The 72,089-nt window shown below is 37.7% G+C and overlaps 4 protein-coding genes and 1 pseudogene across 4 annotated transcripts in view; 4 read left to right on the top strand and 1 right to left on the bottom strand.

Moving 5' to 3' along the window:
* LOC122644212 (beta-glucosidase 12-like) overlaps positions 1-5,070 on the top strand; it is an 8,356-nt gene extending 3,286 nt beyond the window's left edge. The window contains exons 7-13 of the mRNA XM_043837827.1: positions 577-832; positions 2,006-2,121; positions 2,214-2,434; positions 3,066-3,097; positions 3,191-3,293; positions 3,398-3,506; positions 4,827-5,070. Of these exons, the coding sequence (XP_043693762.1) occupies positions 577-832; positions 2,006-2,121; positions 2,214-2,434; positions 3,066-3,097; positions 3,191-3,293; positions 3,398-3,506; positions 4,827-4,995 (1,006 nt within the window). The 3' untranslated portion in view covers positions 4,996-5,070. The remainder of the gene's footprint in view (positions 1-576; positions 833-2,005; positions 2,122-2,213; positions 2,435-3,065; positions 3,098-3,190; positions 3,294-3,397; positions 3,507-4,826) is intronic.
* A 6,917-nt stretch (positions 5,071-11,987) lies between these two features.
* LOC122644213 (beta-glucosidase 12-like) lies at positions 11,988-19,538 on the top strand. Its single transcript, XM_043837828.1, has 13 exons — positions 11,988-12,172; positions 12,290-12,359; positions 14,014-14,072; positions 14,171-14,246; positions 14,337-14,414; positions 14,677-14,764; positions 15,476-15,731; positions 16,962-17,077; positions 17,149-17,369; positions 17,805-17,836; positions 17,930-18,032; positions 18,141-18,249; positions 19,302-19,538. Exons 1-13 carry the CDS (start codon positions 12,005-12,007, stop codon positions 19,468-19,470), a joined length of 1,545 nt encoding a protein of 514 aa, XP_043693763.1. The 5' UTR covers positions 11,988-12,004; the 3' UTR covers positions 19,471-19,538.
* Positions 19,539-22,860: 3,322 nt separating this feature from the next.
* LOC122642328 lies at positions 22,861-33,933 on the top strand (annotated as a pseudogene).
* Positions 33,934-48,692: 14,759 nt separating this feature from the next.
* LOC122642301 (O-fucosyltransferase 20-like) lies at positions 48,693-51,983 on the top strand. The gene is made up of 6 exons (XM_043835742.1): positions 48,693-49,374; positions 49,598-49,766; positions 50,299-50,388; positions 50,572-50,855; positions 50,940-51,198; positions 51,604-51,983. Exons 1-6 carry the CDS (start codon positions 48,758-48,760, stop codon positions 51,838-51,840), a joined length of 1,656 nt encoding a protein of 551 aa, XP_043691677.1. The 5' UTR covers positions 48,693-48,757; the 3' UTR covers positions 51,841-51,983.
* A 5,694-nt stretch (positions 51,984-57,677) lies between these two features.
* On the bottom strand, positions 57,678-63,274 carry LOC122642300 (linoleate 13S-lipoxygenase 2-1, chloroplastic-like). The gene is made up of 9 exons (XM_043835741.1): positions 62,917-63,274; positions 61,806-62,080; positions 61,206-61,443; positions 60,674-60,997; positions 60,514-60,599; positions 59,917-60,027; positions 59,510-59,811; positions 58,788-59,054; positions 57,678-58,493 (listed from the first exon to the last, which is right to left on the bottom strand). Exons 1-9 carry the CDS (start codon positions 63,266-63,268, stop codon positions 57,734-57,736), a joined length of 2,715 nt encoding a protein of 904 aa, XP_043691676.1. The 5' UTR covers positions 63,269-63,274; the 3' UTR covers positions 57,678-57,733.
* Between the last annotated feature and the right edge of the window lie 8,815 nt (positions 63,275-72,089).

Genomic DNA, 72,089 nt, shown 5'->3' with positions numbered 1-72,089 from the left:
CGGTCAGAGGTGGAATGATCATTGAGCCCCCTTGTTAGGGAACCGTAGGAACTGTACCAGGCAGGGAATTGCACGGATAAAGATCCGCAAATGACTCATTGGCACCATATTATATAGAAATTCCTCTAGCTAGGTGGCAATCTGATATCAGATCAACATATGACTGATGTGCCAATTCCATTGGTTAAATCAAACAAGATCAAATGACCCATTGGGAATAGGGGTGTAAATGAATAGTCAAAATTCGATTCTGTATCCATGTCCGTATTTTAGCACTATCCGAATCCTTCCGAAAGCTAAACGGATGCGGATACAAATAGACTATAGCTATTCGAAAAGCTATATTTACATATAAACGGATAAAATATCCGATCCGTATCCGTGTCCATTTTCGTTTAGCACTATCCGAATCCGTCTGAAAGCTAATCGGATGCAGATGCAGATGCGAATGCAGATATAGCACTGTCTGAGCCAAATCCAATCTGTTTACATCCCTAATTGGGCATGGAGCCTCTTCCCTTGATATTGTCAACTACCCACATCTTAACTATTTCGATCTTTCAATTTCCTGCACAGAAATGACTATACGGACTATGCGGATCTTTGCTTTAGAGAATTTGGTGACCGTGTGAAGCACTGGATCACCTTCAATGAGCCATATATCTACAGTACTTTTGGATATGCCACAGGCATTTTGGCCCCTGGTAGATGCTCTAAAGAGGTGGATTCAAATTGTATTCCTGGGAACTCTGGGACTGAGCCCTACAGGGTAGCTCACCACATGCTTCTGTCTCATGCTGCTGCAGTAAAACTGTACAAGAAAAAGTATCAGGTGAGTGAGATCTGCATAAGCATCACACTAATTAAGTTTAATTCTAAAGATTTTAACATCAATTTGATGGCTATTCTTTATCCTTAATGCGACATTTGGGTGGAATCGATCTGTCGTTCTCATTTTGGAATCTGATATGAGGACCACCCAAATTCTGGAACTAAGCAAGGATTCGATTATTTGATTCTACAATGAAATATTTTACTGTTTAATAAGATAATCTAGTTGTAGTTCAAAATTTTGCGTAAACAACTTCAATTTGATTTGCGTAAGCTTAGTTGGAAAATTAGGTTTTCAGAGTAGATTTACCTTTTTCAAAATCGGATCGGATGTGTTAGGCGAGTCATATTTTTTCTTATTTTTTAATATCTTCTTTCTTTCTCCTTCTCGGAGTGGAATGAATGAGACTGCAGTTGCTGCTTAATAGGTGAGGAGAAAAGGGATTACTATTGAAAATAACGGACAAAAATTCTAGGGTTCTGTTTAGTTGTAGACCAAATTTATGGTCTTTGAACAGTAGATGACCTAATAAATAAAAACTATATATATTTGGTGAGTTTCACATGATCAGCAAAAACTCCAAATCAATGAAAACTCGGACTAACTCAGATCTGACCGATCTAGTCATTTCTTAAATATAGGCGAGTCGTCAAGACTCCTCATCGGGTTTCATGTTTTTTTTTTTTTACTTGACTCGGGTGACTCACCAAGGAAAATTATTGTCTCCATTTATCTGCCCCTCCATTTCCTCCATTTCATCTAGTAGGGGGGAATGGATCCCACCCGAGCAGTGTGTTCGGGCAGGGAGTAGGATGGTCATTTCTGGCCCCTATGAGATGAAATGGAGGAAATGGAGGGGCAGATAAATGGAGACGATAACCTGGTGTCACACTAGATGGTATGGATCCGGATCCTCTGCTGCCGCCTGCCATGCAGCCAGCGTGCAGCCTCACAGGCAAGGGCGAAATGACCGCCCTACCCACTTCCCGAACACCCTGCCCGGTTGGGTTCCATGTGGGGTCCACCCCCTGCCTGTGTAAGGCTGCACACTAGCCGCACGAGCAAGCAGGCAGCAGAGGATCCAAATTGAGATGGTACTCTTCTCTAGAAGCCACAACAAAAAAAAAGTTTTAGAGGATTACTGGCTAAACCATATTGGAATTGTGAGAACAGAAATCTCAAAAGGGAAAGATAGGAATCACATTGGTGTCACACTGGATGGTACCATTCTCAAGCAGCAAATCTGACATTGCTGCCGCCCATCGAGCTCTTGATTTCATGTTCGGATGGTAAGTTTCAGCTTCTCAATTGATCTAATAATGGCTGTATCCATTACAACCATATATGACAGTAATTACTTATTTACAGTTTTATTGAACAGGTTCATGAACCCATTGACCTATGGTGAATATCCTCAAATTATGAAATCTCTTGTTGGTGATCGGCTACCAAAGTTCTCGAAGAAACAATCTCACATGGTGAAAGGGTCATTTGACTTCCTTGGATTAAACTATTATACTGGAAATTATGCAGCTGATGTAGAGAGCAGTACTGGTACCAATATAATCTCATCTACAACAGATTCTCGTGTTAACCTTACAGGTAGGTCAAGGCAAAACTCCTCAAGAATTTCAATCTAGTTTGTATGATAGCCATAGACGGCGGGCCTTGGTGCGACAGTAAGGTTGCTCTATTATGACCATTTGGTTTGAGTCTGGAAATAGCCTCTGTGCGAAGCAGGATCTTTATCACCTCCAGTTCCCTGTCCAGCCCAGTTCCCCAGTTGCTCTAACAAGGGGGGTTGGAATGACCACCTTACCCATGCCCAAACACTCTCCCTGGGTAGGGTCCACCACCTCCTATTAGAGGAACTGGGAAACTGAGCGGGGCAGGAAAGTGTAGGAGATAATTTTCCGCAAGTAGGGGTAAGATGGACCCTGATCCTCTACTGCCGAGCTGCCGGCAGGACCCTACTGCCAAGACACAATAAGACGGTGAATGACTGCCTTACCCCTGCCCGAGCGCCTTGCCCGAGTGGGGGTAAGGCGGTCATTTACCACCTTGTTGTGTCTTGGCAATAGGGTCCTGCCGGGCAGCTCGGTAGTAGAGGATCCAAATTGGGGGTACGACTGCGTACATTATGACCCTCCACAAACCCTGCAGTGGTGGGTATGCCCTCTTTTTGGGTATGATAGCAATCTTCATGATAATTTTTTCTTCTATAATTTTACAGTTTCAAAGAATGGGGCACTCATTGGTCCAGCGGTATGAGATTACCTTACAGACTCTGCAATTCATGTTAATCATTTCACTTCATTGTAGTTTATATTTAAAGTTCAAATTTGATAATTTTTATAGACTGGTTCAGCTGCATTCTATGTCTATCCGAAGGGAATTCGAGAAATTTTGATCTATACAAAGAAAAAATATAAAAACCCCACTATTTTCATTACTGAAAATGGTAAGTTTCATTGATCCAATTCGAAATAAATCTCTAAACCATCTTTGTTTTCTTTTATAGAATTTTTGAATGGATCAATTTTTATGGTTAATTTCTATTTGCAGGGTTTGGTGAGGTTAACAATAGCAGCTTACCCTTGCAAGAAGCTCTGAAAGATGACAGGAGAGTTGATTTTTACCATCGCCATCTATGGTTTCTTAGAAAGGCCATCAAGTAAGCATTCTCTCTGAATTTCTAAGGATTTCAAGGTTGTCAAAAGTTCATTTTTTTGAGTATCAAGCATTTATGAAGGGTTCAATTTGGGGTGGCATGGGTAACTCAAAATTGAGATCAGTTTCCACATGGTAACGGTCTCCACATAGAGATCCACCGTCCATGGAATGTGAGTCCCACGCGCCCCATGTGTGGACCATTCCGACATGGGGAGAGGAACCAGATGTGGTACCTCATGGCCAATTGAGAACTATTAGGTAGGAGTGTAAATGAATAGCCGAAATCCGTTTCCGTATCCGTGTCCGTATCCATTTAGCACTATCCGAATCCGTCCAAAAGCTAAACGAATGCGAATATGGATAGGCTATAGCTATCCGAAAAGTTATATTTACATATAAACGGATAAAATATCTAATCCGTATCCATGTTCGTATCCATTTAGCACTATCCGAATCCGTCCGATAGCTTATCGGATGCAGATGCGGATATAACACTATCCGAGCCGAATCCTATCCGTTTACAGCCCTACTATTAGGTGGAGAAATTCCTAGGTGCATAAGAAGGGTTGTAGGCTTGTTAATAGCCAATGTGGAACTAATCTCCCAACAATCCCGCGCACGTGTGGCAGACTTTATTGCATTTCCATCCCAAAAAGTTTGAACTATTAGGTTTGAGCAGAGATCAAGAACATCAATAGTTAACATTTTGTTAGGGTTGAAATCTCCCTGGTTTAGCTGGCTTGGACCAAACCCAAATTTCTCCTTTCTTAACAAATTAGTTATTTTACTAAGAGCCTATTTGTTTGGCAGAAAAAAAAAAAGGGTGGGATAGTAAGAGGGCGGGATCCATGTGTAATGGAGTAACCCAGTAGAAAAAAGAAATAAAGGAAAGGATGAGAAAAGTGATTTTTGTGGATCTCACATTAATAAAATAATCAATTCCCTCCCTTTCCCACAAAATCCTACCCTTTTAGAAAGAGATGGGATGGGAAAATGTGACTGCCACGTCTGTAGACAATCCCCTTAAGCTGTGAAAAATTTTCTCCTCATTTCTCCAACCTTAGTTACCGAACAAACATGAGTTTTGATGATTTATGGAAAACTAATATTTTTTTTCCACCTCTTTTGTCCCATCACACCCCGAGTGGACTGAAACAGAAATTTCATTCATAATTAAGATGTGAGAATTAACAATGATATTGATTATGAGTCGAGTCATAGGTCAAATCATTTTGGATTAAGAGATTCTTTCTTCATCTTAGGAGACAGAAATTTATTTTCTTGCAGAAAAATTAAATAAAAAAAAATTGATTTGGTACAGGGATGGTGTGGATGTGAGAGGATACTTTGCATGGTCATTGTTGGACAACTACGAATGGAGCAGCGGCTACACGATTAGATTCGGCATTAACTATGTAGATTATAAAGATGGGTTGAAGAGATACACAAAGCACTCGGCCATTTGGTTCAAGAAATTCCTTAAGAAATAGATTTTATTGTTTAGTAATTTCGTTTTATCCCTTCCACCTAATTGATTGGGGCTGGATGGGATGATATGTTTTGACAATTAATTTCTTTAAAAAGTCCAATAATCAATTTTTTTTTTTTTTTTTTTTTGGGTAGAACAATAATCAAATTTTCAAATATAGAATTAATAGAAGTACCATTTTTTTAGGTGTTATAAACAATTCATGGTCTTACAGGATATATAAAAGATGGAAGCAAAACAGATATGTTGTCAAGCTTAGCAAAACATCCGTAATCCTACTATTTGTTCATGTACTATCCTTTACCAATGTTGAAGATGAAGGAAGGGTAGTATTGTAAATTTAATTCTAATGTTTTAGTACAAGGGTAAAATAGTCTTTTCACACCAATAACTAACAGCATACTAACACCGTTACTATAGAGGGGGTGATTTGAGTTTTTTCAAAACCAATGGGTGATCTGAGTTTCGTTTGAAAACCAAGGGATGACGTGTTAGGTTATGCTTTATAATTTATTGATTATATTTTGGAATTTTTGTTTAGTATATAATTATCTATTGGTTTACCAAAAAAATAAAAAAATAAAAACAAGAGACTAATTATCTATTGAACAAAGTATCTAAAATTTTAAGATTGTGCTAAGTTTTTTAACCCAAATAAAAGTCTAATAATCAATTGAGTATGAAACAAACCAATACCCAATCACATGAGACTGGTCAATCAAGGCCAACCAGGTCCTAGCAAAAATCAGGGTTAATTAGGGCCAACCTGACCCAACTTGGCCCGATCAGGGTCAATCAAGGTCGGACTGGGCTGGGCTGAGCTCAACAGGGTTTGGCCTAGGCTAAGATATATCTCAGCCCAACCTAGGGCCGAGTTGAACTTGGGTTGAGTTAAGAGGACATAGGATTGAACTAGGGTTTTAAAAAAACAAACCCAACCAGGCCCAATTTCACCCCTAGAACACACACTACTCTCTCTCACACATACATGCTACATCCCACAGCATCCCCCTCTTAGCACTAATCTCTCTCATGAGAGCTCACATCATCAAATGATACCCATATGTCAAAGATCACTCATCACCATGGATGAAGGAAAACTACACCCATTTAGGGTCATTATCTTTAGGATCTCCTCATGAATTCTATGGAACTTGTAGGAGGGGAATCCACCTTTTAGTGAGACGTTGAGAAATGAACGTGAGAAATGATGTCTCACCAGCCACTTTCTCACGGAAAGGGTTTAAAGAGGTGAGGCAGTCACTTCACTCACCCACATGCAACAATCTTAACTGGGTCTGTGTTGCTTCTATATTTACGCATCACGTTTCCGTCGGACAATTATCATCTACGGTTCCTGATTGGTGCGGTTTCCTAGTTCCTCTCACAAGAGGGAAGTGGGATCCACCCGGGGCACCTGATCGAACAGTCTGCCCAGGTGGGGTCCACCCTCCTCTTGTGAGAGGAACTAGGGAATCGCAGCGGTCAGGGAACCGTACAAGAAAAAAATTCGTTTCCGTCTGGCTCTCTTCGTATTCTGTTTTTTTTTATAAAGAGTAGAGGGAGTGAGCATGAGTGTGTAATCACTTTTCTGCTCTGCTTTTTTCCGTAAGTAAAAGAGGAGAGAAGAAAGGAAAGGAAAGGAAAATTAGGTTTTTGGTTCTCCCCCTTCGTTCTGTTAGCACATTCTATCTGCCAAGAGAAGAAGAAGGGGAAGTATTCGGACTTCTCCCGTATTTGTTCCGTTGGTCTCTAAGGTAAAAGTACTATAATCTGGTGAATTCATTTATATTTGGTGAATTGTTTTGTAATCCAAGAGGATTGTTTCTCTTTATGTTTGGTAGTATTTAACATTGGATTATAGTAAAAGATTTTATTTGGACAATGTTTCGTGGTTTTTCTTTTTCATCTTAGAAGAATTTTCATATTAAAATTGATATGTACTTCTGTGATTGAGATGATTTATTTCAGTGTGTTATTATTTTGTGCATACTTGGTTATCGTTGTGTATTTCTATTAATTTACATAAAGATGAGAAAAAATTTTGTTTTTCCAAAGAATTTTTACTTTACCCCGTTCTAAACGAAGTCAAAACAATCTCTTTCTCTAACTGATGTAGAATTATTAACCCAAGGGGAAGAGGGCTCCTAGGAATCTCTAGCCCTTGTAGAGATGTGGGGTGTGCACCTCTTTTGGGTTACTCGGTGATGGGCTGCGCTGGAGGTTTCTCACGAGTTCCTTTCCTTGTTAGAATCCCTTGGGGCTTTGTTTTGTGTTAGTGGTTCTTGGCTAATGGTTTAGCCACGTTGTTGTCTTTTCTATGGTGTAGGGCCTTCCTACCTTTCATGTTTGGCTTGTCCATGAGGGATGGGTGCCTTCTTAATTCTTTTGTACTTTTGATTTATAGAAATATAAAAAATGTGTAAATTTATATATAGGGCCACGCTGGGTTGGGCTCAACCCAGGGCCTCACAGCCCAAGCCTGGCTTTAGGAATCTCAACCTTGGCCTGCCATGTGGGCTAAAAAGCTGAGCCCAGGACCTGTCAGGCTTAGGGCGGGCTTGAGCTTACCAAGCCAAACTTGCACCCCCACTAAAATCTTTATTGGGAAATGGATAACAACACACCTTAAGATAGGTGGTGGATTAGCCAATAGGATCTCATCTCTTGACTTGTTTGATAGAATAAAGATATTAAAAGAAGCTACCATTAACTGTTACATTATATTTTCAGATTAAGGAGATTTTGTCTCTTTGATGAGACTTTAATTTTTCGTATTCAAGAGTTTTTATCTTTTGGAATTCAAGTGACTCCTTACCAAAAAAAAAATATGGGAAAGAGAATGTTATCTAGTCGCGTGTGGCATGTGGCCCTTGCGCCCAAACACTGGGCCGTACAAAATAGGCACCTCAACCTTCAGAAATTTCTGTTTTTCCATGTGGGTGAGGTGGTCATTTTCGCGTGGTCCTGAGTCTGGGCACAGGGGCTACGTGCCCCGTGCAACCAAGTAGCGTTCTTTCTCCAAAAAATATATATAAATTAAGAATCGAGAGTGAAGGTGTGTAGTTAAGAATTCTTACTCTTTCTCCTTGCGAAGAGATTATGCCTTCTTTATCTCTACAAGGAGTTATTGGAGTTGTCCTCTCTTTCTAACTCTCCCTATGCATTGTGAATCTATATAATTAAGAAGTGGGAAAAATAAGGGGCTAATAGGCCAAGTGGCCCCTACGCCAACGTGGTGGGGGCCAATGGGAACACACAGGCATCAAACAAGAGTGAGCTCGTGGCCCTCCTTGTGTCTGCACGCTTGATCATGTGACCACGTAGTGATCAACTGCCCGTAAGAGTTCTATTCCTTAGGAGAATTTGCAATTATGGATGATCAGGTAACCTTAATCCTCACTTTAGTTGGATTGCATACCCTATTGCTACATAAAGTACAATCAATGAAATATAATTGTAAAAAATTTATCATTGACCTAGATCATCCTTTCTGTTTTTTTTAGGGGAGGAATTGGGAGGGGGAAAGGTAACAGCCAGGAGACTCGAACTAGAAACCTCCTGGCGACCATGGGCATTAAGCGCACCACAGCTCACCAACTATGCTAGGCAGCTGTTGTTTGACCTAGATCATCCTTCCATATGGCATATTTGTGGTTAATCCATGTATACCATGCCTGGACGCACAACAAGAATTTTGTATGAGTTCAGTATCAGTCTCAACTGATATTGATCCAGATCGATCTGTATCAATTTAGATCGGACAGATTTACCCTAATTATCTAAAAAAAAATCTGATTTTATTTTTTTATATTTTAATCTTTATCTGTATTGATCCACCGATATAAGATCGAACAGAAATTGATATCAATCTCCGCTAATATCGATACGAATTGATCGATCCAATACCAATTCCTGAAACCAGCATGCATGGTTGTAGGTAGAAGTTAGTAAATAAGTACCTTCTCCTCATTTATCGGACTTGGATCTTGTGCAGCTATGGCGGGAGCTGCACTATGCAGCTCCAAAAACCACCCCAAATAAGGGGGGAGGTGGTCATTTCACATGTGGGGCTCAGGTGGGATCCACCTGTAAAATGACCACCTCACCCCTATTTTTGCTGTCGTTTAACGATGCTGCACAGGTGCAACTCCCGCCACACCTGCATAAGATCCTTTTCCTCATTTATCCCTTTCGTTGTTGTTTTAATTGAGACAAAGAGACTTATCCTTCACTCTTCATTAATTCGTATCATCGAAATCAATGGAACCAAAATATTTTAGTGCTTTTACGCCATGAACACCCCCCCCCCCCAGTTGATCATAAATTATAGTGGAACTTCCATATTGAGTTACCGATCGAAAAGATCGCCCGAGACCGTAGGTTTTGACCTACTCGATCTTGCCAACATCAAGAAGGAAGAGCATTAAGGATATATCAGGACCTTGGGTATACTCATGGTTGATCCAGATTCTAATTCTATGCCTGCGTATGAATCGGGACCTTGGGTATAATCATGGTTTTAAGTATCAGTATCATATCGTTCATATAAGGTGATACGTATCGGTTTTGCTAGTCACCGATATCGATATCGTGCCAATACGGACAAGGGGTAAAATGATAAGAAAACTTATTTTTTAAAGAGATTCAGGGGTAATTTTGTCTGTTACAACCGTTCTAGGACGATACTGTATCGATATCATATCAATTTACAGGTTACCAATACCGATTTCAATACCGTGCACTAAAAACATAGGTATACTCTCCATAAAATTTTGATCCCTCATGATTTCTCACCTAACAGAACTAATCATCCACACACTGTTTCGACTTGTGGATTGAGATCCACCAAAACCGATCTCTTGTTTTTTTTCTAAATTCAGAATCTTTTTGGTTTTTTCCAACCAATGAAGGTGAAGAATTATTTTAATTATCTTCAAAACAGGCTGAGTATATCTGACCCTCCCCAGACCTGCTAAACATGAGAGCCTTGTGCATTGGGTACGACCTTTTTATCTTCAAAAAAAAAAAAAAAATGCCACTTACATATAACTAAGATATCAAAATTTTAGTTTCAAATTTTAATGGTTTTAGGTTTAGACCTTAATCTTTATTTTGGACCTTTACATCTAATAAATTGTATATAGCCACTAATTTTAGTTTCTCTCTTAATATATATTTCGTCTATTTTTCATTGGGATTTAGACGTTTCTTATTAGAAAAAGTTTTTCTACACCATAGGCGAAGGAAAAGTACATACACCCATCTAGAGTAGGGTCATAAATATTTTGATCACTCTATAGTATGGAGTTGATAATACTCCTTAATTGTTCTCTAGTATCCTCTAGAAATTATCTGAACCCCTCGATCAAGGGATTCTCCCTTGAATGTGGATGAAGGAAGATTGCCTCCTATCCTATTCATACGATTGTATTACAGTTTTTTTTTTTTTTTTTTTTCAATTATAGAATTCAGTATTTTTTTTTTTTGATAATTTTACATCTTTTTTATAATGTTGTTAGTATTTTAATTAGGATCGAATTTCTCTCCAATCATGGTGAATGGAATCCCATTCTCTGAGAGGCGGGAGAGAATAGAAATAGATATCGAGAGAGTATTTTGAAATATACTAAAATTCAAGAAAGAGCCATCCTCCATGGATGGAGGAAAACTTTATCCTTTTAAATATAACTTATTTTTAGATTTATCTTCTCAAAAAAAAAAAAAAAAACACAACTTTTGTTTTCCATTTTTTCAATTTTCTATCCGTTTCCTTATCTTTATAGCATCAACAGGGGCAGGATTTTTCCGTATAGGCAGTCGTTTTTGCTCTTTAGAATATTAAAAAAGTTTGCTCGGTTGGGTCGCTTTGAGTATGTCTTCCCCTACTTGATATTGTGTTGGGTCATATAATTAATTGAGATATTTTGTGAGTGTAAATACAAAGGAGAGGTTCCCATAACTTCATAATGAGTACGAGTCTGCACGTCACATCAATAGCAGTGCAAACTTCACATTTGTTAGAGTAGAAAAAAAAAAATTAATAAAAAATCCTCATGTGAGAAAAGAATCTTATCATGACGTCATGGAAAGCTTTTTCCTTTCATCAACAAAGTCGTCCATTTTTTTTAAGATGGTCAACTAAGAGTTTTACAATAAGATTCAAAATACAGAGGAAAAAATACAATACACGATAAATGTTAGGGTTTAAGATTTAGGGTTTAAAGTTGCTTAAAGCATTGCATCTTGAGTATCTAGTTTAGAATATTCAGACTGCAGTTTCTAGTTAATATTTATAAAAAAATTAGGATTTAGATTAGATGGAGTAATTATTAGATTGTCCCTTATAGTCTGAGTATTAATATAAATAAGATTATATTAAAACATATGAAAAGATATTACATAAATACCCTTATAGAAACAACCCTTTTAGTCAAAACCCTAAAATAGTTATGAGAAATAGTTTTCTCTCCGAGAGTGTGGTCTATGCCAACACTCTCATATGTTTATCTTTTTCCTCCTTAACACAAGGGGACACGACTGTCTTTTCATATGAGGAGGAGAGAAATAGACTTATGGAAATGCTGATGTAAGCCACACGTCCGAACAGAAAACTTTCTCCCAATAATTATTTAATTATAATATAAAGGCCATTGGATGACCCCTAATAATTAATATAATGGTCAGACATGTAATACATCAAAGTGTTACATAAAGTCCGTTTTTAAATTTGATGCTGCACGTCTTTACCATGTATGGGAATAAAATATTGCAAACTTAATAGATATACCATTATACCAACCAGATGTGATGATGCTAAATCAACAGTATTAAATCCCATAATTTAATGAACAAATAAATTTTTTGAAGGAATCAAAATTTTGAATTATTAGACCATTGACGACCACACTCAAAGTCTAAATCTATATAGCTTTTGCATTTGCTTCTTTCAAATCTAGAGAATACACATATAGAGGGATACAAGAAAAGAAAGCAGAAGAGAAGAGGTAATGGCAGTTCAAGGCTCTCTGGTGTTGGTGTTGGTGTTTGGTTTCACAGTGCTAGTGAATCTGTATGTTCACGCAGCTGCTGTTGTTCCAAGTAATGTCTCTGTTCCGTTCAGCCGGAGTAGCTTCCCGGAAGGTTTCATTTTCGGGACCGCATCCGCTGCTTACCAGGTATGGTATATCTATAGGCTTCAATGTTGTGTTTGAAGATTTGAAGCTTTTCTCTTACAGAACTTAAGAAGACTAACAAGACTGAGAATGCTTGTATCTTGGGTCTGGTTTTTGCAGTATGAAGGTGCCGCATTTGAGGATGGTAAAGGCCCAAGTATTTGGGACTATTTCACTCACAAATATCCAGGTTTTCTCCTATCATTTACTAAAAAAATGTGTGTGCACGTTGACTAAGCTAGCTAGCTAAGTAATTTCTTAGATTTTCCAGTCATTCTTCAATGTGACGAAGTCAGACCATGTAAACTATATATGGTTGTGACTAGATTTTTACGAAGGTCAATTACCCTTTTATATAGGTGGAAAAATTATTTTTCCTCCATTACCTTGATATTGAGCAAAAGGTTAACCAAGTGGATAATGTACATCATTTGCATTGGTAAGCAATTTTTGTCATCTAAACGATAGACTTTGCAATCTCACCACAAATTAAATAACTAATACATTCATTAGATTACCAATTTGTCTAATTTCATAGTCATATATTTTATTATAAGGATATTTATATAATATCCTTTCATATGTTCTAATATAATTCTACTTGTATAAATACTCAAATTGTGAGAGATAATCTAGTAATTAATCTATCTGATATAAATCTTAATTTTTTATAAATACTAGCTGGAGACAGTAATTTGAATATTACAACCTAGATACTAAAGATGTAATGCTTTAAACAACTTTATGCTTAAACACTAAATCCTAACATTTATCGTGTATTGCATTTTTTTCCTTTGTATTTTCAATCTTATTGTAAAACTCTGCGTTAACCATTCTAGCAAAAATGGACGATTTTGTTGACGAAAGGAAAAAGCCTACCATGACGTCATGATAAGATTCTTTTCACACATAAGGACTTTGTATTAATTTGTTTTTCTTGTGAAGTTTGCACTGCTATTGATGTGACGTGCAGACTTCGTTCTCCTTGTGAAGTCATGGGAACCCTCTCCCGTGTATTTACACTCACAGAATATCTCAATTAATTATATGACCCAACACAATATCAAACTTTTTTAATATTCTTTTTTTTTTTGTGTCTTGCTTTTGGTAACTAATTTTTTTTTAATATTCTAAAAGGCCAAAAGACTACTCATACAGAGAAATCCTGCCCCGGTTGATGTTTTTGTTTGCTTTCATTAATCAGCGTTGATGTAGGAACCACATTCTCAAACAGAAAACCTCTTCAACCTTAAATCCCAATAGCCGAAATGCCTAGTGTTTTTAACGTTTTGTTTTTTTTTTTTAAATGGTCAAATCCAAGTACCTAGGTATTCTTTTCCTCCTTTCTTGTCTGAGTGATTTAGTAAGAATGTGGGCATATGATATCGCAATTTATACCCCACCCGAGCACTTGTCTGGGTGAGGTCCATGCCCCTGTTTGGATGTAGGCAGCCCCAAGGTCGCTACCCGCCGGACCATAGAAGATCAGAATCCTATGATATCGCAATTTGGATCTTCTATGGCCGGGCAAAATCCTATCATATCGTTCCTTTAACTATTCAAATGGGCATTTCAAGGTTATTTACCTAAATATTCAACAGAAGAAGGAAAAAAACAAAAAGATTATTTACCTCAATACGTGAGGGTTCAGGGTTCAAGGTTTAGGGTTTTTGTTAACATCGAATCTAACAAAAAAGAACTCAATGGTACCACACTGACATTCCTCTTCAAACTTTAGCCATTGCCCCCACCCCTTTCTGTATGTTATTGTTCCTTTAGTTTCTAATGTTATTAGCGAAAAAGATAGAAATTAATTAAGGAAAATTATCCTTCTGTTTTGATAGGTAAAATAGCGGATCACAGTAATGGAGATGTGGCTGTTGATTCATATCATCGTTATAAGGTATGGTTAATTAATACAAGTATGATGCATATTACCTGGTACTGGTGATGAGTGATACCCATTAATTTCTCCTGATCGATAATTAATTTAATTAACAGGAAGATGTGAGTATATTGAAGCAAATGGGATTGGATGCCTATAGATTCTCCATCTCTTGGCCCAGATTACTACCCAGTATGTAATTCATTACTAAAACACAAAAAACCTTTCTTTTGTTTCTTTATCAACTTTTGATAAACCATCTGAAACAATTTTAACTCTCAGAGGGAAAGCTTAGTGGAGGAGTGAACAAGGCCGGCATCAGATATTATAACAACCTCATCAATGAGCTTCTATCCAATGGTAACTACTCTCTCTCTCTCTCTCTCTTGCTTGTGTTGTTATTGTTGTTAGGGACTTGGGTGGATCAGCGGGTCCATGTGGGGTTGGGAGCAACAGTCCTTGAGAAAAAAATTTTAAGGATTAAATGGGTATTTCAGTAAAATTTCTGTATAGGGTTTCCCTATATGCCTATAAGTATGTTGCGAGGATTCTTTCTCTGTGACAAAAATTTGAGAGAGAGTGTAACTAAACATACAGTAACATTGTCTCTCATGATGTGCAGGTATCCAGCCCTTCGTGACTATCTTTCACTGGGATAGTCCCCTAGCACTTGACAAGGAGTATGGTGGTTTCTTAAGTCCTCACATCATGTAAGTAATCTTAAAAAAAAAAAAAAAAAAGTTTTCTTGCAAATGACGGAAACATATCTCCTACGATTCCTTGATAGATACAGTTCCCCTCCTAATGACTCTAATAAGAGGGGGGTAGACTCCACCCAGGCAGAGTGTTCGATCAGGGGTGGAATGGTCATTGTGCCCCCTTATTAGGGAACCACATGAATTGTACCGGACAGAAAATTGCACGAGATAAAGATCCGCAAATGACCCATTGGCACCATATCATATAGAAATTCTTCTAGCTAGGTGGCAATCTGATGTTAGATCAACATATATATGACTGATGTGCCAATTCCATTGGTTAAATCAAACAAGATTAAATGACCCATTGGGAATAGGGGTGCAAATGAATAACTGAAATCCAATTTCGTATCCGTGTTCATATTCGTTTAGCACTTTCTAAATCCGTCTGAAAGCTAAACGGATGTAGATATGGATATACTATAGCTATTCGAAAAGCTATATTTACATATAAACGGATAAAACATTCGATTTGTATCCATGTACGTATTCGTTTAGTGCTATCCGAATCCGTCTGAAACCTAATCAGATGCAAATGCGGATATAGCACTATCCGAGTTGAATCCGATCCGTTTACATCCCTAATTGGAAATGGAGCCTCTCCCCTTGATATCATCAACTACCCATATCTTAACTATTTCGATCTTCCAATTTCCTACACAGAAATGACTATAGGGACTATGCGGATCTTTGCTTTAGAGAATTTGGTGACCGTGTGAAGCAGTGGATCACCTTCAATGAGCCATATATCTACAGCACTTATGGATATGCCACAGGCAATTTGGCTCCTGGTAGATGCTCTAAAGAGGTGAATTCAAATTGTATTCCTGGGAACTCTGGGACTGAGCCCTACAGGGTGGCTCACCACATACTTCTGTCTCATGCTGCTGCAGTAAAACTGTACAAGAAAAAGTATCAGGTGAGTGGGATCTGCATAAGCTTCACACTAATTAAGTTTAATTTTAAAGATTTTAAGATTTCTTTATCCATAATGCGACATTTGTGTTGAATCGATCTGTCGTTCTCGTTTTGGAATTTGATAGGAGGACCACCCAAATTCTAGAACTAATTAAGCAAGGGTTCGATTGTTTGATTCTTAAAATGAACCCTATTGGTAGTCATTATTGAATTCCAAAATCACTTTTACTTTTCATGGATTCATGAGGACAATCAAGCATTTGGTGTCAAGAATCTACTAATAAGTCCAAAGATGACCCTACAATGAAATATTTTACTGACTAATAAGATAATCTAGTTGTAGTTCAAAATTTTAGGTAAACAACTTCTGAAGATTTTGATTTGGGTATGCAATTAACACATAAGAAAATTTTGCTTTTACTTTCAAGCTTAGTTGGAAAATTAGGTTTTCAGAGTAGATTTGCCTTTTTCAAAATCGCATTGGATGTGTTAGACGAGCCAAACCCGATTAGGATGAGTCATATATATATATATATATATATATATATATATATATATTTTTTTTAATATCTTCTTTCTCCTTTTTTGAGCGGAGTGAATGAGAATACATTTGATGCTTTATAGGTGAGAAGAAAAGGGACTATTATTGAAGATAACGGACAAAAATTCTAGGGTTTTGTTTAGTTATAGACCAAATTTATGGTCTATGAATAGTAGATGCCGTAATAAATAAAAACTATATTTAGTGAGTTTCACATGATAAGCAAAAACACCTAATCAATGAAAACTCGAACTAACTCGGACCTGATCGGTCTAATCATTTCTTAAATATAGGCGAGTCGTCAAGACTCCTCATCAGGTTTCATGGTTTTTTGTTTTTTAGTTAATTTTTACTTGAATCAAGTGACTCACCATAGTCAAAACCTGGTGTCACACTAGATGTTACAGATTGGGATCCTCCGTTGCTGACTGCCCATGCGGTTTGCATGCAGCCTCACATAGGCAAGGGCGAAATGACCGCCCTACCCACTGCCCGAACACTTTGCCCTGATAGAATCCATGTGGGGTTCATGCCCTGCCCGTGTGAGGCTGCACACTGGCCGCACGAGCAGACAGCAACAGAGGATCCAAATTGAGATGGTACTCTTCTCTGGAAGCCACAAACAAAAAAAAAAAAAAAAAGGTTTTAGAGGATTATTGGCTAAACCATATTCTGGATTTGTGAGAACAGAAATCTCAAAAGGGAAAGATAGGAATCACATTGGTGTTACACTGGATGGTACCATTCTCAAGCAGCAAATCTGACATTGCTGCCGCCCATCGAGCTATTGATTTCATGTTCGGATGGTAAGTTTCAGCTTATTATCAGTTGATCTAATAATGAAAGTAATTACTTATTTACAATTTTATTGAATCAGGTTCATGAACCCATTGACCTATGGTGAATATCCCCAAATCATGAAATCTCTTGTTGGTGATCGGCTACCAAAGTTCTCGAAGAAACAATCTCACATGGTTAAAGGGTCATTTGACTTCCTTGGATTAAACTATTATACTGGAATTTATGCAGCTGATGTAGAGAGCAGTACTGGTACCAATATAATCTCATCCACAACAGATTCTCGTGTTAACCTTACATGTAGGTCAATTCAAAACTCCTCAAGAATTTCAATCTAGTTTGTATGATAGCCATAGAGGGCGGGCCTTGGTGCTACGGTAAGGTTGCTCCATTGTGACAACTTGATTTGAGTCTGGAAACAGTTTCTCTGGCGAAGCAGGATCTTTATCACCTCCAGTTCTCTATCCGGCCCAGTTCCCCAGTTCCTCTAACAAGGGGGGCTGAAATGACCACCCTACCCCTGCCCAAACACTCTGCCCGGGTGAGGTCCACCACCCCCTATTAGAAGAACTGGGAAACTAGGCCAGGGCAGGAAAGTGGAGGAGATAAATTTCCGCAAGCAGGGGTAAGACTGCGTACATTATGACCCTCCGCAGACCCCACAGTGGTGGGTATGCCTTTTTTTTTTGTATGATAGTCATCTTCATGATAATTTTTTCTTCTATAATTTTACAGTTTCAAAGAATGGGGCACTCATTGGTCCAGCGGTATGAGTTTACCTTACAGACTCTGCAATTTATGTTAATCACTTCACTTCATTGTAGTTTATATTTAAAGTTCAAATTTGATATATTTTACAGACTGGTTCAGATTTATTCTATGTCTATCCGAAGGGAATTCGAGAAATTTTGATCTATACAAAGAAAAAATACAAAAATCCCACTATTTTCATTACTGAAAATGGTAAGTTTTATTGATCCAATTCGGAGTAATTAAGCCTCTAAACCATCTTTGTTTTCTTTTACAGAATTTTTGAATGGATCAATTTTTATGGTTAATTTCTATTTGCAGGGTTTGGTGAGGTTAACAATAGCAGCCTACCCTTGCAAGAAGCTCTCAAGGATGACAGGAGAGTTGATTTTTACCATCGCCATCTATGGTTTCTTAGAAAGGCCATCGAGTAAGCATTCTCTCTGAATTTCTAAGGATTTTTAGGTTGTCGAAAGTTCATTTTTTTAAGTATCAAACATTTATGAAGGGTTCAATTTGGGGTGGCATGGGTAACTCAGAAATGAGATCAGTTCCCACATGGTAATGGTCTCCACATAGAGATCCACCGTCCATGGAATGTGAGTCCCACGCCCCCAGGTGGGGACCATTCCGATGTGGGGAGAGGAATCAGATGTGGTACCTCATGGCCAATTGAGAACTATTAGGTGGAGAAATTCCTAGATGTATAAGAAGGGTTGTAGGCTTGTTAATAGCCAATGTGGGACTAATCTCCCAACAATCCCACGCACGTGTGGCAGACTTTATTGCATTTCCATCCCCAAAAGTTTGAACTGTTAGGTTAGAACAAAGAACCGAGAACATCAGTAGTTAACATTTTGGTAGGATTGAAATCTCCCTGGTTTAGCTGGCTTGGACCAAACCCAAATTTCTCTTTTCTTAACAAATTAGTTATTTTACTAAGGGCCTATTTGTTTGGGAGAAAAGAAAAAAAAAAAGGTGGGATAGTAAGAGAGCCGGGACCCATATGTAATGGAATAACCAGTTAAAAACAGAAGTAAAGGAAAAGATGAGAAAAGTGATTTTTGTGGGTCTCACATTAATAAAATAATCACGTCCCTCTCTTTCCCACAAAATCCTATCCTTTTAGAAAGAAATGCGGTGGGAAAATTTGACTTCCATGTCCATAGACAATCCCCTTAAAATTAAATTATGAAAAATTGTCTCTTCATTTCTCCCACCTTAGCTCCCAAACTAACATGAGTGTTGATGATTTATGGAAAACTAATATTTTTTTTCCAATCCTTTATTTCCATCACAAACACAATTGAACTGAGAAAGGAAATTTCATTCATAATTAAGATGTGGGAATTAACAATGATATTGATTATGAATCGAGTCATAGGTCAAATCATTTTGGACTAAGAGATTGTTTCTTCATCCTAGGAGACAGAAAACTATTTCCTTGCAGAAAAATTAAGCAAAAAAATTGATTTGGTACAGGGATGGTGTGGATGTGAGAGGATACTTTGCATGGTCATTGTTGGACAACTATGAATGGAGTAGCGGCTACACGATTAGATTTGGCATTAACTATGTAGATTATAAAGACGGGTTGAAGAGATACGCAAAGCACTCGGCCATTTGGTTCAAGAAATTCCTCAAGAAATAGAATTTATTATTTTTAGTAATTTCGTTTTATCCCCTCCACCTAATTGATTGGGGCTGGATGGGATGATCAGTTTTTTTAAAAGTCCAATAATCATTTTATTTTTTTTTTGAGTAGAACAATAATCAAATTTTCAAATAATTAATAGAAGTACTATTTTTTTAGGTACTATAAACAATTCATTGTCTTACAAGATATATAAAAGATAGAAGCAAAACAGATATGTTGTCAAGCTTAGCAAAACATCCCTAATCCCACTATATGTTCACGTAGAAATCCATTTGGCATCGAAATTTGATCCAAAAATTGGCCCTAATTTTAATATGATCCTAATATTATAAATTAAAAAACAGAAAGTCAATATTGAGATTAAAACTACATGACCACTCTCTCTATATATATCAAAAGTCGAAATTGCCACATTACCAAACCATGTTGCAAAACTGGAAATATTATTCTTTAAATTTTTTTTCCCCCCTTCATATACCAGTGCAGTCCAAGCTCGATTTACAAAAACCCAATTCAAAACCGATAGCTATTGATTTGTTGGCGACCTTTAGCACAATGGTAAGGTTGCTCCATTGTGATCAAACGATCACGGAGTCGAATTATGAAACATCTTTTATCTGAAAGAACCTCTCTTTGAAAGCAAAGATAAGACTGCATACGTTATGACCTTCCCCAAACTTCGCAATGACAGAAACCTCATGGATTGGGTATGCGCATACCTTGAGAACTACATTGGTCTCCACATGACCAAAAATTATATCCTCTTGAGTTAGCAAATTGAAATAACCACCATTTTATTTTGAATTTTGGATCACCCAAGGAGAGCAAAATTTATTTCTTTGACCAATATTTGTTATTTAATACAATTACTCTCTTAGAATAATTGAAACTTAAATTATACTTCCAAAATTGAAAACGATGACAAATCCTCCCTCTATCCACATATCAATTTACCCATGATTTTGCTTGCTTGACTGAGAACTTGATTTTCTTGTCTGCCCACCAGACAAGAAATGAAACAAATTATATTTGTATCATGTATCAAATTAACATATTTATTTATTCTATAAAAATAAAAAGGAAAAAAAAAAGGAAAAAGTGATGGGATTTAGGTACCCATAAGAAAATAAATTATACTCACATTTTATTCCCCTATTTTATGGGATTTCTAATGCTCAATCCCATGTTAATATGTTCAAATAGACATTTGAGCTAACTATGAAATTGTTTCTATTATTTTAAAAATTCCTTTAAGACTTGACCCACACTTTTGCCAATCATAATCCTCCATACATGAAAGAAGGGTAAATTACACGTCGCCCCCTGGTTTTCAAACGAAACTCAAATCACCCCCTGGTTTTTGAAAATACTCAAATCATCCCCTGTATTAGACCCCAGTATGACAAATGAGTCCCTACCGTTAGTTTTATGCTGTTAATTAGTGATGATGTCAGTCAGTTAGATAAATTTAAATCCTTAAACTACCCTATCCTTGACATCCAAACATAGATTTTGAAGGATAGTATTTTATAAATTTAATTCTAATGTTTTAGTGTGAGGGTAAAATAGTCTTTTTACACCAATAACTAACAGTAGACTAACACCGTTACTGAAGGAGGGACGAATGAGTTTTTTCAAAAATCAGGGAGTGATTTGAAAACCACGGGGTGACATGTAATTTACCCATGAAAGAATTCGGGCTGGGTCCTCCTAGCTAGATTGATTGGCTTCAGTCTATACATGTATATTTTATTTCCCTATATTATGGGATTTCTAATGATCAATCCCATGTTAATATATATGTTCAATCCCAAGGCCAAACTTAATTACACCTCTACAAGGGAGGTATATTATTAGATAGCTAGATGGGTAAATACATGCATTTGAGGTTGAAATTTGACAAATGACAAAAGCTAAAAAAAATTCCATAGAATCAGGCCTTACAAACCAAGGGTTTCTTGTTCTTAATATCTAAAAATTCTCAACCTTCAACTCAATCCAATCTGATCCAATAATATCCAGCTCTAGCTACCTTAAGTTCCTATACAGACCTGCCCAAGTGTCTAGCTCTACTTCTTTATCATCTCCTTTCTTCAATATCCTTCCTTTTATTTCCAACTATAGCGAGTTAATCCATTGTATATATTTGTGGTGATCGATAGGTAAAATAACGGATCACAGCAATGGAGATGTGGCTGTTGATTCTTATCATCGTTACAAGTATAATATTGATGAGTGATACCAACTTCTCCTGATAAATAAATTTAATTAACAGGAAGCTGTGAATCTATTGAAGCAAATGGGATTGGATGCTTATAGATTCTCCATCTCTTGGCCCAGATTACTACCCAATATGTAATTCATCACTTACCTCTCTCTCTCTCTCTCTCTGAACCTTGAAATCATTCTCTGTTCGCCAAAAATATATAAACATTGTCTCTCATGATGTGCAGGTATCCAGCCTTTTGTGACTGGATTGGATGTATTTTTCCTTCACTTGCAGTGGAAGAAAACTTTCTCTATAATTTATAGGAAAAATAATTTTTATTTTCCTATCCCAATATTTTACTAGGTTTTAATGCAAGAGTATCCGATGTGATATCTTTATATATTCGGCGGGTTAGTAAAAGTTCTCTTAAGAACTATGGACCTGATTTTTCTTCACCCACAATGAAGAGAGACTAACGGGATTTGGCACTTCGATGGGACTCTCAGAGTAGTGTCAAATGTAGGGGAAGTCATTATATATAAGATCACAGTAGTGGGTTTCTCTTCAACTACGGTGGGGAAGTGGTACGTGATAGTAAGGGTGCAATTCTGGTCTTGTCGGCCCGAACCCTCCCTGAGGCTGAATAGGGCCTAGGCTGAGATACCTGGCCCTAATGGTGGGTCAGGGGTGGAAATTCTGGCCTTGACTCAGTCCGACCTGTTTTAAGTTATATATGAAGATAATAAGTGATAATAAATTTTATGGCAAAGTATTCTGGGTGTTGGGGACGCAGGTTGTGCCCAAACACATGGGGGTGGGCGAAATGACCACCCTACCCCCCTGAATGGCAGGCCCATGTGTCTGGGCGTAGGCTGTGCTACGGCACAGAGAACATCAACCATATTTTATTATAGTGTTAATTAAGTAAAATTGATAATTTTCTCCCCAACCCAACTTAGCCCAGTTCATGCATTTCTCTCCCTTCCCCCCACCCCATGATTACGGCCAATCAGGGACAGCCCAACGCAACCTTGAGGGTGGGTTAGGGTTGGATTTTCCAATCTTTCACTTAGGATTGTCTGGGACTGGGCCCAGCTAAGAGGACATAGGGTTGGATTGGAAATTTAAAAAGCCCGCCCCAACCCAACCCTGTTGCAGACTTGCAGCCTTCGGTGATGGATAAAAGCAGACAAGGCCCCAAACATACCTCTTTGGGTGTTGCTCACTTGGAGAGACCACAAAAATATGGTGCCAAATCTGATGGACAAATTGGATCTTCTGATTTCCTACATAGAAAGGACTATCGGGATTTTGCGGATCTTTGCTTTAGAGAATTTGGTGACCGTGTGAAGCACTGGATCACCTTCAATGAGCCATATATCTACAATACTTTTGGATATGCCACAGGATCTAAGGCTAGGAATGTAAACGGATCGGATTCGGCTCGGATAGTGCTATATCTGCATCCGCATTTGATTAGCTTTAGAACAGATTCGAATAGTGCTAAACAGATACGGACATGGATACGGATCGGGAATTTTATCCGTTTACATGTAAATATGGCTTTTCGGATAGCTATAGCCTATCCGTATCCGTATCCGTTTAGCTTTCGGACGGATTCGGATAGTGCTAAACAAATACAGACACGAATACGGAAACGGATTTTGACTATTCATTTACATCCGTATCTAAGGCTCCCGGTAGATGCTCTAAATGGGTGAGTACAGGTTGTATTCCTGGGGATTCTGGGACTGAGCCCTATAAGGTTGCTCGTCTATCTCATGCTGCTACAGTAAATCTATACAAGAAAAAGTGCCAAGTGAGTGGGATCACCATAAGCTTCACACTAATTAAGTTTAATGTTATAAAGAAGGGCGTTGTTCTCTGTGCCACAGCGCAGGCTGCACTCAGGCACATGGGGATGGGTGCAATGATCACCTTGCCCCTTGCACAGGCTGGCCATATGTTTGGGCGTAGGCTACGCTGCGGCACAAAGAACATTCTCCCTTAAGTTTAATATGTTATAAAGAATTATAAGTTCAATTTATCATTTTCATGGCTGTTCTTAATCTTTCATGCCACATTTGGGTAGAATCGATCCTCATTCTAAACCATCTTGGATTTGTGAGAGCAGAGGTCTCAAAAGGGAAAGATTGGAATTGCATTGGTGTCACACTGGATGGTACCCTTCTCCATAAGCAAATCCAACGTTGCGGCCGCCCATTGAGCTCTCGATTTCATGCTAGGATGGCAAGTGATAGGTGTGTTCTTTTTTTGGTAAATAATCAAATTTATTAAAAAGGAGAAAGAACGCTACTTGGTCTTGCGCCTTGTGTGGCTCCCATGCCTAGAGGCCCTAGACACACAAGGCACTTTGACCACCTTGCCCCTATGGACAGGTGGAAATTTCAGGCGGTGTAGGTGCCTTGTGTCTGTAGGTGTGGGAGCCATACAAGGCTGGGGAAAAGATCCAAACAAACAAGGGCCTAAACACCAAGGTTTTAAAACTCAGAGTCGGGAAGGGAATCGGTCAAAGAGTTTCCGATCTAAATCAGATTGGAATTGGCCTAAATCGGTTTAAGAATAAAAAATCTAAACTATTTTATAGTGCAAATCGAATTGGTTTAGGAATCAGGAATCGATTCGATTCAAGATGGTTTATAAAGAAAAATGACTAAGAATAGGTCAATCCAATTCTGATTCAGGAAGCAATGATTAGGAACAGTGAAAAGCGGGATCAGTGTCAATCGATTCTGATACAAATCAGCCAATTCACCGATCCAATGGAAGTATCATGATGAACCATGACATTTGTTTGAATTGAATAGGTTCATGAACCCATTAACCTATGGTGATTATCCGGATAGCATGCGAGCTCTTGTTGGTGACCGGCTACCAAAGTTCTCAAAGAAGCAGTCTTGCATGGTGAAAGGATCATTAGACTTCCTTGGATTAAACTACTACGTACACTGCAAATTAAGCAGCTAATGTTGACTTGAAGAGCTCTGGTAACATAACCTCCACAACTGATTCTCATGTTAACCACACAGGTAGGTTGAGTCAAAAAAATTAACCCTCAAAAAGTTCACTCTAGTTGGTATGATTGTCACCTTCATGCTAACAATCTCTTCTATAATTTGAACAGTTTCAAGGAATGGGACATTCATTGGTGCACCGGTATGAGTTTTTACCTTAACAGACTTTGCAATATTTCATGTTAAACACTTCATTGGAATGGAACTAGGGCTGCAACAGGGTCGGGTTGGGTTGGGCTTTTTAAAATTTCTGTCTAACCCTGAGTCCCTTTAGCTAGGCCTAGGTCCGACCCGACCTTGTCTCAGGGCCTGAAAAATCCAACCCTAGCCCATCCTTAGGGTCGGGCCAGGCTTACCCTAATTGACCCTGATCATTGAGTGGGGGAAGGAAGAGATGCATGGACTGGATTGAGTTGTGCTAATTTAGGAAGAAAAATATTTATTTTACATAAAATAACTGATATAATAAAATATACTATCACTTATAATTATCTTCATATATAATATATTATATAACAAAGTATGTGTGACACTTAAAGTTTATAATTAATATATAAAGTATATCAATATGAATTTTATAGTATAATTTAAAACAAGGTAGGCTGGGCCGGGCCAAGCTCAGCTCGAGGCCTCAACCCTGGTCCGACCTGACCTTGACTCAGGGCTAGAAATTTCCAGCCCTGATCCTCATGGCCACATATCTCAACCCAGACCCTATTCGGACTCAGGACGGGCCAGGGAGGGTTAGACAAACAGGGTGAAACTTGCACCTCGAAATGGAACTCTATAAAATTGAGACCTGATCAATATTGATGTGATCTATGGAGATCTCTATATATTAAGTAAAACCTTATAGTTTACAGACTGGTGTAGCTTCATTCTACGTGTATCCAAGGGGAATTCCAGACATTCTGATCTACATAAAGAAAAATTACAGAAATCCAGTTATTTTCATTACTGAAAATGGTGAGTGATCCGATTCTGATTCTCTAAACTAACCGCCCATGTTATCTTTTAATAGCATATCGTATGAATATACTTTAATGGGGGGTGTTAATTTCTGGTTGCAGGGTATGGTGAGTTGAACAACTCAAGTCTATCCTTAGAAGAAGCTTTGAAGGATTACAAGAGAGTGGACTTTTTATCGTGGCCATCTTTGGTATCTTGGAAGAGCCATCGAGTAAGTATTCTCTTCGAACTCAAACGATCGTTTTAAGTATGCATAGATTTATGGGAAAAATAACTCTGTCCGGGAGTTTGCGCCTTGTGCTTAGACACAGAGGGGGCGAAATGACCATCCTTCCCCCATGAAAGATAGAAATTTCATACAGACAGATTCTTCCGCACGTGCTCCCATTGGCCCCGTGCTAGCGCAGGCCGAATGCTCATTAATTGACTGAAAACACCTTCCAATCTCGCCTAGGTTGGGCTGGTTTCCCTCGAGGTGTTAATTGGTTTGGTTTCGGTTATTCGTGAATAAGAACAATTTTCAAAACTAATACCGAACCAACTTGGTTCAGTTTCGATTTCGATCCAGTTTCATATTCAGTCTATGTCCCATCGCCCACAAAGATATTTCACCAATAAATAATGTAGAATTGAGCCTCCAACTATTAATACAAATTGACGTGAAAACGGTGTATAATCCACCGAAAAAATAGAAGGTCTAGTATAGCTTGTTTCCAAAATAAGAAAAGAAATTAAAGTTCAAAGTTAAGTGTATATTTAATCACTTGGATTCATAAAGATACCCAAATTTTCTTTGCAACTTAATAATGTTTTCTGCATTCATCTTTGAAAACTCAACTGGTTCTTGACCATATCAAGTTGTAAATAAGATTGTTCCACATAGAGCTTTTCTTTGTGCAACAGTGGCTTTTGGAGTGTTTTTGATAGCAGCCCACAAACCTTCTCTCGGAACTTTTAAGACAATATAGAGTAGACTTGGTAATTTTACCCTAGAATCCGAAATCAAACCGAACCGAAAAAAGATTCCTTTTCTTACAACCAAAATCGAACCGATTCTTCTTTGGTTCGACTCTTAGGTTTTCTTGCTCATGCGTGCACTGGGTTAGGGCTGGGAAACGCCAACATTAAAAGATCATACTTGGTTAGGGTTAGTGTCTCTGGTTTAGCTTGGCTTGGAAAAATCCCTAATTTCTCCTTTCTTAACAAAGTAGTTATTTTAATTACTAGAAATTTTTTTTAAAAAAATTGTACTTAAGAATAGATTGCTTGTGCTTAATGCATGTAATTAATCTGGAATTTGTGTAGGGATGGTGTGGATGTGAGGGGATACTTTGGATGGTCATTCTGGGACAACTTCAAATGGAGCAGCGGCTACACAATCAGATTCGGCATTTACTATGTAGATTACAAAGATGGGTTCACTACAAGAAAAAGGGTGTGTCGCGGCATTTTTAGACGGGTCTTAGCGGCGCTTATTGGTAAACGCAGGCATATATAAATATTTGACGGCGTTTACTAACAAACGTCGGTATAGAAAGTATAATACCTAGAAATCATGACGTTTATATGTAAATGCCACTACAAATACATATTTGGGGGCGTTTGATTTGAATTGCCGGGGTATATAACAATACAACGACATTTATTTGTAAACGCCGTAGTATCATACTATATTTACCACCTGTAGGAAAAAGTGACGTTACATCTTTGGGGGCGTTTGTTTTGAAATGCCAGGGTATGTAACAATACAACGACGTTTACAAATAAACGCCGTAGTATCATACTATATTTACCCACCTACTTATATCTATTTTCAGGCGTTTAGGGAGAAGCGCCGTTATATGGAAAACAATATCACCACGTTTTTTATTAATCGCCGCTTAATATAATAGTTTTTTTCACAAAAAAAACTCCAAGGCCTATTCATTTCGTGCCTCTTGCCGCGCGCTAATTGATCGATACCCTCTCTAAACTTTCAAATCCCAATCCCTCATGTTTCTCTCTCAATCTATCACGATCCCTCAAATCTCTCAAATCTCTCTCAATCTCTCACCGTCCCTCTCTCCCTATCTAATCTTCACATTCTCTCTGAGATTTCTCTCAAATCTCTTTCAACCTTGCTCCCGCTGCAACTGTTGTGGACCATTTGGGGCTAAAACAACCGATTGAGGATCAAGGGGAGGATTCTAGGGTTGGTGTTGCTCCGGCCACCACTTCCCGGAGCGCCAGCCTGCTGTAGCTGACGTTGGTGTTGCTCTTGGCCTCCCTGCTCGAGGAATATCTCCTACTCTGAGGTACTTAGTAAGTTTTACTCTGTTGTTCCTTCTCAGGTTCTTTCTCCTGGAATTCACACGATGCTTATTCTACTGATTTTCCAAGATTGTTCGATAGGTTTTCATAGTCACAACATATTGGTGGGTTGCGAACCCTAATGGGTCGAGGTGGGTTGTCTTCGTTGGTTCTGGACAGTGAGAAGGGGGGGCTTGTTAAGGCTCCAACGAGATTAGGGCAGAAGACGATACCTGAAGCCAAGGCTCTTGCGGCCTTGAAGAGCCATAGCGAGGCCGAAAGAAGGCGTAGGGAGAGGATTAATTCTCATCTCGCTACGCTTCGGAAGCTTGTCCCCTGTACAGAAAAGGTTTGGTTCCTTATTTTCATTTTCTCTTTCGCCTTTCCTGATCTTCTATGGATTGGGTTGCTACTTTCAGTTAATTGTTTAATTCATCTTTGGAACTTAATACTATTACTGGTCTTTGTTCTTTTGAATCAAGTTTCTTTCATAAATGCTTTTGCTCGGATTAAATCTATATATTGCTCGTATATTTGTGTTTTGTTTGAATCATTTCCGTTCCTTTTCGTTTTTCCTTTAAATGCTTTTGCTTTTTTTGAGTTTGTTCTTTTACCACCATGGGGAGTGAGCATGAGTTACTGAGGTTGATCAACTGCTGCAGAGACATACGGTGGGTGACAGAGCTTGCGTTAATTACAGTCTCTGGTTTAATCCTACTGTGTCTCTTGCCCTTTGTAATGACTGGAGAGTTTTTTGGGATTTGGGAAAGCAAATTCAACAAAAAGTTTGAATACAAAGATAGAGGTTCTGATTTCTCTTTAGCTTTATTTCTTTATCCATATTTTGGATACCAATGATGCAGAATAGGAATCTTATGAACTTTTATTCTTTAAATTGAAGAAATTATTAAATGATATGCCATTTAAGAGCTACAATTATATTGATGTCAAAACTAGTCATTATAATGGCTAATAATTGGGATTCAAATCTTTAATTTTACAAAAATTTGGAAAAAAACACAAATATATGCAGTAGGAACAAGATTGACAAGCTAAAACTTTGTTACTCTGATGGAATATTGGAGTCTTAACAAAATGTTCTTCTTCTATAAATCAAAATGGTAGTTGAAAACCTTAGAATTTGTTATTAGAAACCATTTGGTACTGTGAAAACCTTAGAGTTTGTTATTAGCTCATTAAAATGGTAGTTGAAGCTGCTATTTTTTTGGTTCACATTGAATTCAGTGCAGTGGACAGGATCTTTGATGCTTCATTGAATGACTTAGCTGTGGTGAAAGAAATGAGCACTTGGAGGAGGTTTTTGTTAGAAGTTTTTTGGATTTTCAAGGGGTTGTTTGGGATTTGTATTTCTTAGAACTTGTACATATTTGTCCAGGGAAAGGCTTCAGCAGGTGGAGGGGAAAGGTTTCAGCAGGTGGAGTTTATCTTAATCTTCTGTTGAAGAAATCGCCATTTGTTTTCTTTAAGGATTTTAAGTATTTGAAGTTTGAATTATTCTTTTATAAACTTAGTGCTATGAAGGAAAATGAGGTTAGATTTCCAGATTTTGTATAGTCAGTATATTTTTTGAATTAATAACTGCTTCTTAGGTATTTTAAATACATATATATTTGTGGGATCAAACGGGGTGGGAAAACCCACTAGGAATTAAGCCATTTGGACAGCACACTATTTGTCAAAAGAAAATCACACAATCTGTCTTATTTTGAAAAGGAAAGTTATTTCCTTTTTCTCCCCTTCCTTTTAGTAGTAGTTCTCTTCTGTTATCAAAATTTTGTTTAATAAGACTTGACTGGTAAATAAAATTATAATAAAAGAATTTTGTGGTAGGCCTCTTTCTTTTCCTATTAACTAATCTTTGTTTGGTCTTGTTTGCTGTTGATTCTGTTTCCAGCTGTTCATTGTGGTGGGTAGTAGTGTATTTTATCTTGATGTAATTTCGTTTCGCTTTTGATATAATCATTATTTATCAAAAAATATAAAAAGTCAATATGTAATTACAAGGGTTTGTATTCTAATCACTGGTAGTTGGTTTATCTGTTGCATCATAGCCATATGGCCACATGCTGGATTCTATTTTGTCACAAAATATAGTAAAAAATAGTAATAATAGAGAGATAAAGTGATAAAAAAAAAAAATCTCTCCCTTCCTTGTTTGATAAACAACACAAGAAAGAGGTTTTAGCACTTCAAGAAGCTGGGCAGAACATAGGTGTTATAATTTTTTTTGGCCATTTTACAGTATTGGACTTGCTTATGGGGTTCAATGTCTCTTGTCAAACCCTGTTACAGTTGCTTTTTTTAAGAAATTGCACATGTTCATCTGTATTTGAGCTCCTTTTTTTTGGCTTTTCTTTGGCCATGCTACAATCAAAGTTTTTTAGTTTGGTTTAAATTTGTCTCTTTCTTTTTCATCCCTGGTTCCTACTATGTTTGTTTCTTTGTGATATCTCATTTGCTATGAGTTTTATTTTTATTTCCTCCCTTTTTGTCTGTTTGTTATTATCGTTTGTTTTTATTTGATTATCTGAGCTTCAAATATATTTGGATTTTTTTTATGATAGTTCTTGGTTTCTCTGATGCATTGCCGGCAGCACTTTGCATACATACCAACAGGTGCATTACACGCTAAACCCAGGCAGCCTTTGCTGCAACTATATCACACATCCTCGGCATTGGGTGTTTTCAAGCACCAGTCCCCATAACCACAGCCCCTTCTGGCCCTTGCTGCCATGATACCTTGCACCCCAGGCCACCTAGGCTCATGCGGCCTACATCCTCACTCCCTTAGGCCTCTTGACCATTGGGCCTTGCACACATGGACACCATGGCTGTCTGCAAAAGGCAGCAGCCTGGCATGCATTTCAAACCATTTTTTTCTTTTTGCACCCTGTAGCTGCAGCAGCCTCGGCCATGGCTGCTGTATCCTGGCCATGGACTGCTTATGGCATCCACAAGCTACTGCTTGTGCAGCAGCCTGGCATGCATTTCAAACTAATTTTTTTTTTCTTTTTGATCCCTGTATCTGCAGCAAACTTGGCCTTAGCTGCTGTACCATGGCCATGGGCTGCTTATGGCGGCCACAAGCTACTGCTCATTTGATTTTATTTGGTTATCTAGACTTCAAATATATTTAGATTTAAAATTATTTTTTTTTTATGGTAGTTCTTGGTTTCTCTTTCATTTCTTCCCCCAGTTGAATTACCATTGGTTGTGACTATGAACAATTCTATGACTTGGCCCGTTGGATATGATTTGGCACTTCTTAGTGTTCTTCTAAATACTGACTACTTCTTCAGTTTCTTAGCATAATTGTATGAGTGGTCTTCTGGATTCAAGTTATACTGAGATACATTAGAGACGCTGTCAATTCTAATTCTCATATCAGCACGTGACGTGCTTAGACACACAATATCTAATTTGTCTAGAGAAATAAGTTATATTACGCCGTAGGAAACTGCGTTATGGAGAACATATAAGTATAGACTTCAAATCCAGCGATGAATTAGGTTTGTCAATCCCTCTCTCTCTCTCTCTCTCGATTCTTGAATATTTTCTGTTCAGTTGACAATATCCATAAGTTCTATTCGTGCTTTTGTGAAAATATGTGTTCATGACTCTCCTTCTTTGGTTCTTTTCTAATATTTGGTTCGAGTATGATGAAAGAGTGCAATTTGTTTCCTCATCCGCCATGAGAAAGTCTCATTTTATGAATGGATTAGCAAGGTCTTTAAAATGGCTCAGGTGGTGGAGTAATGATTGAACACTATCCACGTAGTTTCCTGGGGATGAAAACATGATGTCCTATGCTCCAACATCTACGGTAATCTGAATTTGACTTCATACTTTTCTCTTGGCCTACTAAATTATTATTCTTATAATGACAATGGAGATGTTGATGAGGTAATGGATAGTCTTTTCTTCTTCTGTATATTGGTCTAGATGTTTTTAAATGAGTAGCTTTCCGTGTAGCAAACTTCACTTGATGGCATAGAGTTGTTCATGGTTCTTTCTCAATAATTACTCTTCTCTTCATTCTAATTCCCATTTTGTATACTGCACTCCCCATTGCTGTTGGCTCCCCAATGCAACTCTAGGGTACATGGAAATTTGTTTGATTCATACATGTTGCTTTTTTTTTTGTTTTTTAATGTTCTAGAAACTCCGAAAACAAGCAGAGATAGGTGTTGTAGTGTGGTGTGGAACTTTGCATGGCAGTTCAGTCATGAAGAAGTTGTTTCATGGAACAAATTTTGTAAAAAACATGGCTTCCTTCTCCACATTATTTATTTTTAATCGTTGGTTTGTATTTATTTTCTTCACTTTCGAATAAATGTGTCTATATGTTTTCCTTGTTAGGTCAATGTACATTGCTGCAAAGTTATATGAGATGAGAGAGAGGAAGGTCAGAGAAGGAGAATAGAAAAACAACGAGCATTTTCAGCCAAGGGAGTAGTAGTTTTCTGGGTTCTTTGACTTTATTATCTTTTTCCAACTCAAGTAGGGAACCTACTCCATTTGGTTTAGGATTTCCTTTGTTCTTTTTTCAAACTTGGGTATTTTTGGAACTCTATTTTCAACCTTAAAGATATAGCTGTTAGCATTATTTTTTTCATGGTAGTTTAGGCATGTTCTTTGGTTGAAATTGGATATAGATGATGGATTGAAAATCTGGCCATGCTTCTTAGCTGAAAGTTAGCAAAAATGTGTCTGCAGTAGTTCTTGTTTAGTTTGTTTTTTTTGGGATATCATCAGAAGATATGATTGAACTATACAGTGACATTGAGATGGTGTATCAATCATTGTAGATTCTACTTCTTTGTTCTCTATGATACTTTATGCCGATATGAGCTGATAAAATTGGTACATGGTTATATTGCTACAGGTACTGTCTATTGCGAGTTTGATTTCAAACTAGACACTTTTTCGACATGATCAAGCTAATAAAGATTGGTACATGGTTATATTGCTGCAGGTAACGTCCATTTGAATACTATTGTCAATGAGTTATTGCTAAATTTTGTGTGTTTACTGGAGTTGCTTGGTGATTCAAAGCACTCCTTGTCTAAGGTGTTCATTGATTGAAGACATAGAGCAAAGTACAAATATTGTTTATTTTGTTTTTGAATTTTAATAATTTCTCATAGGTTGTAAGTGTCCTTTGGGGTAAGGTAGACTAAATGTAATTAAGTTTCAAACGGTCATTTGTACAAGTAAACTTAAACTATTTTGGATTCTGTCATTATTTCATTGTTTTTAGGGATGAATGTTTTCTTCTTTTTTTTTTTATGTGGAAGTCTTATGTCTCTTCACATCAATAGGTTAAGAACAGGTTAAAGGATCTGCACCACAAAAATATCAGGTTAAAGCATTAGGTAAATAAATTTTTTTTTAAAATACTATATGTAGCGGCGTTTCTTACTAAATGCCGCTAAGTATGTGCCTTTTACCGGCGTTTAAGAAACGCCGTTCTAAAAAATTTACCGGCGTTTATTAAAACATGCCGCAAATAAATCATAATTATACCAATGCTTATAATCTATAGCGACATTTCAAAAAACGCCGTTATAAATTATATATGGCGACATTTGTTAGTAAACGCCGGCGAAAGTATATCTACACGGGCATATGGCATAAACGCCGTGATATATTTTCGGCGGTACATTTGACGACATATGTGCGGCGTTTACTACAAACGCCGCTGAATCATATAGCGGCGTTTTTTTAAGCTATGACGACACTTAAAAAACGCCGCAAAAAGCGCTTTTTCTTGTAGTGGTTGAAGATATACCCAAAGCGCTCAGCCATTTGGTTCAAGAAATTCCTCAAGAACTAGATTTATTGTTAAATAATCCATTGTATCCCCTAAAGCTAATGGATTAGTGGTTTCATGGGATTTGTGTTTTGAAAGGTTAATTCCTTCAAAATTTTCAATAATCACTACTAAGCACCCTTTATTTCGGTCATTCATTGACTTGAGAACTCCCCTTTTCCAAGAAAGATGACAAAGAGATCTGAAGCAGTCATGAGAGGAGCTAGTCTTCCTTATGAAAGAAGTAGTGGGTTTCTGGAACGCCACGTAGACACAGCTGTGGCATGTACCTGCACCTAGACACAGCTGGGTGCATAATGGCCGCACACCCCTGCCTTTCCATGAGGGTGGGGCAGTCATTTTGCCCCCGGCTATATGTAGGCATAGGTACACACTACATCACACGACCGGTGGCATTCTTTCTCTCATAAATAAAACACTTTTTGAACGATCCTGATAAACCTCCCTACCCAACCCAGTGTAACTTATTTAAAAGTTGGGCTTGGGGATGGGCTCACAAGCTTGCCTTCTCAACTGAGTTCCAACACTGGGGGTGGGCATCATATTTCGAACATAAACCCAACAAGAAATTGGGCTTGGCGTGAAAGACCAAATCAATAATGTAGTTTGGACAGACAGTATTTTTTTTTGTTTTTTTTGTTTTTTTGGGGCTGGGTTAAGAGGAAGAAACAGAATTTGTGAAGCTGCATTTTCATAATCCTAAACAAAAATGTGGGAACCGCGCGATCTTTGTTGTTAGGAATTAACAACGTAACAGAATAACAATAGAAATTTAAAAACAAAAAGAAATCACCCACACACATAACACAATGATTTTATATGGTTTACTTACTTAAGATGGACAACGTCCATGATAGAACCATAAACCAAAGTTTCCGCTATTTTGATAAAGAAATTACAAACTCTGATACACACACCTCTTTATGAGATCACTCCATTTATATATTGTTTTAATGCATTACAATATAGAGAAACCCTAGATCCTAAAAAATACAAAACTACCCCCAATCACCTATAACACTCTGTAGCACATGTAAATGACTTCTACTCGCAACCAATTGTTATATACCATAATCCGACAGATTGGCCATTGGATAGATAGACAGATAGATAGATAGATATATGATGATTCTTTATCCATCTCAACTATACGACATGTCGACATCTCCACCTAAGGCTCTAGCTCCTACCACCATCCCCCACCTTCTTGACTATAGAAGTAGTAGTTATAGGTACTTATGAATAAGTGGGTCTAGTGTCTGTCGCTGGCCCCTAGTGGGTCCCTTGTCTGACCCCTCGTGGGTTCCTCTCTAACTCTAATGTGGGGTTTGCACCAAAAAAAAAAAAAGAGAGAATGTTCTTTGTGCCGCAGCGCAAGCTGTGCCCAGGCACATGGGCCTGCCACTCAAGGGGGCAGGGTGGTCATTGCACCCACCCCGTGTGTCTGGGTGCATGCTACGCCCCCGGCACAGAGAACATCAGCCCAAAAAAAATTATCTCCACCATTTCAAAAATCAAAGTATTCCAATAAATAATTATTATTATTATCTTTAAAATGTATTTATTTCCGTGGCTATAAACTCTTGTGATAAAAATTGGCACATGAAATCATGAAATAGAAGGTACTGTAGAAAATAGGTCCACACTATCTCGATGCCATCTGAGCTGCATTGTAGAAAAATAAGGCTTGTGAGTAGTAGATCGAGTGCCAGAGTCTACATACAATGTTTCACATAGAGACACACACCCACATGCACACCTAACATGGATGGAGAGAGAGAACAACTAGCTAGTGAGTGACATGAATCAATTCTCGACTAGAAGCCCAACAATGAATAATCAAAGTTGTGGGCACCAATAAGTAGTTCTCCATGGCAGCAGATCCTACTTGGTTCCCAATTGAATGATTGACCATTACAAGTCTTCGGTTTAAGCATTCTATTTTTGTTTTTTTTTACTCGGATATTATCTGGGACTCGGGAAATCCTTAAATTTGATTAAAATAAAAAACCAATAAGAGCAAGGGGGGACATAACTGATCGTACCCCAACCCGTGGAAAATCACTCTCTTGAAATTAAATCACTTCATTTTTTTCCATCATAAAACTAAAATAAAATTACATACGAAAAACTAAAAGTCCAATTTTATCCTCTCAAATAATAAGACAAAGATCCTGAGATTGCTGCACAAAACCCTACCAATGGGAAAACTTCCTATAAATACTTAAGAAGCTGAACACCTTCAGTGAATCTTGTTGATGCTTAATGTCCGCTTCAATGTCCATGTCCGCTTCAATGTCTTCTTACTCATTAAAACCAAAGACTGGCTTTCATTTTGTCCTTTTGATAGAAAACTACAAATATATCGGCAACACGTAAAATCGATACGATACTGATATAGTGTCAGTCTAGATCGGCTATATCGGACAAAATTACCCCTAAATTTTTTTTAAAAACAAGTTTTCTGACCAGTTTTGCCCTTGTCCGTATCGTGCTATCAATACAGTATTGGTATAGTATCGATATCAATGATTAGCAAAACCGATGTGTGTCACCCGATATGAATGACACAATATCGATATTTAAAATCATGTAATGCGTCTTTGAATTACGTACACTTGACCCGTTTTCCCATGCGTGAGATAGAGAGAGAGAGAGAGAGAGAGAGAGAGAGCACGTGTAAGGACCATGAACTTGCTTCTCGATATTGAAGCAATTCTATATATGTCTCAGTGCTTGCCTTATCCAAATCTAATTAGATCGTGTCGGTCCATAAATTATGAAGAAGAAATATTAAACAGAATGGGGGACAGCGGTGTGGAGGGTCTGGGAACGGTGGAACATAGCGACCTTTTGTATATTCTTCTAGGCGGTCGGCACAGTGCAAGGTGTGTGTGTGTGTGTGTGTGTGTGTGTGTGTGTGTGGCGGGGGGAGAAACTTTTAATCTGGTGTATTCTGACAACCTCCTCAGTGAGTGATTCCGGGACCGGAGGAAGCACTGTTCTCAGTGTCGGGTACTGCCAAGCAAGCGTTGTTCTTGTTATAACCGTTTGTCTCAAAAAAGTTTAGTTGTTAAGTAAAGTTCACAATAATTTACAATAATGAATTAAGTTGTTTCTCCATTGAATTTGATAAGGTCAAAGATTTCATACATGCATGCGTGTCGCCTCTTAAAAGGGGTTAGAAAAATCATAAAATCCTACTCCTATTTTAATGTCTTCAAATTTTAATTCTCTCACATGCACGGCCGTGTATGAAAACTGTCCCCATTTGATAATGATAAATAATTCGAGATGAATGAGATTCACATTAAGATAATTAATTCTGGCACGTCAATAAAATCAAAGAGCCACTTTTAATTTGAGGTCTTAAATCCAATTCGCCATGAAAATCACAACATGGAAGTGGTGGTTGCACATTATTTGACATAAATCATGGCAACTCAAAACTATTTTGACTATAACCATCCAAACTAATAAATGATCTCCTATACAGAAAAAGGTTATTTAGGTCCCATTTGTTTCTCTGAGTGAAATTTTACGTACTATAGGAATGAAGTTCTTGGACTGAGTGTAATAAAATTTCAAGTCTTGTACACTTATATCTGTCGCATGACAAATTGAATACAGCTAAATTTTGTAGACAAATAGACACACGTTAGTTTCTTATATTTCGAGTTCCAACCCATATAGTTTTTCTAGTGGTAAAACAAGGTATTAAAAACAATATAAGACTACCAAAAATATGCACAGAACATTGAGGGGGTGCATGGGCATACATGGAGGAATATAATTGAATATAGATTGAAATTCAACACATGGATCATTCAGACCATCCCCTAAATATATGCGATGCCAATGGTCAGATTTGCCACATTAGCTTTTCACATGGCATAGTTTACAAGAAATACAAAGAAAGAATTGAAAAACCCTTAAAAAACTACCAATTTAGACTTACATGGAGGGTTTGACATCAAATGAGAGTATAAATAATTTATGAATTTGAAACTAATATTTAACATGTGGTCCATTAAATCATTATTATCTAGATATCAAATGGTCAGATTTATCACATCACTAATGGCGGATGGCGGATGGCGGATGGCGGATGGCGGACTTATAGCGGTAGAAAAAACATCTTCGTAGAAAACTTTTCTTGTCTTGCATGAAAAAGTAATGTGGGATTGAACATCTATGAAAGCAAATTTCAACCATACATTATGTATTGTCATGCATTAAAGAAAAACAAAAAGACAAAGAAAAAGAGAAAGAAAAAAGATGAAATATACCAACTTAATTAAAGAGTGGGTTGGGTTAGGTTATCTTCCATCAGAATCCATATCAAAGCACCAAATGATTGAAACAATAACTATCTCGTGATTCTCGTAGCTTGCAAGTCCGGTAAAATAGACTAATAATAATATAATTTCTACAAAGAAAAACAAAAAGTGAATATTATTCGCCATGAAAATAAAAACATGGAAGTGGTGGTTGCACATTATTTGACCTAAATCATGGCAGCTCACAACTATTTTCACTATAACCATCCAAACTAATAAATGATCTCCTCTATTGAAAAAAGAAAAAGTTAATTAAGGCTTCATTTGTTTTTAGGTAAAAATACAAAAAGAAGCTTCTCGATGTAATTCACCCCAACCAATCCCCAAGCAATACGTGGAAAACCAGGCTGGACGACTAACATATTCACCTAGAATTTGGGTTAGGAATATGACTTTGGGTCGGTTCGACCCAGCCAGAGATAGGTAAGATTAACTAACCTAACCCAACCAATAAGGACCCTGATCAGGTCAAAGTCACGCCTTCAGCATGACTACCATCACGCTTTCGGTAAGATCCAGGCATTACATGTGTCGGGCAAAGGTCATGCCACCTAGGATTGCATGGAACCAATATTATCGTCTAAAATCAAACAAAGCTCGGATATCATCTAGGACCTCAAATCTATAACTAGACTTACCCAATCCAAGTAAAGGGGACTCCAATCATTTTTCATTTTTCTCAAATTCTTTAGCTTGGGAATATTATCTGTTGCAGGCTCTGACTTAGGCATCGGAATGTACTAACCGGCTTAGGCTAGCACTTCCTTATCTTCTGTTGTTTACCTGTGCAAGTCGACCCGACCAGGTAGACCGCAGTTCGAACCAGAATCTGTCACAACACTTCCCCAGTGAAAATTTTCAATTGGGGTACAGTTATATTTGTCGCATGACGAATTGGATATTTGTGGACAAATAGACCCAAGGTCAGTTTCTCACATTTCAAATTTTTGAACCCATGTAGTATGCCAATTGGTTAAATAAAGTATTAAAAAAAATCTAAGACTACCAAAAATGTTTGTAGAACACTGAGGCCCCAGGGGTGCATGAGCATACATGGAGGAATATAATTGAATACAGGTTTGAAATTCAACATGTTGAGTCGTGGACCATTCAGACGATCTCCTAGATATCTGACGGGTACCGATGGTCAGATTTTCTACATCAGCTTTTCACATGGCGTAGATAAACATGAAATACAAAGAAAGAACTGAAAAATCTTGGACCACCAATTTAGACATTGATGGAAGGGGTATCACATGAAATGGGACTATACCTAATTGTTGAGTTTGAAGCTTAAATCTAATAGTCAGATTTATCACATCACTCTTTTATGCACTACAAGAAAAGTTCTCTATGGTGACGGATTTTAGACCTCCGACAACAGAGAAAACCACAACATCATATACATTTTTCTTGTTGTACATGAAAAAGTGATGTGATAAATTTGACCGTTGAATATCTAGGAAATCAAATTTCAACTTCAAATTCATACGTTACGAAACTATATATATTGTCATGTTAAGGAAACTCTTTCCTAATGGCTGTGTGGTAACTTCCCATTCCTTAGAGATCCTTATCCATGTACTTACAGAATTAATAGAATTCCAATTTAAAATTGTGGAAGATAACCAACCATCCCAGCATTATGACCTAAAGAAAACAACCACAAATATATATATCATGCATTAAAGAACAAAAGATGACATATACCAACTTAATGAGTGGATTAGGTTATCTTCCATCAGAATCCATACCAAACCCTAAAGCACCAAATGATTGAAACCATAACTATATATCTCTTAGCTTGTAAATCCAGTAAAAAAAGACTAATAATAACCACTATAATTGAACTAAACAACTTAAAAGACATTTTGGTGATAAAGTGAATGAGTTAATAGTAATCCCATTATGAACTCATTCTTCTCATATAATCCAACAAATCCAATTCGTACTTCTAAAGTTCCAAAAAAAATAACTACTTATTAGGTGGGAGCCACCACACGTTTGGGTTTATTCAAGAAATCCTTTTAATGGAGTATAAGAAAATTTTAGGATCATTATCAATGCTTGCCGGGTCGGGTATTCGGGTTAGTTTCTCCAAAGCCTCATATATATCTCAATGATCCAGATTTCGTTCTAAATAAGACCCTCTCCCCTTCTTATACTCATAACATTTATAAAACTGAATGGGAGAGGATTTTTTAACATAGAAGAGCACCAACAAGGTGTGATGGAACAGTTTTCATACATAGAAGGATAGAAAAGTCATTTCATATGGAGAAAGACAGGAGTTGCTAATACCCCCAAAAATTTCAAAGCGCAAACGCTTCCAGCACGGTCTGTATTATGAGACTTTTCAATACGCTCTGGTCTTTTTCTCAGTCATGTGGATGTTATCTTTTGGCCACATTTATGGTTCTAGGTTAGTTATGTGCCAAGTCTTCTGTTTCAAATTCTTAACTATATGGTCATGGTTTGAGGAAGTGGATCAGAATCGACCGATCCCAATTTTAAATAATCATAATTGGATTAATTTCTAGGGTTCTGGTTGATACCTGTTGATCCAGAATTGGAAGTGGGCAATTCCACTTATTGGAACCATTATATATGATGGAAATTTATCTTCTCAAGTGTGGTGGACTGGTTTAAGAATTCACCCGTCAACCCAACACTTTAGAGGATAAAAAGACGCCACTCCCCATATTTTTTACTATTTTAATGATCAATCAAAACGAAATTATGCCAAAACCATCAAATTTGAAATCTTCATGCCTACATGTCCTTTAATGGAAAAAAAAAAAAAAAAAATTAAACTCAAACTCTTCAAATTAGTAGATGATGTAACATATCTGCAAAATTTGACTGATAAAATTGTAACATGGTAATTGGTAGATCCTTAGGCAATGTTTAACTTCTTTAATTGATTTTTTTTTCTCTTTCAAAATTTATAAGGGAGCAATCTTTTCTTCACTAGACCCTATAATTGGACTCTTGGGCATGATTTGAGTAATCGGTATTGGATCGATCAATCTATATTGGTATCAGTAGAGATCGATATCGATTCTTGGCTGATCCTATATCGATGGATCGGTACAGACCAAGGGTAAGATTGTAAAAAAAAAAAAAATCTGAGTTTTTGAAGAAAACAGGACCAAATCTGTCAGACATGGACCGATCCAAATTTGTATAAGATCGATTTCAGTCGAGACCAATACTACTCTTCAGAAATGAGTTTCATCTTAACGCCCACCCCTATTTTTTGAAATAATTCAATTGAAATGTCAAATATGCAATGACCTAAGATGTTCTCTCATTAATTACCCTGATAGGGGTAAACTTGATCCATTTAAAAGGGTATAAATTTTTACGGGAAAAATCTAGGCAAACCTCCAGGATGCCCAACATGTGTCATCCTCTATTTTCCCCCTTTGGAAAAAGGTCCATTGTTTTCATATATCTAATCCTGTGATTGGTGTTCATTACTAGCTTTCGACTGGCGGCATACCCAACTTTCTCCCAATTTTTAAATACCCAAACTCAATGGAAAGCTATAAATATCGGATCTTGGATCTTTACATGCTCCATTTCAAGCATAGCCTTTTGTGTGTACATTGATGGCATGACGCAATATTGACATTCTAGAAGATTTTCTTTAGAATTAGAAAAGAATAGAAGTATAGAAGATTGAAGTCTAAAAAAGACATCCATTAATTACAGTAAATCCATTCTCTCTGAGGTTAGTTGGATTGAAGTCAAATAAGACATCCATCCGTTAACCCACTTTGGGTAGTTGGATTAAAGTCATTTGTTTCGATTCTTGACTACTTTGGATTACTTCAAACTTACAAAGCATCCATGGAACGTTATTCAACCCTCGTGTTTATATCATTTTAAACGCAAGAATGGCACACCATCTTTAATTATATTCTATGTTCTATGTGTTTGTTTCTTTATGAGAAAAGGGACGCTGCACAACAGTGTAGATCCTGCGTTCAGACTTATTGTGGCATGAAATGACCTCCCTACCCTCATATAAGGCAGAAATCTCATCTTGTTGATAATTTCTTGCGTGCCCATTGGTACCCGTATTGGCACAGGGGTACACTTTCGAACAGAAAATTCTTCCATTTTCCTTATTTGTTAAGATAAAATTTTCTTCCACCTATAGAGGACGCTTCACCCACCATCCTAGGCTTCACAAACCCTTATAGAGTTTTAGTACTTTCTCAAAACATCCTCATGATGCCTTCTTCCGTCCATCCGACACCCACATTCCATTCGCCGTGGTTGGAGAAAAACTCAATCATATTATTTACTCATTCTCCGTGTGTGGAGAAAAACTCGGCAGAGCATTCTCTATAGGAGAATGCAAGGGCCATTCGTGTGCGACAACCAATGAAAACATGAGCTAGCATCGAGGGCAGAATTTCCACCTTTCATGAGGGAGGAAGGCGATTATTTCACATTTTCACCCCCTCTCTGTCGGGCACCCCAAATAACATTTTCCCTTAATATTACTTTGATTATTAATCTCTTAATGTGATTTTTGATATTTATTTTTTGGGCTCATGTTCTCTGTGCCGTAGCGCAGATTGCACCCAGACACATGGACCTGCCACTTGAGGGACAGGGTGGTCATTGTGTCCAACCTCATGTGTCTGGGCGCAACCTACACCCCCAGCACGGAGAACATTCTCCTTCATTTTATTTTTTGGGGTGGGAATAGTTTAGGCACATTTAAAAATAACTCGTGGACAAGGATATCCAACCTTTTCTTGAAGCCGTCTTTTTATGGTAATCCACAACGAAATAATGAATGGTCCCTCTTTTCTAATTTAGTAAGAGAAGTGGTTCATCAGGGGATTAATGGAGAGATAGGGGGGTGTTGTACAATTTCTGAAACTCTGAGGATTTGAAAAGGAAACTTTTCTACTCCGACTTCGAACCACTCAAGATCGAGGTTGGGAACTTGGGACTTGGGAGTTGGGAGTGAGTTGTGTCGTTTATCATATGGGTCCCACAGGAAACCCTCTGATGTTGGACGTTTTTGACTTTTGTGGCGAACAAAACCAATAGTGGCTGTAGACGCAACAAGCCAACAACCCAAAAAAACTGCCAGCTGTGCTTGAAGACGAGTATAGCGTATTCTAAACGCCACTAACTTTGGTCAAAAATCGCTGTCCTGTTGGCTTGGGTCACAAAATAACCAATCCCCCCATTAATTTCTGATTAGTTTAATTGTTGGGCCCCACTAACGCCCAGGCTAAGAAGATTCCAAAATGGCCAATCCTGAGTGGTAAGATCATAAGATCTATTTGACTTTTCTTTCATTTAAGCCAAGTGGATCCCATAAACAGTAGTTGTCAGTTACATCAATGAGACAATGACCAAGAATTTGCTTAAAAATTAACAAAGCTAAGCCCACTAATCAGGACTATATAGTATTAAGTTCTAATTAAAATACTATTAGGGACAGCGATAAGAGCAACTAGAACACTACAACGTTATGGCCAGGCTATATCACTATAACTCCAGCAATATATGAACCAAAACTGCACGTCACATAGTTTTCTCTAATCCACTAAAGATGCTCATTTATTTGTGGACTTAGTTGTGCCTGTTAGGTGGAAAGAAAAAGTTATTAATTTTCTTTGGCAAAAAGTTTCTAAGTATGGCCGTGCATGGTACACGATCCTACTTGAAACCTTTGATACAAATAAAATATTTTTTTTAAATATCAAAACTCACACCCCTTATATACAAAGCTTTCGATTTCCGAAAACAATCATACACAAACCCCTGCCCCCTTTTTTTTCTAGCAAAGGTTCTTTTACATGGCCGTATATGTGCATGGTTGTGCCTTCAACATGGATGAGAGAGAGAGAGAGAGAGAGAGAGAGAGAGAGAGAGAGAGATATTAAAGTCTAGACACGGTTGAAAGGTACGATCATATAAATATATGGTCGTGCATAAAAACTAAGTCATTTTTTAATGAAAAAAAAGAATATATTATAACTAAGAATAAGAACAAATACAACTTAGGTCAAGTTCCTTACACCTTGACATATTTGGATACAAGATATTATTAAATAATTCTTCTCGTATATAATCTCAATGTTAAACAATGTTTTTTTATGACAAAATAATTTTATTAATTTTTAAATAATATTATATAGTATATTATGGGAAATATTTATTTTATTTACAAATATTGCATTACAACGTAGTAATAACATCATTACAATATTATAGGAATTATTTATATTTTAAAGGTGGTCCATCCCTTCAATATTGGGAAAAGGATTTGGTGCATTATTTATAGAATTAGTTTCTCTATGCCCAACTTCAATGAGTTGGCCCTAATTGATTTACTCATATTAATAGATTGAGTTTTGCTGACTCAATTACCAATTATTGGATTATATTTGCCCCAATATTGAGATGATACAATTTGGAATGCATAGATTAGAAGAAGAAAAAAAATGTTCACAATTTTAATGATCAAAACATTTGATTAACTATTTTATTTATAATAAGCATAAGTGATGATATTAAAAATAATATAAATTATCAATTAACAATCTATTTAGTGATAATTGTGATCATAACAATTTCGCTTGTTATTCATCCAAAAAAAAAAACAATTTCGCTTGTTATATTTTATTTTTTTTTTCGTAAATAATTTTCTAGTTACCATTAAACACGTTTGTTGAGGATTATAATGAGTGCAAAACATATTCAAAAACAAAAACCGTACAAAAAGGATTGTAAATATCTTTATGGCTTAAAAAATGATTTTGTTAACCCTATTTGTCATGTAATGAACTTAATCATCGTTATCCAAAAAAATGAAGAAATAACCTAATCATTGTTGTAATGAACTTATTCATCGTTACCCAAAAAAAAAATGAAAAAATAACCTAATCATTGAATGTATATGCTTTTCTCTCTCTCATATTATTTTAGGGATATAGTTCTTTGAACAAGTGGCATGGAGGAATGTACCAATGATATGCAACAATATGGTATCGTATATTAGTGGGTAGTGAGATCATTTCATGCGAGGAGGAGAGAGATAGACACAAAGATGCTAGTGACTCGTACCCTAACAACTCAGAGAACCTTTCTTCTTTTTATTTTAATACATGGAGAATAGACCAATTATACAAAATTCAAAGGAATAATGAATTAAACAAGTAGAAAACTCTCATTGGGAGCTAACTATCAATAAATAAATAAACATGTGAATCATAATTTATACACATTGCAAGCATACATGATAAAAAAAAATCCATTTTCCATTTGTACTTGTTTTATCATTTAGACTGTAAATTACATAAGATTAATAAGATAAAGAGTGCAAGAAACTAAGGAAATTCTTACTAAAAAAAAAGAAAAGAAACTAAGGAAATCTTAAAAATAAATTAGAAGATATAAATGAAAAAAAAAATTTGAAAACAAATCATTTAAAAAAAATTCTATAGGAAAAATAAAGCTACTAGATAAATGATTTTCCAAATAGACCTGAATATGGTCCCATTTGGTGCTAGTTCTATATTATTGAAATCTTTTTTATTTTCTACTTTAAGCTTTTAACAAACTTAGAATGTTGCAATTGCTGGTTAAACTGAAGAAGTACTAAACGCATATGGTGGGTAGAATAACCACTTCAAACAAACAGAACCTAAGGAACGATGAAAAATAATTTAAACTAAAAAGTGGGAAACTTAAGTGTGTCCCGTGGTCCCCTTTTTTTGGTAATTTATCCCAATTTTTTCTGTCGGGTATCGTAAGGAGTAAAAGTGGCAGAGAATCTAGTACACATGCGAAACGTGGCTATCATCAGTTCCAGCGTGTAAAGTCTATGCCAGCTGGAAACAAAGGACTAATATCGATTATTGATCACTCTCTCTGAATCATCTGTCAGAATTGTTGTACCACCTTTTATCCCCAACCAGAACAAAATGGCCTTTCCCATGTTGCCACTTGCCACCAATGAGGACTGAAGAGTTGCTAGCAATGAAAGGAATGAAAGGGTTTCGTACATAAGGAGATAATGATCACCTTACTCTTGCCCGAACACATTGTTTCGATGGGATCCCTCTAATTAGAGGGACTTGAGGAAATGGATTGAACAAGGAAATATAGCAGATGATGATCCGATAGAAAGATGGTGTTAAGGTCATGGATTGAAGTATTTGTGTGGTATTGATTCTATTAGTATCAATAGATATTATTGATGTGATACTAATAAAGATTATTGTGTTGGGAATCCAAGTGGAAGGTAAAAGTAATAATTTTACATCAGATGTGAGTAATCCAATGTGAAGATTTATAAGTATTTAAGTATTATTTTCTTAACGGTTAGTTTTTAAAGATGAGTTCTACCCAAGTCTCTAACAAATGGTATAAACATGGAGATTCATACAATGAAACAAATATGGCCTAGAAACCTTTACTTTAAGATAACTTACTATATATGGAGAAGGAAAATTACATTGACACTATCAGTAACCTTGGATCAGGATTGCCCAGAACCAGACCAATTTTGACACATTTACCCCTATTTTTGTCGTAAAACAATTTTTTTATTTTATGGGCTGACCCAATCCGAGATTAGGAACCATGATTATAGCCAGGAACCATTATTGGAAAGTGGGGGTTATGTATCAGGCCATGAAGGAGCCTTGTCGGAAAAATGCAAAGTGGAGTGGCCGCAGATCACATGGTTTGATGGTGGGGAACCTGGGACAGCTGGACCACTCCACATCCCGACACCCTACTACGTTTCATCAATCATCTGTCATTTGACCAAATTGTCCTTCTCCTTGCCGGCCTTTAATTTGGCCGTTCCATTATCGCCAATTCTCCATATCCCATTTAACTGCATTCACTCTTAGTAAGTACGTAGTTTCATCAAATTTACAAGAATATATGTGATTAGTTTTTTGATTAATTAAAGTGTATTCAAATTATTATTCGACTAGTCTATGTTTAATTAGGTTGATTTTAGGTCCATTAAATAATATTTTAATTGTGTTAAGAGTCTTAAGGTGATTATTTATTAATTTTTTTTGGAGGAAAACCAAGTAAAGGATCACACAATGAGGTGAGGAGTATGGGTATCAATCGATCAGTTCAGTCTGATCTCGGCTGGGTTGAATTGAATTGGTTTTAGCTGGTTAATAGGGCAATTTGAAACCAAACTGCTAAGGAGCTTCAGTCCGTTCTCTACTTTTTATCGGGTTCAGTTTCTATCAATTTCATAAAACCTTAACCCAAAATCAAACAATAAGGGTTCAATTCGGTCCGACTAGTTGAGCTGAATTTTGACACCCTTAGTACTGGAGGGAGGTGTAATACTTCTACTGTTGAATTTTTTTCCTGTTCGGTTCCTTGTTTGGTACGGTTGTTCAGTTCCTCTCATAGAGAGGCAAAAATGACGATTTAACCTCATTCAGACAATGTATTCAAGTAGGGGGTTACGTCGTCATTTCTGACCCTCTATGAGAGGAATCGAACGACTGTACCAGACAGGAAACCGGAGACAATAATGATCCTCTACTGTTTAAGCATTCGGTGAAGTTTTTAATGTGTTTTCTTTTTATTGTTGCCACTTAGACTTTTCCTACTTCCTACTTGTTGGGGATGAAATTAAACCAACAAGATGGCTGGGTGAGCAATCTTTCACGTGAACCCATTAAATGTTTTTTAGGAAAATAGAGAAGGGCACAATGTTGGACTACAGATTTTAACGTGCATCCTCTTACATAATGAAATGTGGGGACCGTAGGATTCATATTGACACCCTTTATCATGTAAATGATACCATTATCTGCACTGCCATTAGTGTAGCAAGTAAATCCTCACCTACGCATCGTAGAAAAACCTCCTTGTGTTTTCATATGACAAATATGTTCGATTGGTAAAGATACATATGTAATTATTCTTAGTGAAAGAGAACGCTCCTACACCTAAATACAGGGCTACGTGAATTGAGCGTCACGTCACATCAACACATCCTAAAGTATTTCTGTCTTTCCATGGATGCAACAGTTACTTCACGTGGCCCTGTGTTCAGGTGTAGAAGCCACAGACCACACACGACGACCAGGTAGTGTTCTGTTTCCTTTAGTCTTATTTGTATTCAAATTTTACTGTGTACTCGATAACCGTATTTTCTAATAACAAAAAATCTTTTGCCAAATAAAAAATAATAATAACAAAAAAATCAAAAGTTTCTATTTGCAAATTACAAGTGAAGCAGGGGCTTTCTTGAAAATCCTATTAAACATGGATTCCGAAAATATATAAATGGGAAAAAGAACGATAGCAAAGAGCCAAAGACATTCAATTCGAAAAAACCTTCCAGAAAAAGCATCCATTCAATGGCTATGACGCGGAATCTGCGAATTGATCAAGTCTTTCTCCTACGCATTCCCGCCGCCTGCAACGTTTTTCTGTGTTAAAACCCGTTCCCTCTCTTCTTTAGTACTCAGTTTTTTACACTAATTTTACAGCTTTCTGAGCCTCCAAGCTCCTTTCTTGAGCTGGTGAGCTCGCTCTCTCTGTCTCTCTCTCTCTCATGGCCAAATGGAAGAACCACTCGCGCAAGCTCTCGTACATCTCTATACCATCTCAGATTGGCAACTCTCTTGCGGCTTCTTCTCTTCAGTCTCTCCTCCTTTCGCCGCCAAAGAAGTCTTCAAAGAATAATGCAAGCAAGTTTTTCAGCAACTCAAGGAACCCAAGATTCTGGGTTTTCTTGCTCTTTCTCTTCTCTTTGCTAGGAATGTTGAAGTTGGGTTTCAATCTCGATCCTTTACTTCCTCTCTGGCCGAATCCATGTTCAATGGGTCGTCAAGCTCAGGTGTTGACCGACAAGGGCAAATCGGTTTTGTCATCGGGCTTTCCATTCAAAGCTCAGGAGGTTGGGGAAGATGGAGAAGAAGGTGAGGAAACAGAGTTCTGGAAGCAGCTTGACGGTTTGGGTTATCGTCCCTGCTTGGATTTGAGCCAGGAGTATCGACGGTATAGCGCTGGGATTGTGAAGGATCGGACCAAGTATCTGATGGTTGTGGTTTCTGGTGGGATGAACCAGCAGAGGAATCAGATCATTGATGCCGTTGTTATTGCTCGGATTCTTGGAGCTGCTTTGGTCGTTCCGATCTTGCAAGTGAACGTGATTTGGGGAGATGAAAGGTAAAAACAGAGTGTCCGCAATACTGATTAATTGAACTAGCAGAGACCAAAAATGGAAAAAGAAATTAAGAACTTTAAATCGTGTCTGGTTAAGAAACTTATTGAGACCTTTTTTTGGGTTCGATACTTTTAATGCGATGGTGGGTTATCTTGATTACAGCCATTTCGATACAGAATGGACAAATTAATTGAATCTTCTTTCGAAAATTTTTGGTGGGTGCAGCGAATTTTCTGATATTTTCGATCTGGATCACTTCAAAAGAGTTCTTGGCAATGATGTACGGGTAGTTTCATCATTGCCCTCGACGCATCTGATGTCAAGGCCTGTGGAAGAGAAGCGGACCCCTCTTCATGTCTCTCCACGTTGGATTCGACAACGCTACCTCAGTCGGGTAAGAAATACAATAAGCCTTCAAGAAGAATCATTTGAACACTTGCTTGTGTTTATTAATTCTTGAAGAAGAAAGAGTATTCAGGATTGATAAAGCTGTGTTTCTTCATTTATAACTTCATTTTAACTTTTAGTTACTCAGTTTTAATGTTTTTGGATGTGAGTATTTGTACTTCTGTGGATTAGAATCTCTTGAAGAACCCTTTAATTTCCCTCAATCTGTAGCTGTGGGAAATTTAGACCGTAATCAATCTGAGAACTTAAACTGATCTGTACCCACAAAAGGGGGGAAACTAAAATAACTTTCTGATTTAAATGATTTTAATTGAATAAGCCCCTTCAGGAAAGTGTTGCCGATATATGACTTGCCAAACAAGTCACGGTGATGGACATTTATAGTCTTGGCAAGTGATAATTATGTTAATTAATTTAGAAGCTATTGCCTTTAATTTCTTTGCTCATCGCAGTTATTTTGGTGGATGCCAATTGGCACAAAGATGACATTGATTTTTTTTTTCTCTTCTCTTTTGCAGCTTAAGAGGGATGGTGTTTTGCTCTTACGGGGTTTGGATTCTAGACTCTCAAAGGATCTTCCCTCTGATCTTCAGAAGCTCCGGTGCAAGGTATTTATTGGTCTGATATAACTCATTTTTAGACTTCAATCTGTTTTGGAAGCCTTAACTGAATGCTGATGAATTAGTTAATAAAGTGTATTTTCATTTTGTGCTGGGTTACTGCCTTTTTTTCTCTGGTTTGGTTTGGACTCTTAATGTTGCATTCTCTCATTTGATATTGTGCTGTGTTAGGTGGCGTTTCATGCGTTGAGGTTTGCCCCACCCATTTTAGATCTCGGTAACAAGCTAGCAGAGAGAATGCGGAGCAAGGGGCCGTACCTTGCTCTTCATTTACGCATGGAGAAAGATGTTTGGGTGAGGACTGGCTGTCTTCCTGGGTTGACAGATGAGTATGATGAGATAATTCACAATGAGAGAAAATTAAGGCCAGAGCTCCTTACCGCAAGATCAAACATGACTTACCATGATCGCAAGCTTGCAGGGCTCTGCCCTCTAAATGCACTGGAGGTTACCAGGTAGGATTTGAAAGCCTTTAATTGCAGAATTATAAAAGTTATGTTGTTTCTTTCAATCTGAAGGTTATCTTACTTCTTGTTTAGGCTGCTTAAAGCACTTGGAGCCCCAAGAAATGCAAGGATATATTGGGCAGGAGGCCCTCCATTGGGTGGACAAGAAGCTTTGCTACCTTTGACCAGAGAATTTCCTCATTTCTACAACAAGAATGACCTTGCCTTGACTGGTGAATTGGAGCCATTTGCAAACAAAGCTTCCCTTCTTGCTGCTATTGATTATATAGTTTCTGAAAACAGTGATGTCTTCATGCCATCTCATGGTGGGAATATGGGCCATGCTATCCAGGTATTACTAGTTTTGAGCCATCTTGTTAGTGATTGCACTTTTGCTAGTGATGTGACTAGACGTCCATCCCCACTTGTTCTAACATTGTTAACACTCCATGAAATCATTAAATTGTAGACAAAATCAATTTGCTGAATTGACACAGTAAATGAATTCTGAGTTAAAAAGGTTCTATTTCATAGCCCTTCATAGTTCAATTTAAAGAACATGTGCAAGTAGATTAATGGTGGGGTTTTATAAATGCTTCTTTTAATGACTCAGATATGCTGCTGGAAGGCTATACTAAGATTGGGACCCTTTTCTGTGATTTAGCATTGAGGAGCCATTAGGCCCTCCATTTTAATTAAAGAATATCGTAAGTTCTTGCTTGAATTTCTAACAGCTATAAATATGTTGTTGAAACAGGGACACAGGGCCTATGCAGGGCACAAGAAGTATATAACCCCAAACAAAAGGCAGATGCTTCCATATTTCTTAAATTCTTCCCTGCCACACTCTGAGTTCAATAGGATTATAAAAGATCTGCACCATGATTCACTGGGGCAGCCAGAGCTCAGAACAAGCAAGGCTGGGAGAGATGTAACAAAGTATCCTGTCCCTGAGTGCATGTGCACTGATTCTACCCCAAGATCTGTGGCATGACTCAACTTTGACAGGCTTCCCATGGGATTGGAATTCAACAGTTTTCTTCATTGGAAAACTTAGCTCAACACCATCCTTGAATGAGTTGTATGTTTTGAGGCTTGAGACCTTCCATTCTCGAGGGCACCATGGCTCCTGAGCATCTTGGAAGCACAACTTCTGTAAGTACCCATCTATACATGATTACGCAATGCCACCTATGCATGTGAGAAGGAACACCATGGCTTGAGGCTTGAGACCTTCCATTCTTGAGGGCACCATGGTTCCTTAGCATCTTGGAAGCACATCTTCTGCAAGTACCCATCTATACATGATTACACATTGCCACCTATGCATGTGAGAAGGAACAAAAATCATTTTTTATTCTTTTTAGTATAGTTTCACCTAGGAAATTATTTGTTCCTGTTTCATTCTTTTTGAGCATACAGGTATCATGGTTAACTACTTGTACATAAATGTATAAATGAGTATACGTTGAGGTTATTTAATATCTGTGACATCTTATTGCCACTTTTCTCCTCCTACTTCATTTAGTGATAGGAAATTTGGTTAAGGTTTAGTGGTTGCTTACTAAAGAGAATGAGATCAGGTTTTGGAACCAGGACCGACCCCCCCCCCCCCCTCCAAAAACCAAAAAACAAAGAAAACACACAAAGAAAAGAACAAAGAGGCTTTGAATTGCATTTCCTGTGCCAACCACCTTGGTTTTCTTTTGATATGACTAGTGATCATATAATGAAAACAGGTTCTGAAGTTGGCTCTGGCAAACTAACTCACCCTGAAAGAAATAGAGAAGGGCTTCACAATTGCATTTTATGGTAACAGTTAGAAGTCCCCTGAAAAATTCATCTAGACCTTCTGGGAGACTAGATGCTAAAGGAGTGGTACCTTGTTCTGTTATCTGTTAAACCTGTGCTCTTCCAGGGGATTACTATATTTTCTGATGTATGTTGAAGAGAATTATTGGTTTATGCAAAAACAATGAAAGAGATCGCTCTTCTCTTATTGCTGCAGCCCTTGTGATCATAGTAGAAAATATTTTGATCACAATGGCTGTACCATGTTAAATAAAGTGGGAAAACCCATGAATTTACCATTTGGGGCGGGGGGGGTATATTAAGGTAGGAAGTCTCATCCCTAACTTGTTTACAGCAGTAAAAATGGGTTCTTATGAAAATGGTTTAGGAGCTCATATGGCACAATATCAGCTCAAGTTCTATTCTTTGATCTCCAAATTTGTGTTTCTCGCGTTGATAATTGCTTCAATCTCCTTCATTCTCCCATTAAAACTTACTGAAATGCAGTCCTATTATTTCCAACCACTACTGAGTTCTCTGTATAGCTCTGGGTTTTCAAAGTCTGTATGTATTGTCATTTGACAAAATTGAATTAGAATGAAACTTGACATGTGAGTAAGTGACCTAAAGATCTACATTGTCCACAAATTTTGGGTCCTATCTGATCTATCTCAAAACAAAATGGAATCTTTAATGCATCATAATAATGCAAATATATAGAAACAATGCAACACAAAGTGGATCATATATTTGAGTTCTAGGTTGAAATTTAACTTGCAACCAATCAAGTGTGTCCTTTATATATCCAACAGTTTGGATTAGCCACATCAGCTCACCCTTTATGTCAAGGAATTGAGGGTGGTAATTGGGCATTTGGAAGGGTGGGGTACGATTTAAACAGGAAAAGGGTAGCTTGTCTTGGTCCATCCCCATATAATCCACAAGGTCCAGGCGGGTAGCATGAGAAAAAGGGCACAGCTTTTTTCTGACAAGCATGTTCATAAGGGTTCTATGAATGACAACCTGTTTGTGTCACATGGTATGTTAGATAAGGTTGAATTGTTTTATTTTTTTATAAAACAAATAAACCTTAAAAGAAATAGTTTACAAGTTTGTATAATTTGGTGGATAGATCTAATAATCTAATGTCTCGTATAAGGATTGAGATGATCTTTTAACTCATTGGATTTGACCCTCAACTGATTGGATTGAGAAAGGGTATTCGGACCTTTGTAAATAGGGGCAGGAGTTAATCATGAAATTCACTATTCTATGAGTCTAACCACAACGTCGATGAATGATGGAAACCTTTCTCCCATACTATTATGTAGGGGTGTCAACGGGCTGGTTCGGGCCAGTTTCGGTTCAGGTTTTTCAATTTCGGTGTGATTTTTATAGAAATCGAAACCAAATCATTAAAAAATATTCGGTTTCGGTGCTGTTTCGGTTTCGATACGGTTTGATTTTGTGTCGGTTTCAATTTATGATAACGGGTTGATATCGGTTTGGATTTGGTTTGGTATCGATTTTATAAAACTAGTAAGGTCCGATTAGTGCTAATTTTTCTTCTCTTTCTCTTTTAACTACATAAAATATTTCAAATACAATGCATCTTTGTATCCTATGTCCTATGGCCTATGGATACAATTGGTTGGGTAATCACCAACAAAGGATATGAGATAAAGTGAGAAACTATCACAACACATTTAGGGGGCAATGGTGCATTAGGCATTTACTGATTTACTCATTTATCGGGTTAGGTCGGTTTGATTTGGATTCGAGCCTAACGGTTCGGGCTACCGGTGCACCATCAGGGTAGCCCAAACCAAACCAAACCGTTTGCCTTTTTGGATCCACGAACCAAACCGAACCATTAAGAGTTCGGTCCGGTGTGGTCCGGCCTCATTCGGGCTGGTTCGGGCCGGTTTCATCGATTCGGATTGGATATTGAGACCCCTACTATTATGTCAAGTGAGTGAAGATTGCAAAGTGGCAAAATAAAGCTTTCTATTAAGAGGGTATTGATCAGTTTTGAAATCAATAATGATATCGATACGTATCAGTCATGTCAGGTTGGATCAGACTGTTTTACTCCTAAAAAATATCTGATATCTATGCTTTTTTGCCCGGATTATCCTCCCTTGTTCTAATATTGTTGATATTATCGATCGTGGCTGATCTGATACCGATATCGATACTGATATTGATACCTAAAACCATGACTTACAATTGAAAAGATGCATCCCGATAAGGCAATAAAGAGTATGATTGAAGTCAAAAGTTTTTGTGCACTGTAGGGTAAAGAAACGTACATTCATCTAGGGTAACTGCCTGATGTACAATGTTTATAATATACCCTCCCGTTGTTAACTGATAACTTCTCCCCACCATCTAAATTCCTTGGTTGATAGTGGGTGACGGAAAACTACCTTTACGATTTTGTTTTGGGTAATAATTAATAAGCCAAATTTTCTCTGTGCTACACCTAGACACATGGGGGTGGGCAAAATGAAACCTTGCCCCTAAATAACGAAAATACCGTCCCCCATGTGTCTAAGTGTAGCCTGTGCTGCGAATAGTGATGTAAATGGATGTGATCAGATCCGGATATTCCATGGTCGAATACAGATACCTCTAAATGGATTCGGATGCAGATCAGATTCAGATTTTTGACCATCTGTTTACATCTGTGCCTTGTGTAACCTGGACCTTTCTCCACCTAGTGGATACAATTCACTCTCAATTCATATATCTTAGATCATGATTTGCTTTTCATTATATTCAAAAACCCGTTGAATCTTCAAAAACCCTCAAAATCATTATTTACTTAATTTTTTATTATTAAGTATTCAGAATTTATTTTAGGCGGATTTTTGTCCGGATATCCCTAAACGAATACGGATGTCCCTAAATGGATATGGATGCGGATTCAGATTCAGATTTCGGTTATCCATTTACATCCCTAGCTACGGCACAAAGATCATTGATCCTAACTAATAACTACCTTCATATATATTTTTTGGGAAAATGCTCTCTGCACTATGGATGCAAGATGTAGCCAAACAGAGGGGGTGGGCAAAATGATCGACCTGCCCTCTAAATGATCAAAATGGCTGTCCCGTCCCATCCCATGTGTTTGGGCGTAGCCTGCACCCCATGCGCTCCCTAAGAGAGAACATCACCCCATTTTTTTGTTTTTCTTTTTGGTAAACTGCCTTCATGATTGAATCTAGATTTGTTACTAGAAATATCCAGGGGGGGGGCAATTTAAGTAGACATCTTTACATCATAGATGTATCTTTCCATAAAACTTTTTGCCTAATAATGCTCATAGGGTTACGGACCCTGCTGAATTAGGCAGCGTACTGTGTGATAGCGGCTGATAGCGGCTGATGGAGCCAATGGACCCCAAAAAAGGCAAAACTCCAGAACTACTTTGACAATAAGGTTCGTGGGTCGGCCTGGTCGAGTTGAGAATTGTCATTATTCTTTTAGGCCAAATGTTCTTTGGATCAGAACGTTCAGATACATGGGGGTGAGCAAAATGATCACCTTACCCCTTACATGGCAGGCCCATGTATTTGGGCGTAGGTTGTGCTGCGACACAAAAAACATCAACCCATTCTTTTATTATGAAAGACACTAAAATGTGTAAAACTTTGTACTTTGTTTTTCATGTACACCTTGTTGGCACACCTGATCTGATCATAATGGGGTTTCTAGTTTCTACTAGCTAGGGTGTTAATTTCCACCTCGCCATGCAACACGGACTTCGAAATAAAGGGTTTGGGTCATGGATCCAGTTATTGGTATCTATGGCTTTGATGGCAAGTTCCAAATTAAAGGGTCATGCTTAATGGTTCAATATTTGGTTCATTTTTGAACCAGTAGAGAACTGATTCAACACTACATCAACATTGTCTCTAGTTGGACCAATCGAAACAGGCCAGTTCACCTCAGACTGAGCAAACCCTTATTTGTTCGGTTTCAGCTTGTTGGGATTTTATGGAATTGATAGAAAATGAATCGAATGCACAAAAAACCAGACCAAACCTGATAAAAATGAGATCGAACCAATAGTAATTCGATAAGAAACTGGAAAAAAACCCAGTGTTTTCCCCTTAAGTTCCTTATGTACACATGTACACCTGAAACCCGACCGGACTGAACTCGATAGTAGCCCAATAACAAACCGATAATGAAAAAATTCAATAAGAAACTGAACCAAAACCAAAATCTTTTTCAATGGTTTTGTTTTAGGTTGGTCCAGTAACAAACTGAAACTGATTCAGCCTGATCAAAACCAGACCGAATCAACGGACTGACATCCTTATCTACAATTAGTAATTATGGCCCCAATCCTTGTGAACCCTTGTCAATTTTAAAATTAGATTGGATCGAAACTTTATAGGTATTCACATTTTTTCGCCTAATGCGATCCAACCACTTACTGAACTCGACTCAAAATTTGAGTTTAATTTGACATCATTCTAGTCACAGAAAAACTTGTTCCTTCTCCACTTGAACTAGAACCATTTCCAACCAATACTAGCCTAACCTAAGTAATCCTTTTTTAGGGTATATTAAGGCTGCATTTGGTATGCATTCTAGGTCGGTTACGCATTCTGAATGATAAAAATAATTGTTTTTATTGTCTAATTAGAATGCAAAATTGGCCTAGAATGCATACCAAACACAACCTAAGATTAAACCAGTTCCGGGTTAACCCATCAATCATGCACAACAACCTTCCCATGCATTCTGGTGGGGCTTAGCATCTAGTAGTCATAGACATATAGAATGGTATATCAATTGAGAATTACATCCACTTGTTAATAGATGCATGCAAACTTTTTTCGGGTGGACTGGGCCTAGCTCAATGCCTTAATCTGAAACCCGGCCTGGCCGAAACCAAAAAAACTTAGTTTTGGGCTTGGGTTTTTTGGGCCCAAATTTGTGGTGTACAGTATAAAGCAATCTGTGGTTCATGAAACAAAGACAAATTCCTGCTCATTTATTCATCTTTCCTAGTACAGAAACAGTGATTTATTTTTGACATTGTAAGCCAAAAACTGACCATACAAATCCAAGTACTCTTAAATGGAGATACTATAAGGAACTCCCATTCCAGTGACCCCAGGTGTTGAGGATGGCTTCAATAACTCATAGGGTACCACACCTGCACCAGTTCGGTTCTTCAAATTCAAATCTTGATTCCTTGTGTCAATAATCCCATCAAGCTCCTTCAGTTTCCCAATAAACTTCTCATGTGCTGCTTCTATGACTGGATCCTCAGACCAAGCTGGCAAAATCTCACCTCCAAGGTATTCCTCATCTACTGAGTGACTAGACAACACATCCAATATGGCCATCACCTTAGTAGCCTGAATTTGTGAAGGGAAACTCTTCAACAGAGCAAACTCAGGTTTGGCCAAGAAATTCTTCATTTCATCCTCTGCTGGGTCCTCAGTGGGCATGTTTGATCTCATGATTGTCGGCCGGTTCGGGAAGTATCCGGCGTAATGGTATTGGCCGAAATTGACGGCGGCGTGGTGGCCGGAGGTGACCCAAATGATGGTTGTCACCACTTGGATTAGATCATCTTGAGTTTTGAGGATAGGCCACCATGGCTCATCCTTCTTGTCTCCATGGCCCTTTGTTTTTACCTCATTCCACCATGCTTGGAGTTCTTCATCAGATTCAACAAGGCTGGCTTTTGGATAGTAGTGATTTACATAGTCACTCACCCATTGTTTAAGGGCATCCCAGAGGACAAGACCATCATTAGCAAATGGGTAATCCTCAATTGTCAGTTTTAGACCATGCTCAGCCGTTGGATCCTCAACAGCCAATCCTCTGAACCATCAAGGAAACGAAACATTGATCAGATGACATCCAACTAGTACTTTGAAAAAGGGAAAAAGAACATGAATGGTTGCGTGGTTTCTGCACCACATAGCATTGCTTAGGAAGGGTCTTGACTCTGATACCTAGTTAGGGATTTGGATAAAACTCATCCTCAAAAGCTAATCCTTAAGAAGAAGGTACCCAAGTACCTATAAATCTTAATCGAACTATTCAAATCCGATGTGAGATTATTACTTCCACCTTACGTTTGGAATCCACAAATTAGTGAGTTAGTTAATTTACCTTCGAATTAAGTCTGCAGGTAAACCCTCCATGTCAAACCTCCAGTACTTGTCGTAATACGCAGAGCTGATCTCCATTGAATACTTTCCTGGAGAGAAGGTGCTCTCAATGATCCCACCTGCATTTATAAGTAAACCTCTAGCAAGTGCATTGATCTCCATTGTGTACCGGAAATGGGGATTCAACAACCGATAAATTGGGTGCATCTCACTTAGCTGCCGATTCGCCGCAATTATATAAGGCTCAGTACAACAGTGTGTCCTTAGCCTGCAAAACATCATAGCAACAGCATAGTAATTGAGTTGGGTTTTGGATCTATTACATGTATGGGTTATAATTGTAATTATGTGAAAATTAGGGTTTTTGGGTTCTCTATGTATTGTTTCTGTGTGAAAAACCTAATACCCAAGCATAAGGTAAGATCATATAGTGAGATGGAGAGGGAAAATTATCTCTTCTAGTTTCCTGCCCGGCCCAGTTTACCCAGTGCCTGTAATAAGGGGGTGGACCCGGGTGATCTTACGCCTCCCCTCCCCCCTTTTTAATAGGGGAACTGGACCGGACAGGGAATTGGAGGGGACAAAGATCCAGATGGAGACTGGTATAGAGAATTTTTTAAGTTTTCTAAAAAAAAACTCAAAGCGTAGGCATTTGTGCCGAACCAAATTAAATTCCTCGTATATTTATTTCTCTTGATTGGAGACGAAAAAGATTAATCTTACCAGTGGACGACAAGCTGGTGAAAGCCAGAGTCATGAGCCAAGACATGAGCTTTAGCAAGTCTCCATAGCCAGCAGCTTGTGCCATCCCAACCAGGGGAGAATACTTGTCTCCACATAGGCTTGTCATCTTTAGGTGGCCGAGTGAGCTCAATCGCTAGAGGTCTCAATGTGTTGTCATGAGTAAGCATGAATAAGGTTCTTGAACCATATAATGTTGTCCCTTTGAGATCTCTCACTTGGTTTACATAAGGTAATAACAGATCATGATAATCTAACATGAACAGTTTCTTTCGCTGTATGGCCTGCAAGCCAAAACAGAGACCAGATCGATTACAGAATATTATATATGGTAGAGATGATATATAATCCCTTTAAAGACCTTTATTTCTAATTGGAGCTTGTGATACCTCATCGACGGTCATGATTCCTTTGATCTCTCGCTCGATTAGTTCTGCAGTAATTGCAGACTCAGCTGGGCCATAGATCTCAGGGTCGAGTTTGCTCTTCAATGGCCATTCCTGAAAAATTCACTTGGTTAAAAAAAATTAATTTTAGGAATCTTATAAATTTATTACTAGCTAGTAATATATATTTATTGACTATGGCTATTTATACATATGAGTGATATGACACACAAAAAATTTCCTCATAGGCTAGGCATGCTCCCCTAAACATGCCTTAAACGGGTTACTGAGCCATTTATCTTTAAATAGCCCTTATACGATCTATTAATTAACAATAGTCGAGCTTTTAGGGAGTCGGGCTTAATTGGGTTCTTAGGCAATCAATACCGATTGATTGGTCATCAGGTAGGATCTTGCACCTAGGGATGCAAGTTTGGCTCTGTCAGCCCGAATAGGGTCTGACCTGGGCTGAGATACTTGGCCTTAAAGGTGGGATCGGGTTGAAAATTTCTGACCCTGAGTCAAGGTCGGATTGGGTTAGGGTTGAGGCCTCAAAAAACCAATAGACTGAGATTCCAAATTGCATAATTCATATCATACCGTGACCAACTGAATGCTGAAGGGGTTGAGACCAGCAAGAGTCTGGCGTGAGAATTCCTCATCCCTGAACCAAGAGAATTTGTCTCCTGCAGTACAAATCATGGTGAGTGACCATAAACCCACAAGTATTATTGAGAGAGAGAGAGAGAGAGAGACTAACTGTTAATGGTCTCAGGGACCTCAAAGAGCAAGACTTCATCTCCTTTACTATCAAGGGATTTGACAAGCCTTGGTAAAAGCCTGCTGAAGAACCAGCCTTGATCTTTAGGCTTAGGTAGTGCAAGCCCTTCATTGAATAGTGAATCAATTTTGGTGAAGTATGGGAATCCAAGTTCTGCATTAAGGAGTGCAGTCTCAAGTGAAGGAAGTACAGCATGAGCCACTGACTTCACTGTCTTGGTTGAGAAATTCAACTGTTTCACTTCAGAAAATGCCTCATCTCTCGGCACATATGCTTCCAAGCTCCTTTTCTCGGACAAGGGATCTACATGCACCATTAGAACCCAACATCATATCAATTGAGGGAGAAGGTAATGAATAGACCAATAAGGGGTATTTATTGAAGAGAGTGGGTGTAAGGTTCAATGGTTCATGGGTGGGATGTGAGACACGGCGTGCGTAAGAATCTGCACACTGGCATCATATGCTTCTTTTTCCCATAAATATATTCATATAGAGAATTATTTAATTACCTGTGGTACAACGAGGACGTCCAGTTCTACACCGTCTGGGATAAGGATGTTGGGAATCACCGAGGACGGGGCGTGCCAGTTCAGTGCTACAGTCGGGGTCCCCTAAATCATTGTAGGTGTCATAGTCGTAGATCCTATCATATGTCTTACGCTCTCCCGTACCATCCCCACGCAGGTTCTCTAGCTCTTTCACCCTCAACCTCTTCAATCCACTGGGAGTCTCCGATTGCAAGTATGACTGCTCCACAATAATAAGTCACTTTCAACTTATTTAAAAAAAAAAAAAATTTGCCTCTGTCTTGAATGACTTTGAAAGTACAATAAAGGGCAATCAAAAGAAAGTTACAATTTCTCAATTTACCAGTTTCGTGACAAAAAATTGCACTAGTTAACTATTTACATTCATCCCTATCAAATCAAGCATCAAAATAATATAAGAATAGAAACCATTTTTAAATAGGGTCTACTTAGCAATCATTCAACACAAACAATTAGAGATTCGTAGAGAATCTTGGAGCCCGGCATGCCTTTCTTACAAACAAGACAAACAATGCAAAAACATGAATCACACAAGAAGGAAAGAGAGAGAGATGGTGACACCTTATTACCGAAGAAGACTCTCTTCTCTTTGTTATCGAACTTGCTGTGAACAAATGAATCACAGGAGAAGTTAACAGGGCCATTAGGGAAGCCATCAAGGACAATAGTCTTGAGAAACATCTCCTTGTGATGATCATTCTGCACCAGAACAGCCCCCACTGCCCCAAAACTCTCCGGAACCACAAATTTGGTCTCATATGTCACCTCCTTCTCCTTTAAGTTTTTACCACTCATATGAGCATAACCCTTGATGGTCTCCTTCTCCAACCCAGTCTCTGCACCACCAATTAATTTATATTGTTATAATTGAAATTAAATAATAATGGGCAAAAAGAAATGGCACTCGGTCATGCGTCTGGGCGTCTACTTGTGTCCAGACACAACTGGGTATAAAATAACCAACACACCCCTACCTTTTCATTTAAGAAAACTCGACATATATTGTGATATATATTTATGGGAAAAAGCTCTCTGGGAGAACACATGCTTTGCAGCCAGACATAGAGGGGGCAAAATGATCGTCTGTTGATGCTTTACTGTACACTCCCATTGCCCCTGTGTTCACACAAGGTCCATGCTTCCCCATATTCCCCTATATTTATTTAGGAGAATAGTTTTCAGGGAGAGTGTACCCGCCCAGGAAAATCATCTCCTCGAGTTCTCTGCCAGGCCCAATTCCCCAATCCCTCTAATAAGGAGAGGTGGATCTCACCCAGGCAGGGGTAGGGTGATCATAGCCCCCCTTCCCCCTTGTTAGGAGGACTGGGGAACTGGGTCGGACAGGGAACTGGAGGGGATAAAGATCCGTACCACCCATGTCTACACACAAAGGATGGGAGTAATGACCGTCCCACCCCGCTCCCCATGAAAGACGGAAATCCCACCCCCATGATGCCAACGCGTGTGCTCATTACCCCCCCCCCCTCACACACACACACACACACAGGGGCCACGATCACCCACTAAGAACGCTGACCCACTTATTTATTTCAATATGCGAGAGAACAATGCATGGTCACGTAGCTCCTGTGCCATTGCAGGAACACAACACACACACACTTGTTGCAAAGTAAATGAAAGTAGTTTTAGTTTGTGTAGCAAATGAACTTACGAGGATCAAGCTCTGAGCTAACGAGCTCCAACGACAACGTTTTACCAAGTAAGTCGATAATGTCATCGATACCTTTCTCCACCCCAATGTTTGATAAGACCCCTCCAATCGTTAGTTGAACTGTAACTACCGCCTTAACTGTCACAGATTTCTCCAAAGCGGTTCCAATGATCGCTTTAATGTCGCTGGAGATGCTCATGGCCATGACAGAGAACTTCTTTTGTTTTTGACGGAGAGAAGGCGGTGGCCGCCGTAGGAGGTGCTTCGCACTAACATGACCGGAGACAAAGGTCTTGTGAAACAGCGCAAGCGATCGAGCAGTCTCAGACTGTTGCAGTTGAGGCTTCAACATCTTTTCTCTCTCTCTCTCTCTATCACTGGATTGGCTTGGTGATCTTAGTTCACTATGTTGAGCTTTATATAGAAAAATGTGAAGATTGGAATCAGGGCCCATTTTGATAAACAAGATTTTCATGTTTCATATTTTGAAATTCCCGGGGAGCGGTGGTCATTTGCACTCTTTTCTGTCTCGCATAAGGCAGCGCACCACAAGTGTCCAAATAGTGTTCTTTTTTCAAAAAATTTTATCGCCTTCAATCTCCACTGAAATAAAAGAGTAAAAAATTTATGATTGAGTTTTCCTTCATCCACAGTAAATGAAATTTTTATCACCTCAAGTATAATACACCTCAAGTGCACCAAAAAGGTACATCTGACGGTGCATGCACCTTAAAGTGTTTTTGTCTAAAATACTCCCCCAAATGCATGTACACTGTCAGATATGTACCTTTTTGATGCACTTTGAAGGTGTACTATACGTGACGGGATAAAGGTCCAATAGATGGGAACACTTTAAATAATCTTTCTTGAGTCAAACAAAGATTTTTCATGATAAGGGGAGGATAACTAATATGATTCATCAATGGATAAATAGATTTTGTAGTGAAATCATTATTTTTATTATAGGGAGAAGATAACTGATATTGAAGTAAATGGATAACTAATCGGAGAGAGGATAATTAATATTGAAATCACAAAATAAATCCTACTACCAAATCATTTATTTAAGTATCCAATCAATTTTGAATAGTGAACAAAGTGATCAATGAAAACAATTTACAAATCAATTACCTTATTCATAACCTAATAGTCATTGATTTGTAACAATTTTCCTTATAACCCGAAATCTTCTCAGTAATATTGAAATCAATGAATAATCAATTCACCTATTCATAACCTCATAATCTATTATTTTTTTCGGTTTCATTCGATTTGATTTTCGATCTAGATATTGATCGATTCGGTATGATCCAATTTTCAGTCAGTCTCATCATACCCCAATTCAAAATCAGTCCAATAAAAATCAGTGTGGTTCGATCTGAGTTTTTTGATCGGTTTTATAGGTTTGGGTTAAGTTTTGACAACCCTAGGCGCACGAACCACGTAGCCTGGTAGTGTTCTTTTTCCCTTATAAAATTATGGAATTTATCTTACATTTTAAATTGGAATTCAACCAATGAGATGGTGTGGGGTTGGGATCACATTGCACAGCAAAAATAACTACCACCGATCTCGTTTTAAATTGAACTTTCAAACAAGTGTATCAATTTGGATGTCTTCCATTAATGAATCTGCTGCAACTCAATTATTGCAATTATGATAGATTAAATATACAGTTTTAAATACTATCACCAGACAAATTAATTAAATTCTGAGCCCCACCGACCTCTGGTTATGGGTCTCCCATTCCTGCCATTGCACTTGAATTCCTCGCCAGCCTATCCCTTATCCACCATCTGCAACTGGCTTCTTCAAAAGGGTTCCTCAAGTTACAATTTGCCTTAAACTCAGTCCTTATCCACACACGGGTGAATGGGGTGAAGGGATGGGAGAGGGTGGGGATGGATATTGGGAGGATATTGTAGAACATACTTGTTGCCGTTTGATTTTGATCGAGCTGAGGTGGATGACCTGTGAAAAGAATAGTTAATGGTTAGATGAATCCGAGGTTAATTAGTGATTAATCTCTGATGATAAAGTTAGAATCGAGCAATAGGTAAGTAAGAGTGAAATACGGAAAGAATAATAAATGTGATACCTCTGTCCGTCACTGTTCCTTTTATCATTAGGGTCGATTTGTGCTACAACCCACTTGGGTGGATGGTAAACTGTTACAACCCACTGAGTTAAGTCGATTGGTTTGACTCACCTATGTGGAAGCAAATAGAACATTTAATATCTCAAATGCATTAATTGACATGAGGCTCACTGGTCTTACATAACTATCATAACATTCATGTTACTCTGCCACGTGCATAAATATATTTTTAGATATATCAATACTGAAACCCTAGACGGGTGGAGGAAAACTTTATCTTAATTTTAATATCACCTTATTCAGATCTATATTTCCAGGATTTCAGTTTAGTTACAAAATTAATAATATTATTTTTGGTTTTTTACAAAAAAAAAAAAAAAAAAAAGTGCAAAACTTATATTTAAATTCACAAAGCCACGATATCTTAACCTTTTGATTTGATATATAGGAGAAGGGTATGCTGTCGACTTCATACAATAAAAGACAAGAAAAATAATGAAACTCATCCGCCCAAGAGTCCAATCATAGAAGTACATCATGGTGGATAAACCTAACGGGCAAAACACCTTCTCTATAGAGTATCATCACTGTGGAGACCCTCGTACAAATATATCTTTGCTGATCTTTAGGAAAAAATATATATATATATATATAGGTAAACCATATGGGTGACTGTGTACGTTCCACGTTGATTTACGAAAAGGATTTGATTCAGATTGCTATAAACAAGTTCTTGTGAGATTCGTATCATAGGTCCACAAACTGAGATGTCATCCAATTTGCCTTGTGGTAAACGTTTGTGTTATTTTATATATTCTCTTAACCAACGGTAGAGATTACACCAAGTGTCTCTCTCTTATTGGAGGTTCCCCACATCACTAACATCGAGAATCCTTTTATGTATTAGAAAACTTCCAAAACAGGCCGTGTTGGATCCACGTGTATTTATCTGCGAGGGCAATGGTATCTTTCTGTCTTCAATTTTTTTTTTTGGAGATGCTGTCTTCATTGTTGGATCTTGGTTTTTTAAACCTACTCGGATTCTCTACGGCATGCGTGCGGCTTCATGCATGTAGGGCATAGACCTCACCTAGGCAAGGTACTCGAGCAGTGGGTGGGGCGTGAAGAATGCCTGATTTCATTAATTAGATATATAACAGGTTACACATATTTATATTACAAGGCATAGTTCTCCAGCTGTCCACGTGATGACTTTAACCGTGCACATGGGCTGATACAGTTTGTTATAACCCTAATAACTTAAGATAACGTGTTTCTATCAAAGCGGTCATTTCAACTCTGCCTGTGTGAGACCACACACTGGCCACTCGACTGCCCAAACGTAGAGGATCAGAATCGAAAAGCAAGAGAGAGAGAGAGAGAGAGAGAATAACATTTAAACCTTTTGTGTCTCATATGGAACTACGAATACAGATCGGGCAAGAAGGCTAGGTTATAGGTAAGGCACATGAAACCTCAGCTACACTACTATTTGGATAAAAAATTGGGCTCTACCATAGTTGATAAATATACATAGGGAAGCAGTTTTCTGTACGGAAGGGTGGCCTACGCTAATATTCCTATGTGTCTATCTCTTTCCTTCTTAAAACAAGGTGACAGAGGTGTCTTTTCACATGGGGAGGAGAGAGATAGACTCATGGAAGTGCTGACGTAGGCCACACTTCCAGACAGAGAACTTTTTTCCATATACATATTATACTTGTATCTATACATATCATTTAAATATGACATTTATCTAACTTATATATATATTTTTTTGGATAGAAATCTAACTTATATTTTTATAGATATGGAAAAATGTCTCTTTGAATAAAGATTCATATTTAACACGTTTAAACCAACAACTAATATGGGTGACAGATACTAATTAAAAAAAAAGAGAGGGCTCAATCAATCCATGAAAAGACATTTATCTAACTTATATTATTCCTCTATATAATACAATATCTTAAAAAAAAAAAATCTATGAACTAACATCCGGATCTGGTATATTACTATTATTATTTTGGATACGAGTGAAGATGAGATCCAAGAGACTTGAACCCAAGACCGGTAGGGTGGGTTTTTATATTCTACATTTCTATCAATTGCACTAAGCAATTGTTCTCAACTCGGTAAATTATTACTTCCAATTGACACATCGAATTTTGGTTGGGCATAGACAGCCTATAAGACATTATTAGATGTTTATTTACACTCTTTGCAACCCAAATTATATTCAACAACAACTTCCAAAATCTCTACTGACAAAACTTCTCTCTTCTTCATGAAGTGGCATGGCTCGATAGAGAATTTGGGGTAGTATCTACACCGGAGTTTGAGAATATTGACACTCCAATTTTTAGTGGTAAATTTAGTTAGCTATGCTTTCACAAATGGTTCAAAGACATAAAAACCAATTGTTGTAGACAACCAATGCAATTTTCTTTTTTTTAAAATTTTTTGTAAATTGGATTTCATGGGTTATGTTAGATGATGATATATTACCTTTATGTTCGATAAGATGATGACTATATTATTAATACATTTTTTTTTGGTAAAAATATTATTAATACATTGATGTACTTTATAATCATGTTGTGGGATGTATGATAGGATTAAGTATTTTTTTTATTATGTCATGTTTATTTTAATCGAGAAACTTTTTTTATTTTTTTTTTTATTATAAATTTATATTTTAGATGCAATTATTGTGTTTGTTAAATAATGTACTTAATTCAATGGATGTATGATGGGATTGAGTATTTTTCTATTATGTCATGTTTATTTCAATCGAGAAACCTTTTTTCTTTTTCTTTTTTTTTTTGTAGTACAGGGTTGCCTCTCACATGATCGTTAAGGATAATCTACTTTTGATTTTTGTTTCCCTCCATTGTTTACGATCATAAAAACCTCGTTCTGATACCATTTGTTGGGAGAAAAAACTTTTCCTACTTTTGTATTTTATTAATTTTCACACAAGTGGGAAAGGGTTCATTTTTTACAGCAATATTATTCTGTTTTTGCTTTTCACATGGTTTTTACCGATATTGCAAGAACATATTTTTTATTAGAGCATGAGTCAGGAAGGAATCTATACTCTTGGCATTTGATAATTGATGGTTAGGTAATGTCAGTCCTGTAACATGACCCAATGTAAATAATTGCATTGTCTTTAAATTCTTTATTAACACATTGTTTGTTGTCAATAAATGCATGCCATTAATTCTCTCAACAAATATGAATTCTGTGGATATAAAACAAACAATGTCGGTGACGCGTTGTGGCGAATACTCATCAGAAATCTTAGGTAGTATCGGAAAATTAGGGTTTGTTGGATTAAATTACCACTTTACCCCTAGTACCGCTTTTGTGTCCAAACCTTTTCAAAATTGACCAAAAATTCTTAAGATGGATGTGTTTTTATCCTATTTATCCTAAATCCAGAGTTTTGCTGCAAAGGTGATTCTTTTCTAGAAAACCAGGGTTTTGCTGGGTGAAAATGACCAAAATGACCCTGGCATCCAAAGTCCCTTGCCCTCCTCCATTCCCTCCCTCTCTTAGCTCCAGCTCCAGCTCCATCTACAGTGTCATGTTGGAGGGGAAGGAGGGAAGAATGTTGGTCGATGAGTATTTTTCTCTTCAAAGTTCAAAGCTCAAAGCTTCAGACTTCTATGCATCTATACAGCAGAGCCTTTTTTACATGTTGGAACCAAAGAAAATGCCAGAAAATAGGAAGCAAAGAGAGATGTTCTAGTTAGTCTTTCTATAGAGGGCCTCTAGGCTCCAACTAAAGAGCTATAGGGGTGATCAAATTCAGAAATTTTTTTTGGGACTTCGAGTATGATAGAAACCAGTTAAACTTGGTGCTTAAACTGATAAATGCGTAATATGATTGGATCAATGAAGCTTCATTTAGAAGATGAAATCATACTAAGCAGAGCAGCACCTTCAGATCACACTCCAACTGTATAGCATTATAACCATGAAATAAATGGACCAACAAAGTTTCAAATTTACAAACATGAAATGTAATATACAAATTCTAAGAATCAAATTTGATCTCAGGAACATCGTCAGTGATTTCGGTAAAAATGTCGACATTTAACTCTAGAGCAAATTACTTAAATCTCCCCTGACCTTTTTGACAATTCAGGGAACCTCTCCTGTCCTTCTGACAACTACTCAGATTTCTCCTATTTTTCAATCTTGGTTTCACTTAACCCGAGTCTGTTAACGGTGTTAGTAAAATACATGTTGTGACCAAAATGCCCTTACATATAAAGGCCAATGCATCCTTTCCCTTTCTTTTTCTTCTTCTTCCTCCTGCAAACCCACTTGATCCCACCCCTTTGCAATCGAAAGTATTATCATGGAATGGCTGACGAACCACCTAATCGGAAACCACCAACGGAGGAGACTTTTTCTTGGAAGTTCCGATGGCATCGTGAACACCGCCTTCAGAGAGAATACGTCTTGTCCGGTTGGGGTTTCGATGCATAAAGCTTTAGAGGTAGCCTTCAACGATCAGATCTGCACCAAAGGGTTGCGAACAGAGAGGTTCCATGCCTAAGGCGAGGCCAAAGAGGACAGAGTAGCCAGTGATGTTAGCGAAGGCGATGGCTAGAGAGCCCGTGGCCACCTCCATGTCACCCAGGTGGATGTGGACAAAAAAATTGGATTTCCCTGCTTTTTTAAATCCGAACTGCCTCTGTTGATCACATCTTAAATCTGATATCAAGGATTTCTTTATTTCAGACCCTTGTAGGGATTGTTCCACACCTCCTCTGTCTGTTAGCTTAAGAGTTTTGCTTAATTCAAAAAAATTGCTAGGTTTGTATGAGGTTTTGCAGTGCCAAAGAATTAGGATTAAGTCAATAGAGCAGAAAATTATGGGTTTGCTTTCCTGCAACCATTACATTGAGCCTATGGCTTATGAGGATATTAAAACAATAGTTACGTGGAAACAACATGTAGATTGATTGAAAATAGCAAAGGATTTGCAACCTAAGCTTCTACTTGTAAAGAATTTATGTACAGAGTGCAGATATTTGTGCTAATTGGAGAAGTGTTTTTGTTTACCCTTTAAATAGTCAGTTTTGATGTATGGGAAGGCCAATAATTTGTAAAGAATTATATCAAGGGATTTGTTTTTTTGTATCTTCTTATTTTGTTTTTCTCAAGAGAAAGAAAGAGTCTCTCACGGAGTCATGGTGCCTACGACTGGGAAATCAAGCCCCTTGAAAAACATACTGGTTAGAATGCTTTTGTTTCCCGTTGCTATTCTCCTTCTTCGATTCGCTTACGTTGTCACGGCTAGCCGTGCTTCTTGCAACTCCGGCGATTTTTGTTTCTTCTCTGTTCCTGAAAATCTCAATATCGCCAATGGGATCTTACGAATCGACGCCTCCACAGTTGTTGTCGATACCATCAGATCTTCTTATAGCTTGATAAGAACAATACTTGGGAAGACGAAGAATAGACCAAATTCCCACTTCTGGAGGGAAACCTCGCGAGAACGCAATTAACTTTAATATTCAAGACTGGTCCCTTATTAATATCAACTCACCAATATATAAGGTGACAAAACAAACAGAATAAGCATGGACTACGTAACATAGAGATAGACTATCCCTAACATAAAGTGGACACCTACTAACAACCAACTTCTATTAATCATATCACTCCCACTAACTTTCTAACTCTTCTAACTCAATGCTGGAATAAACAAACACGATAACTTCTAACTCGATCTGTTATGCCTCGTCAGCCTGCCCTGCCAAGTCAGCTTGCCATGCACGAGTGATCGTATCACATCTCTACTCTTCGCAATCTCTAGACCAGTATAGAGTGGCGCAAGGGCGTCGATTACTATTCTTCTGTGGATGGGGTTGCACAGGGGTTGGAGCAGGTGGGTTTGCAGGAGGAAGGAGGAGAGGAAGAAGAAGAAGAAGAAGAAAGGGATAAGGTGTAAGGGTACTAGGGTAATTTCTTAAATGGAAAATAGGTATAATTATCAGATTTCTTAGGTTTTTCAAATTTATCCGTTAGCTGATGTTAAAATACTAACAGACATGGGTTAAGTGAAACGAAGATTGAAAAGTAAGGGAGGCCTGTGTAGTTGTCAGAAGGACAGGGAGATTCTCTGAATTGTAAGAAAGGTCAGGGGAGGTCTTAGTAATTTGCTCTTAACTCTATTTTCTATATTAGTTTTTGAATTGTGAAACAACCACTACCAGTCCATCCCTGCAAGTTAAATCCACACCCTTCAATTATAAGGGTTATCATCTAACAAAAAAAAATAAAATTTATAAGGGTTATCCATAAGCAATAAAGAGTTTCTGTTCCAACTAATGCAAACTCAAAAAGGTCAACAGTAATGGTAAATAAAGGTGTGAAGTAGAAGTAGAAGGAAGAAACAGTAGAGAATCGGTGTTTCTGGATAAAAATCCATGGCTTCTTAAACAAAGAAAGAGAAACCAATTGGCCAACCATGAATCAAAAAGAAAAGATTCAATTATAGATTCAAAACAAAAAAAGGACGTAATTGATATATGTCAGTACCTCGATGTTCTCACTTAACTATCCTCATACCTATCCGGTTTGAACTTTGAAGCCACTAGAGGCACCTGATTTGTCACAAATAGTTTATTGGAATCTCACTTAATTATCCTCATACCTATCCGGTTTGAACTCTGAAGCCACTAGAGGCACCTATCCGGTTCAATGTTCTCACTTATTCTATATCAGTTCATTGGAATCTCACTCAGAAAATGTGTTTGACAATCCATAGCTTTGCATAATTATACACTTGAGGTATTGGATTCTAGCTCCATCTCTAATCCTTATGCAAAATACTTGGAAGTGGGTAATGACTATTAAAATTCAGTATAGACAAAATTTCCCAAAAAAAAATGGATGTGAACAAAGAACACTTGGGAAATATTAAGCTACTGCAAGACCAATGATACAAAAGAAAAGACTTTCTGAACAAATAAGTTGAAGAACCAAAATTCATCACTGCATTGAATGAAGAACAATCACACTTTGCACTAGGTTGTTTAAAGAGTAATGA

The sequence above is a fragment of the Telopea speciosissima genome, chromosome 10 (assembly GCF_018873765.1).
Source record: "Telopea speciosissima isolate NSW1024214 ecotype Mountain lineage chromosome 10, Tspe_v1, whole genome shotgun sequence".
Classification (NCBI taxonomy): Eukaryota; Viridiplantae; Streptophyta; class Magnoliopsida; order Proteales; family Proteaceae; genus Telopea; species Telopea speciosissima.
This window is presented reverse-complemented; position numbering and strand designations above follow the sequence as displayed.

What these genes read in the sequence shown, in the direction of transcription:
- LOC122642300 (XM_043835741.1), bottom strand. Translation starts at nt 63,268, where the DNA reads ATGTTGAAGCCTCAACTGCAACAGTCTGAGACTGCTCGATCGCTTGCG. An exon ending in GAGTCTTCTTCGGTAATAAG is followed by an intron (nt 61,444 to 61,805) that starts GTGTCACCATCT and finishes ATTGTGGAGCAG; the next exon opens with TCATACTTGCAATCGGAGAC. An exon ending in GAATCATGACCGTCGATGAG is followed by an intron (nt 59,812 to 59,916) that starts GTATCACAAGCT and finishes TTTGGCTTGCAG; the next exon opens with GCCATACAGCGAAAGAAACT.
- LOC122644213 (XM_043837828.1), top strand. Translation starts at nt 12,005, where the DNA reads ATGGCAGTTCAAGGCTCTCTGGTGTTGGTGTTGGTGTTTGGTTTCACA. An exon ending in TATTTTCATTACTGAAAATG is followed by an intron (nt 18,033 to 18,140) that starts GTAAGTTTTATT and finishes TTCTATTTGCAG; the next exon opens with GGTTTGGTGAGGTTAACAAT. An exon ending in TTTCTTAGAAAGGCCATCGA is followed by an intron (nt 18,250 to 19,301) that starts GTAAGCATTCTC and finishes GATTTGGTACAG; the next exon opens with GGATGGTGTGGATGTGAGAG.
- LOC122642301 (XM_043835742.1), top strand. Translation starts at nt 48,758, where the DNA reads ATGGCCAAATGGAAGAACCACTCGCGCAAGCTCTCGTACATCTCTATA. An exon ending in GTGATTTGGGGAGATGAAAG is followed by an intron (nt 49,375 to 49,597) that starts GTAAAAACAGAG and finishes TGGTGGGTGCAG; the next exon opens with CGAATTTTCTGATATTTTCG. An exon ending in ATATGGGCCATGCTATCCAG is followed by an intron (nt 51,199 to 51,603) that starts GTATTACTAGTT and finishes TTGTTGAAACAG; the next exon opens with GGACACAGGGCCTATGCAGG.